The 72,089-nt window shown below is 41.6% G+C and overlaps 3 protein-coding genes and 1 non-coding gene across 9 annotated transcripts; 1 reads left to right on the top strand and 3 right to left on the bottom strand.

Moving 5' to 3' along the window:
- Positions 1-1,695: 1,695 nt before the first annotated feature.
- On the bottom strand, positions 1,696-7,808 carry Magea2 (melanoma antigen, family A, 2). 2 transcript variants are annotated; one of them, NM_020016.1, is made up of 4 exons: positions 7,748-7,787; positions 6,951-7,055; positions 4,083-4,171; positions 1,696-3,146 (listed from the first exon to the last, which is right to left on the bottom strand). In NM_020016.1, the coding sequence occupies exon 4, from the start codon at positions 3,079-3,081 to the stop codon at positions 2,119-2,121; it is 963 nt and encodes a 320-aa protein (NP_064400.1). In that variant the 5' UTR covers positions 3,082-3,146; positions 4,083-4,171; positions 6,951-7,055; positions 7,748-7,787; the 3' UTR covers positions 1,696-2,118. The 2 variants fall into 2 exon arrangements, with proteins under 2 accessions (NP_064400.1, XP_006528783.1); XM_006528720.1 differs by lacking the exon at positions 6,951-7,055 and having other exon boundaries at positions 1,778-3,146; positions 7,748-7,808.
- A 13,301-nt stretch (positions 7,809-21,109) lies between these two features.
- Positions 21,110-21,214, top strand: Gm24268. Its single transcript, XR_003953132.1, has one exon. It is a non-coding gene; the product is annotated as a U6 spliceosomal RNA (small nuclear RNA).
- Positions 21,215-27,555: 6,341 nt separating this feature from the next.
- On the bottom strand, positions 27,556-37,646 carry Magea5 (melanoma antigen, family A, 5). 5 transcript variants are annotated; one of them, XM_006528725.1, is made up of 4 exons: positions 37,586-37,640; positions 35,974-36,074; positions 29,890-29,978; positions 27,556-28,954 (listed from the first exon to the last, which is right to left on the bottom strand). In XM_006528725.1, the coding sequence occupies exon 4, from the start codon at positions 28,887-28,889 to the stop codon at positions 27,927-27,929; it is 963 nt and encodes a 320-aa protein (XP_006528788.1). In that variant the 5' UTR covers positions 28,890-28,954; positions 29,890-29,978; positions 35,974-36,074; positions 37,586-37,640; the 3' UTR covers positions 27,556-27,926. The 5 variants fall into 5 exon arrangements, 4 of the variants coding, with proteins under 4 accessions (XP_006528788.1, XP_006528789.1, NP_064402.1 ...); XM_006528726.1 differs by lacking the exon at positions 37,586-37,640 and adding an exon at positions 36,792-36,845; NM_020018.1 differs by lacking the exon at positions 37,586-37,640 and having other exon boundaries at positions 35,974-36,048.
- Positions 37,647-63,013: 25,367 nt separating this feature from the next.
- On the bottom strand, positions 63,014-64,285 carry Magea1 (melanoma antigen, family A, 1). The gene has a single exon (NM_020015.2). It carries the CDS (start codon positions 64,221-64,223, stop codon positions 63,261-63,263), a length of 963 nt encoding a protein of 320 aa, NP_064399.1. The 5' UTR covers positions 64,224-64,285; the 3' UTR covers positions 63,014-63,260.
- Between the last annotated feature and the right edge of the window lie 7,804 nt (positions 64,286-72,089).

Below are 72,089 nucleotides of genomic sequence, written 5' to 3' on the forward strand. Positions count from 1 at the left end.
ACCAGAGACCTCGAATTTAAACACTAACTTTACATAATTATGCCTGTGGGTCTCTGCACCTGCTCATATCCAATGCTGGAGGATGTCTCTTATCTGGAAAAAGCATGACGTATGAGTATAACACTCTGTAGACATGATATCATTGATTTTTTTTTAGGCCATTCATACTTGGTTCAACCCTAGGTCTCTGGACTCTCCTGTTTCCATGTCTAGGCAATGTATCTGTCTCGTAGCATGGACCTCAAGTTAAACAAAACATTGGTTGTCTACTCCTTCAAGTTCATACAACTATCCATCTTGCAGTGCCCCAGAATTTTATATAAGTATGACAGATTGTATGTTGAAGAATTTGTGTCATATTTGATGTTCATTTACACTGTTTTTACCCTGCCCAGTACCTTCCCACACAAAAGGTCCTAGAATTTTGGGGTTGAGTCACCATGCATGTACCAGCTAGTTTTTTCTATAGTCAATGAACTATGTGACATTTCCCCTGGCAAAAGGGCCACAGTGTCAGTTTACAGAGAACAAAACCTAGTTCTGGCATCAGCATGTGTTGTTTGGGAATCTTTATGTAACCCTCCTGCTAAAATCTGAAGCAACTGTAATGTATTCCCACCACTGGAACATTGCTTGTGTTGCAAAGATGGCCAGTTCAGACTACATATCCTCCATTACCAGAAATCCTAATTATATTAATGGATTAGTAAGGGACCCTGGGTATAAAGAGGCAGCATGACCAAGCAAATCTTATAAACAACAACATTTCCTTGTGGTTGGCCTAAAGGTTCAGAGGTTCAGTCTATTATCATCAAAGCCAGAAACAAGGCACTATCCTGTGAACTCGGCACTGGAAAAGGAGCTGAAAATTGTACATCTTGCCCCTAAGTCAAAGAGGAGAAGACTGGGAAACCCAGGAAGCTTGGAGGGAAGGTATCAAAGCCAGACCCCAATATGACACCCTCAAAACAAAGCCACGTACATTCAGCAACCACAATAAACTTCATGGATTCCAGGAAGCTCCCATTACAAAAGGCTTCCACATGAACATACTTAAAAGTTACCCAATTCCAAATGCCTTTCCTTGTACTGTCTGATTCCATCATCCCATCTGTCCCATTCGCATCCACATCAAACCACTTATATGCTGCAAATTTTATTCTATTTTCCCTTCTCAGGTATATTCATTCATGCTGCCCTCCAGACCTCTTCTTTACAGAATCCCTCTTGGCCTATGGATTTTAGCTTGATTATGATTTACTTAACTCTAATGCCAGTTTATAAGTGAATGAATTCTTTTCCAACATGTGTACCTCATGAGTTACTGGAATGTGTGGTCTAGAATAAGATACCCTGGATCATGACATACAGATCTTTTGAGCTGTTACATGGCCAGAAATCACAAAATGCCATGGTTTACAGCATTGAAATTGAGGTGCTTGCCTCAGCAAGACCCTCTTCAAAATTCTGAACCAGGTCTAATCATCATTAAAAAAAAAAAACAACTCTAAATTTTTGGAAGATCTGAGGATCATGCTTTCTTCCTATATAGATAATTTATTGACTCTGGCTTCAGCTCTACCCTCTTATCTATAGGAAAATATAGACCTAGCTTCTCCCAAGGACCCACTGCTAACAGAGGACTTTAGGATGAACAGGGCACCAGTGCAGATTTTAGTGTTACAAATGCCATTTACTGTTTTCAGTTTGAATTTTAATTTGTTAAACACAACAAGAGACTAAACAGTTTGAGATGATGAAAAATCTTTTCTTCTTCTTTTTTTTAAATATTCACATTTTTCCATTGCCCAGAAAATTAGTTTCAATGTCGCTAGTATCTTGAAACATTTTACAAATTAATACACAAGTCATTCCCATTTATTTAAAAAAAATGACATTCAGCAAACCTGAAAAAAACACTACATGCATTTAAAGCTAAAACTATTGGACCTTATACTACGATTATTAACATTTTGGGCTACCAAGAATCCTCAAGTCACCCAAACAGAGTGAAAATTGAATGTGTTATGCTCTCCTCCACCCAGCTGTCCAATGAGGGTACAGCAATGGAATCAGTGACTCTGTCTGACCTGGGGTTAGAAGGGAAATGCCACTACACTAGAATGTGAGCAGGTCAGAGGAGTTGGAGCATCTGTTCAAGATCCAGGCCTTGGTCCTGTCTATCTCATCTTGCAAAGCCTCTGCATACTTTTCAGGGTAGGCTCTGGGATGAGTCTTATTAATGCTGGCAAAAAACTGTAAGACTTTCATTTTGCTGGTTTCTGCAAAAGCCCTTGGGCCCCACAGGAACCCATAGCTAGGAGGATCACTATTGGGCACCTGCCTGTATTTCAGGCACCCTTCCTGCACAAACTCCTCAGAGATGAGCTTCCTGGGGTCTTTATGTATGTAAGGATCCCTCCCACCACACAATCCTATGTTATTCACCATTTCCCAGATAATCTCCTCACTGACATAGTTTCCCTTCATGAAAATGACACTCAGTACAGCTATGAGGATACCTGTCTTGGGCATACCCAGGACATCAGTCATCATGCCATCATAGGTGATCCCCAGGGCAGTGACAAGGATATAGGAGTGGACAGAGGGGTCCACTTCTACCATGTCAAGGCCAAAGACCATCTTCAAGCACTCAGAGGCCTCACTAAAGATCAGAGGGTAGTACTCCTCATACTCTCTACCAATACTTTCCAACATTTCTGCTTTGGTAGTGAATGCCTTCATTTGATAGTTTAAAACCAGAAAGTCCACCAAGTCATACACCTTTGTGTTCTGTGCATTGTGCAACAAATAAAGTGGGTCTTCCAGGCCCCCTGATCCTTTGATGGAAGCTTCCTCAGATGGGCTATCAGGGATGGAGGCCAGTGCCACACAGGGAGAGTAGGCTCTCTGAGGACTCTGGGGAGGACTTGGTATTCCACTGCCATACACTTTATTTGAGGTGGTGGTATCTTCCTCCTCCTCTGATGTCTCCATGGTCTCCTGGTCATTGTCTAATTCCTGTTGGGCCTGAGCACTCTCTTGGAGGCTGCAGTATTGGGTGTTATGGGAGTCAGCCATTATGACTGTCCTAGGTAACAGTAGGCTGGATAGTGTTCCAATCACAGCAGGGAGGAAACACGGGCCTGATGGAGAAAGAAAAGAGGGTTAGTGGATTCTTAAGGCAGACCATTTCCTACAACTTTTAATATGTAATGTTATTTTAGAGCTCTAGATTAGTTCTTTAAGATCACAGGACTCTAAGAAATCCTGGAATATGAAAGCCTGTAACAGGAATTGACCCAGATATTTGGAGTGCAGCCAGGTCACAGAACAGATAACCACAGGGTACCATCAGATTATTTGACACCAGGGAATGTGGAGAGTCAGTATTCTCAGTTGTTGGCTCCATTGATATGAAATAGCAGTATAGGCATCCCTGTAAGTTCTGAGACTATACAGTTTTGAATTTGTAAAAAAATGAGGGCACTATCTCAGAGGATGATTTTCATGTGTTCCACTTTGCAATCATTGTAAGAGATGCAGCCACCATCCCATAGGTGCAAACAGCTAGTTGGTAACTTAATCCTCATTCTTAAAACATAGGGAGAAATGACCTGGGGGTGCAGGGAGCAGAGTAACACTACCTAAAGTGAATGTTGTCTTCAATGATCATTTTGGGCCCTCATGATTTTCTGTCAATGACTGGACACTGCCCCCTTGCTGGCCTTTAGCAAATTCTTACATGTTCACCTCTCTAGAAATTAATATAGAGTATTAAGATCGCTTCATATCTGGCTATAACTATTGAAACTAAATTACATGAAATGAGACAATTTAATGGTTTTCATGTATCCTGAATTGTCAGACCTGCCCTATACTCTCCTTGATCAATGACAAGAACTGTACTACTTCACCTGATGATCTGAGGCTAGTTTCTTTAAGTCTGGAGCCTATTTCTATTATAAAAGGAAAAGATGTGAGGGAAGTTATCTATGGCCCTTGGTTTCTTCACAGCCTACAGCAGGCCAGGTATGGGACATTTCCCATTTGTTGAAATGCAGGACATCTTCAGTCCTCACCTTCAGTCCTGACACTCCTGAGATCTTCCCTCTGATGACTCTAGTCAAACTCTGCTTTAGGAGATTTTCAGCTCCTTGATACCAGGGACCTGTAAACAAGATAGGGTAGTTAGCAAGACATCCCCACCCAGCACTGTGAAGATCAGGGAAGTGACAAGTGTTTGTTGGGCCCATAACAGAGTTTTCCTTAACTCATACATTCGAGGATACTACCTGAACTCTCATGACCCTGGGACCCTTGTTTTTAAATATGGCTACCCACTCTGGTCTCATGACATCTGAGAAAGTGCCAAATCCATGTCCATCTGGATGTGTTAATGTGGATTGTTCACATGTCCTGCACTCATCTGGTCTAATATGGGATTTCCTAAGACCAACTGGGATTTATTCATCTGACTTTTTCCTTATACCTTCCTTTATGTGCAGATGACAAAAAGACCTCGTCTCTCCAAAGACTGCTGCCTTCCTGTCCAAGGTACAACTAAGCTTGCCACTTAATGCCTCTGAGTGTTAGACTCAGAATATAACCAGGCAGCACAGTCACTTCTTTCTCAGCCTTGGACACATAAAGTCCCCAGAAGTACATGTATGAGACACAGATAATCCTAGGACTCTGCTCTCTGTCCTCCTAAGTGGTTCCCTCTGCCAACTTGACATCACACCGAGAATCAATGACTTCGCCTCCTATATAAATCTCAGAAAAAATCTTTAATCATAACAGAGAGGCAGTCACAGCACCCACATACTTAGGGATCTCAAGAAAATTTTTATTTATGGATCATTTGAAGCGAACTGTACACAGTGAACCCTAGATTTTACCTTGACTAGGGATGTATCCTAGACTTCTTTAACATGAACATCAGAAAAAAAAAAAAAACTTCTGAACTTATATCTACTGAGGTCACATTAGCCCAATCCATTGTCTACCATACACCCCTGTATTACAATCCCTATGATTGTGTTCCAGGGGAATTATCTATTGGGGCATCTCCTCATTTTACCTACAGGGTTTCACCCTATCTGTTGATGGATCCTGGACCCTATCTACTTCAATTGCTCCAAAAAATGTATGTAAATCAGAGTCCCACTGGAGGATAGATCCTTGCCCCTATGGATGCACCCTACCCTGTTAGGTAAAAAGTGGACAATGGAGAAGCACTGATTTGGGATTCCTTAGACTAAGCATAATCTCTTATCTTGATTCCAAGGGTCTGTGAGGAGTATACAGAGAGCCTAATGATCTTTTTAGAATACTTTCTTAAAATTTGGATCATTTGATACATTGCCTTTTAATTATATTCAACATTTCTCTTGCTGGGTTGTAGGCCTGCTCCTGATCCACCACTGGGCATGGCTTCTTGGGGAGGTGGAATGTGGGGAGTTTGACTGTGCTTTTCCCATGCAGCCACCAAGTCAGTCCTAAGGCAATGGTTAAACTCAAAGAACCTCAAAAAACAGTCCTCAGCTTCCAAGTTATCAGATATAGAAACTGGGGACCAGGATCTCTCCACTAAGTCGGCTCGGTTATGCTTCAGAACACCAAAAGAAAATAAATCTAGCATAATTGATTGTTTCTGTGAATCCTGGAAAAAGTTATAAATATTAATTTCTCCATTTTTATCCGGAGTGAAAATATCACATGGTCCTACATTTCTAGGAACCTGGCAAATGGAGCCTGAGGACAGAGTCCTCTGAGAGAGACTAGAAGGAGCTTATTCCCACACAGCTGCCCATTTGGTGTAGGTAAGCTCATTAAAGCTATAGTGTGAGGTGCTCTCCTGAGCCAACCAGAGATTCCATAGCACACCTTTAGATACTCTTAGACATAGCCAGTTATTCGATACCTACTCCTCACAGAATGTTTGAAACCAACATAATAATTTAATCTCCAAAACCATGGAATAAGGTACTCATTCCCTCAAGGTACCCCACTGTGAGCAAGGGAGATCAAAGGGACAAGACTGTATTATTTGAGGAGCCACCAATCCTAAAAGGTTTCAAAATGAGCCGTAAATTCTTATCTCAAATGGCAAGGCAAGGCCACCTCCTTTCCAGGACTCTCTCAAAATAGTGCTGAGTCCACAATGTCCCTGGATCTGAGTGGATGGTAGAGCCCACTATATCTGGAGTAAGCACAGAGATTTTGGTAAACATAAGGAAATTCCCAAAAAGGTCCAGAGACCTCAATGTCACTAGCTATGGATTTCGGAAGAGGGTCTCATTCCACCAAGCCATCTCTGAAGCATCCTTTAATATTAAGGAACCACAAAAAGTGCCCCCAGACTCCCAGGTCCTCTGATATGGAAACTGGGGCCCAGGAACTTTCTTTTAAGTAACCCCCTTATGCTTCAGCGACCCCAAAAGGAAACAAATCTAACTTAATTGTCTGGGTCTGGGGATCTTGGATCCACCACAAACAACCCACTCCCCAGCCTTCATCCAGACGAAAAATCTCATACATCCCACATTTCTGGGAACCTCTGACATGGTCCTAAAGGACATTATCCATAGACAGGGAAGAACGGGGGATCATTCCCACAATTCCTGCCATGGTTCGTTATAGGAAAATTATTAAAAAAAAAAAAACAAAAAAACAAAAAAAACTTTAGTATGTGGGGCTCTCTGGCCCAAGCAGCTCTTCCACAGTACACCCTTACATACTGGTTTGACTCTGCCAATTATTGCATCTGCTTGCCCTCCTGGAATGTTTGAAAATGGCAACTTTAGAAACACTTCAGAATCTAGGAGTAAGGGCTCATTCCCACAAGGTTACCCCACTGGGAGCTAGCAAGGCCAAAAGAGATGAAGCTGCATTATTTGGGGGATCATCTATCCTGAAATGTTTCAGAGTGAGCCCGAAATTCTCACCTAAACTGGCACTGCAGAGCGATCTCCCATCTCAGGCTTCTCCCAAAATGGCGCCTAGTTCAAGTCCACAAAGTCTCCAGATACGATTGGCTGGCGAGGTGCTCTCTGTATCACAAGTCAGCACAGAGGTTTCCTTAATTTAAGGTACCTCACAAAAGGTTCCTGAGTCCCCCATATCACCACATATAGATGGTTGTGAGAGGTCTCATTCCACCATGTCAGTCCTAAGGACTCTACTGAACTCAGAGAACCTCAAAAACCGACCTCAGCCTCCCTAGTCCTCAGATATGGAAACTGCCGTTCAGGCTCTTTTCCAGTAAGTGGGCTCATTTATGCTTTAGGATTGCCATGGGTACAAGGCTAGCATAAATGTCTGGGCCGGTGGATCCTGGATCCAGCTCAAACAACCCACTCCTCAACTTTCAATTAGAATAAAAATATCACGCGCTCTTGCATTTCTAAAAACCGCATAATTGGTCCATAGGGACAGAGTCCCCGGATAAAGTGGGGGTAGGGACACATTCCCACTGTTTATGAGGGTATTTCATTAATTCCACATTATCAGGGTCACTCTGACCCAACAACTGCTTCCACAGTCCACACTTAGCCTCTCATTTTAAACGGCCAATTGTTCCATACGTTTTCCTCAGGAATGCTTGAAGACCGCACCTTTAGACAGTCCCTAACTTCGAGGGCTAAGGAGCTACTTCCCACAAAGTTAGTGGACTGGGAGCTAGGCAGGCTAAAGGTTGACCCTCCAGTCCTTAAAGGTTTCATAGTGAGCCCGAAATTCTTACCTCAACTGGCACAGCATGGAGACCTCCCTTCCAGGACGCTCCAGAACAAAATGGCGCAGAGTCCAAAGGACACCGGATATGAGTGGCTTCCGAAGTGCTCTGTACCACAGGTCAGCACAGAGGTTCCGTTAAACTCAGGACGTTCACAAAACGTTCCGGAGACCTCCATGTCCCCAAATGTATGATAGGGAGAGAATCATATGCCCAAGTTCTCACTGAGGCATCCCTTCAAGTCAGGGAACCGCAAAAAACAGTCCCCTAGCTTCCCTGTCCACCAATATGGACACTAGAACCCAAGCACTTTCCAGTAATGAAATCACCGTTTCTTTCAGGATCCCAAAATGATACAAAACTCGCTTAATTGTCTGAGCTTCTGGATCCTGGATTTAGCTTAAAATACCCACTCCTCAACTTTCAACCAGAATAAAAATCCCACATGCTCCTGCATTTCTGCAAACCTGGGAAATGTTCCCTTAGGACCGGGTCTTAGATGAAGAGGGATAGGAGCTGATTCCCAGGAGGGTGCTCCTCTTTGATGCAGGTTACATCATTTAAACTATAGTATTTTTGGTTCTCAGACCTAACCAAGGCTTCCCCAGTCCACTCTTACCAGCCTTTTGACACAGCCAAGTACTCCATTGCCTTTCCTCAAGCAAAGGTCTAAGTGATAGCAAAATTAGATAGTCTCCAGAATGAAGAAGCAGGGAACTTTCCCACAAGGGTGACCGACAGAGAGCTAGGCAGGCCAAAGGATGAAGCTGTATTATACAGGGGATCATCTGTCCTAAAACATTTCAGAGTGAGCCCCAAATTCTCTCCTCAACTGGCAGGACAAGGCAACATCCATTCTAGGAGTCACATGACATGGTGTCCAGTACACAAAGACCCCAGATACCAAAGTCTGGAGAGGTGCTGGACATCACAATTCAGAGCATAGGTTGCTCAAATCTCAGGAACCTCACAAAAAAAATACCTTTGTCCACCAAATCATGAGGCATAAATGACTGGGCAGGAACTCATATACCCAGTTTAACACCAAGGCATTTGCTAACACAAGGGAATTCATTAGCTAAACCTAATTCTCCCTTGTTGTTCCAAGTAGAAAATGGAGCCCAGGCTCATTACACTGATTGGACTTGCATTTGCCTCAGGACAGCAAAAGGATACATGTCTAGCTTAATTGTCAGAGCCTGTGGATCCTGTTATCCATTCCAAAAACCCATTCCCTGCATTCCATGCACACTAAAATAATCACATGTGTCTGCATTTCTCAGAACCTCAGAAGTTATCCCTAAAGACATAATTCCCTGAGAAGGAACAATGGTGGCTCATTGCCATAGTACTTGTCCTTAGCATGTCCTGTGATGTCTATGGTCCCTCGTTGCATATGAAAGCATCCAAACTCTGTTCCAATTCTTCCATCACCATACAAACTGTGCAGCTTTTACCATGTTCTGAACTGATGAAGAAAATGGGGAGGGGCTCTTGTATTAGGGCCATAGAATTGGAGGAGTAAAGACTCACATGCCTTTCCATACAAGCAGACAGTCTTGGTCCACTGATTCTCACAGGAGTATAGCTATAGTGTTTGGGGACCCTCTGTGGTACTTCACATGTGAACCTTTAGGTCTTACTTTCATGTCTCTGGAAATCCTAGAAATTGTTCCATGAGTGCAGTTTAGGGAGAGGTCTTGGATAGGAACAAATTCCAATAACCACACCAGGTTTTCTGATTAACTGACCTCAGGAGTGCCACTGTATCTTTTGGGATTCTTCCCTCTGGATCACAGCTTCTTTGTCTATGAAAATAGGCTTTGGGAATATTATAAAAGATTTATAGGCTTCCCCAATAACTTGTGTATGTATGAAAATGTATAAATGATGTTCATTTATGTTATTTGACCCCAGCACATGTGGAGCAGAATTAGATTAGTTAAGACAGTTCTCTCTAGTTTGCCATTTCAGTACACCTTTAGTTTTATCCCTAAATCCTAATAGGAATCCATCTAACACACACACACACAAACAGAGACAACACACACACACACACACACACAAATACACACACACACATCTTGAATTTAGCTGATGTTTGAGTTGAGAAATTATTATAAATGAGTCTGGAAAGTCAAGGAATCCTGGGTGAAAGGAGAGACTGGATTAAGTTCTGAGTGAATGTGTTTAGTTTGAAGGGGTCAGAATCATACCAAGGACACTAGTTCCTCAGATACACAGAAGCATGAGAAGAGAAAAAGATTTCCTCTAGGTCAAATGGAAATATTGTCAGGTATCTAAAAACACACAACCAAAGCTTTTTCTTCAGAGATGACTGCAACCTGAGATTGATCCCCAAAGAGCTTCCAGGATAATATGTGAAATATGTTTCTGACTCATCAGCATGAACATGTTCAATGTATCCAGGATTTGCTTTACCTGTGTCTGTGTGTCTGGTTTTGTTTGTTTGTTTTCTTTTTAATATTTTTTATTACGGATTTTCCTCAATTACATTTCCAATGCTACCCCAAATGTTCCGCATACCCTCCCCCCCCCACTTCCCTACACACCCATTCCCATTTTTTTGGCCCTGGCGTTCCCCTGTACTGGGGCATATAAAGTTTGTATGTCCAATTGGCCTCTCTTTCCACTGATGGCTGACTAGGCCATATTTTGATACATATGCAGCTAGAGTCCAGAGCTCCGGGGTACTTGTTAGTTCCTAATGTTGTTCCACCTATAGGGTTGCAGATCCCTTTAGTTCCTTGGGTACTTTCTCTAGCTCCTCCATTGGGAGCCCTGTGATCCTTCCAATAGCTGACTGTTAGCAAAGAAAAACAGGAAAACACATCCAAACAGGTGATGGAAATGAACCAAACCATACTAGACCTAAAAAGGGAAGTAGACACAATAAAGAAAACCCAAAGTGAGGCAACGCTGGAGATAGAAACCCTAGGAAAGAAATCTGGAACCATAGATGCAAGCATCAGCAACAGAATACAAGAAATGGAAGAGAGAATGTCAGGTGCAGAAGATTCCATAGAGAACATCGGCACAACACTCAAAGAAAATACAAAACACAAAAGGATCCTAACTCAAAACATCCAGGAAATCCAGGACACAATGAGAAGACCAAACCTACAGATAATAGGAGTTGATGAGAATGAAGATTTTCAACTTAAAGGGCCAGCAAATATCTTCAACAAAATGTTTGTTTTCTTTTTAATCCCCATGATATTCACATTCCCAGGACTAAGCTCTGTTTACTGCTTAGGATATAAAATAATAATATAAAAATTGAATGTATAATCAATATCTTAAAATAGCATGCTCACAAATTAAATCCGAAAAAAAAAAAAAAACAAATTAAACTAAAATCCCACCAACAATGGAGGAGTGTTCCTCTTTCTCCACATCCTCACCCCTAGGATGCCCCTAAGAAAGGCTGCCTGCATGTGTCTTTTTGTTGTTAAACTGCTGCAGTGACCACATACAACTTTCCTTGGCTTTATGCAGCACTGGAAATGTATATTAGGTAAAAGCTTCATCTGACTTGTACTAGTCCAGAGCTCCTCATCACTTGTGAGTTGAGATTGTGACTGGTGTGACTGGCATGCCTGAGCTCATTTTCTCCTTTGTTCCTCTCAATATTCCCCAGGAGCTCGGGCTTGTCCCTCAGGAAGCTGGAGTTCTCATAGATTTAAAACAAATGTACTAGGTTAACCAGGTACAAATGCAGCAAACCTTACTCACATTTTCCTTGTCTATAGGAAGATGGAGAAAAATGGCTCACATTTCTGTCTAGAGGTGATATGTGTTTCAGCACGACATTTATAAAGAGCAATGACTTATAGATAAAGTTGTCTGAACATCTATGTGACATTGACTGGCTGCTAAGAACCTGCCTGCCTGCCTGCCTCCCTGCCAAACTGCCTGTGTGTCTTCCTGTCTGCATAAATAAGGTCAAATTCAGCCCAACAATACTCTTCATTAGTGTAGTTTTACGGTGTTCAAAGCTATGGATTACACTTGTCTTTCTTTTAGGTTATAGGGCTCTTCCAATCTTGAGTGATATGCTTCAGAGGTGCCTGCTCCATTTGTCAGGGTACTGCCCAGGAGTATAGCTGAATTTTTGTGAACTAAGATAATCTCAATAAACTCATTGCTTAAAAGTCTTGGGTATGGGGAAACATTCCTTTGCTCTGTAAGTGTTCTCTATATCTGGAATGAATTCCTTTCTTCAAATCTTCTTGAGAAAACACATATGACACAAGAGGCATAGTGAGTAGCACAAAAAAAAAAGATGACAGAAAGAAATAGCCATTCCCTCTTCTGTGGTGAGGATAGGTGTGCCTCTAGTAATTGTAATAATTATGTGTGCTCTGTTAGGGATACAGGATATCCACTTTACTTTGAGACATCTCCCTAAGGTTGAACGGACCCAAGGCAGAATTACAATAGTAACAGACATGAGGAAGCAAACATCTTTGTTTACATGAGACACAGCATCAAAAATGCATAAAGACAGAGGATGATCCAAAAGTTAAAAACGTTTCTTTTTGAATTTTAAGGTGAGGGAAATAAGAGAAAACAGGGAAAAAGAAGCCCATTAGGTCAGCAAACTGTACTATGTTGCAAAATTTACATGATGTACAAGATGCTGTTGTGAGTTTTCGCATGAACAAAACAGCCAGCAATAGAGGTGCTGAGGAAACCATCTGTGCAGCCTCTGGGATGGCAGGTGGAGAAGAGAGCCCTAGAAGGGTAAATTGATCAGGAGGTGGGAGTTGAGGACCATAGCCAAAACCAAACTGTGGTGGAGAGCCTAAGTCCTGTGGGGAGAATCCTCCAACTAGTTAGGATACTATATAGGTGGTAAAGTTTGGGCGTTGGGCAGGGTATGGGCTCCTTTGCCAGACGGTCATGGGACATAGCTAACAATGCCCTATCCTGCTGACACCTCATTCATTGTGGGCCCTATCCTTGTTACCATGTAAACAGTGTTTGTTCAGCCCGGCCAGTATAGTTCCCCGATCGCCAATAATGTTACTGGCAGGACTAGGAAAGTTTCTGCTAGGGTTGTTTGGATGCCTGGAACCAGATGCTCTCCTACAGTGGCCCCTCTGAGCTCTGCCGCTGATGGTGACAGTGTCTTCAGATGCATGAAGAACCACACAGTGTACTGCTCCATTCCTACCTGCACTATCCAGGGTGATGGATCCAGGGGAAGCTTTGGAAATACTGAACTCCTGATAAATACACAGTCCAGACAAAATTAATGAGCCCTGGACAGAATATTAGGGGAAGGTGGATCAGCTGCAAAGTCAATATCTGGACAGAAGTCTTAAATACGTATATTTCTGACCCATTGGCACAATGGAATTAAGTCACTGGTTCAACATCAGGGTTTAAAAATGCCATCAAGTTTAATTCAGAATTTGCAATTTCATTGTCTTCTTCCTTTTTCCATATTGTATGATAATGTCATACCTAGCCTTTTGTTTTCCCATGTATTGAAATATTGAAGTTAACGGAAAATATATTTACACTATTGTGATTTTTGACAGAAAATTTCTGCATCATGTCTTAGACTATACTTTATATGAAGCAGGTTTCATGTATAATAGAAAGGGGCCCTAGATACCAAGGAAATGGGTGAAGGTTCTGGAAGAGTGAGGTGCATGTATTTGGACCTTAATTAAGGCAGGAACCTGGAGTCCATAGATGATGCAAACGCCATGAAGGAGTGCTGCTTACTACCTTGACCATCTTGGTTGCTCAGTCTGCTTTCATATAGAACCCAATATGACCAGCCCATGGTGGTATCACTTACAATGAGCTACCCCTCTCCTAACAATCATTAATTAAGAAAATGTTCAAACCCATGACAATTATCCAATCTTATATAGCTCTTTTCTCAATTGAGGTTCCTTTCTCTCAACCTTGTATCTCACTACATAAAATTATCCAGCACAGTATGGCCCCTCAAACCACCATTTTATCAGTTCCAGTCTGTCTTCCAAAGACTTCTGCTAAATTATTAATCTGTCCGTGGGAATATACTCCTTTTCTAGATAAAAAAATCAGTCTCGATATTTTGGGGTAATAGACCCAAGCACAGCAAATTATTCACCAAGTGAGAGTGAATGCCTAGCACACTGGAAAGTTTAAATGTGTAGCTTTCTAAGTACCTAAATCCCAGACCAGTTTGAGCCTCTCAGAACAAAGTGCACTGCCTTCAGGGGACAAGGCTGTGCTGTTTGGTAGGAAGAAGCCTTCTGCAATGGACCCTGTTACAAGGATGGCAGGGAAACCTTTCTGGTTTCCAGAGGCAGAAGGAAGGTCAGAAAATAAGAAGCAGAAGGAATGGTTGGATGAGTACAAAAGACATGATTGGGAACAGGGGCAGTAATGATGGAAATGACTGGGTCTTTGACAAAAGCCTTGACATCTGTGTTCTCACCTATCCAGGACACAGCCACAGAGAATCCACAAACTGTTTTGGACTAATGCAGTAAACTTAAAAGAATTATTTTTAGTTTAAATAACATATTTTGAAAGAATGTTAAATAATAATAATTTTAGTTTCTATAAGATCAACATTGCTGTCTTATCAATTACTCAGTATGTAAATCATAGATTTATAAAGTTGTATAACCTTGGAAAAGCACTTTGAGTTTTTAATCTTACCCTAAATATTATTTGCAAATTATATAGACTAATATTTTAATACAAAATAGATATTTTTCTGAGACAACAGATCCTGAGTACACTTTCTATTCCATACACCCCATACAGCTCCACTCACACCTCCCCTCTCTGTGCTCCACTCCCCATCTGGTTCTTCTTCCCCAAAAGTGGAGATCTCCAAGGACAACTGCAACCAAACACTACAAAAGACGTGTCAGTATGACAAGGCAAACATCTCCAATGTCAAGGCTGGACAAGACAAACCAAAAGGACAACAGGAGTAACAAGCACAGGACAATGATTCAGAGACACTTCTCTGAAGAACAACCAAACTGATTTCCAGAGCGGTTCTTTCAGTTTGCAATCCCACCTGCAATGGAGGTATGTTTTTCTTTCTCCACATCCTCGTGAGCATCTGCTGTCACATGAGTTTTTTTTTATCTTGTTTTGTTCCAATCAAATTCTTTTTTATGAGATGTTTTCATTGTTTACATTTCAGATTTTATCCCCTTTCCTCATATCTCCTCCCAAAGCCCCTCTATCCCATATCCCTTCACACTGCTCACTAACACACACATTCGCACTTCCCTGTCCTGACATTCCCCTACACTGGGACATAGAGCTTTCTCAAGACCAAGAGACTCTCCTCTCATTGATGCCCTGCAAAGACATCCTCTGCTACATATGCGATTGGAGACATGTGTCCCTCTATGTGTTCTATTTATTTGGTGGTTTTTAGTCCCAGGGTGCTCTGGTGGTGCTTGTTTGTTTATATTGTTGTTCCTCCTATGGGGCTGCAAACCCATTAAGTTACTTGTGTCCTTTCTCTAGCCCCTCCATAGAGACCCTGGGCAAAGTCCAGTGGATGGCTGGGAGCATTGACTTCCTACTTGTCAGTCACTGGCAGAGCCTCTAAGGAGACAGCTAGATCATGTTCCTGTCAGTAAGCACGTGACGGCATCCAGAATAGTTTCTGGTTTTGGTAACTGCGCATGGGATGGATCCTCAAGGGGGCAGTCACTGGAAGGCCCTTTCATCAGATTCTGCCCCAAACATTGTCTCTGTATTTCTTCCCATGAATATTTTGACCCCCCTTTAAGTATCCACACAATGGTCTTCCTTCATCTTGAACTACATATGGTCTGTGAATTGAATCGTGGGTAGTCTAAGTTTTTGGGTTAATATCCACTTATCAGTGAATCCATACCATGTGTGCTCTTTTGTGATTGGGGTACCTCACTCAGGATAATATTTTCTAGTTCCATACATTTGCCTAAGAACTTCATGAATTCATCATTTTTAATAGCTGAGTAGTACTCCTTTCTGTAAATGTACCACATTTTCTGTATCCAGTCCTCTGTTGAAGGACATCTTGGTTTTTTCCAGCCCTGGCTATTATAAATAAGGCAACTATGAACATAATGGAGCATTTGTTCTTATTACACAGTTGAGCTTCTTCTGGGTATATGTCCAGGAGTGGTATACTTACATCCTCACTGAATACTATGTCCACTTTTCTGAGGAACGGCCAAAATAATTTGCAGAGTGGTTGTGCCAGCTTGAAATACCACCAGCAATGGAGGAGTGTTTTGCTTTCTCCACATCTTTACCAGCATCTGCTGTCCCCTGACAATTTGTTCTTAGTCATCAGGCTGGTGTGAGATGGAACCACATCTTTCTTTTGATTGGCATTTCCCTGATGACAAAGGATGTTGAACATTTCCTTAGATGCTTCTCAAGCATTCCATATTCCTTGGATGAGAATAATTTGTTTACCTCTGAACCCCATTTTTAATAGGGTTATTTGATTCTCTGGAGTATAACTTCTTGAGTGCTTTCTGTCTATTGGATATCAGCCCTCTATTAGATGAAGGATTAGAAAAAACTTTTCCCAATATGTTGGTGCCATTTCGTCCTAATGACAGTGTCATTGAACTTACAAAAGATTTGCAAATTTATGAGGTCCCTGATCTTAGAGCACAAGGTATTTGGGTTATGTTCAGGAAATTATCCTAGGTGACCATATGCTCCAGCCTCTTGCACACTTTCTTTTCTATTAGTTTCATTGTGTCTGGTTTTATTTGGAAGTCCTTGACCCTTTTGGATTTGAGTTTTGTACAAGGAGATAAGAATAGATTCGTGGGCTGGCGAGATGGCTCAGTGGTTAAGAGCACCGACTGCTCTTCCAAAAGTCCCGAGTTCAAATCCCAGCAACCACATGGTGGCTCACAACCATCTGTAATGAAATCTGATGCCCTCTTCTGGAGTGTCTGAAGACAGCTACAGTGTACTTACATATAATAAATAAATAAATCTTTAAAAAAAAAAGAATAGATTCGTTTGCATTCTTCTACATGCTACCCACCAGTCAAACCAGCACCATATGTTGTAAATGCTGTCTTTTTTCCACTGATGATTTTAGCTCCTTTATCAAAATCAAGTGACCAAAGGTGTATGGGATCATTTCTGTGTCTTCATTCCTATTCCATTGATCTACCTGCCTGTCATTGTACCACTACATTACAGTTTTTATCATGATTGCTCTGTAATACAGCTTGAAGTCAGAGATGGTGATTCCCCCAGAAATTCTTATATTGTTGATAAAAGTTTTCACAATCCTGGGTTTTTTGTTTTTACAGATTAATTTTGAAATTGCTCTTTCTAACACTATGAAGAATTGACTTAAAATTTTGATGAGGATAGCATTGAATGTGGAGATTTCTTTCTCACAAGATAGCCATTTCTTCTATGTTGAACCAATACATTTGCATGGAAGATCTTCCGATCTTCTGAGATCTTCTTTGATTTCTCTCTTCAAAGTCTTGTAGTTATTGTAATACAGATCTTTCACTTGCATAGATTCACACCAAGATCTTTTATATTATTTGTGACTACTGTGAAGTGTGTTATTTCCCTAATTTCTTTCACAGCCTGTTTATCCATTGAGTAGTGGAAGGTTATTGATTTGTTTGAGTTAATTTTGTATCCAGCCACTTTGCTGAAGCTGTTTATCTGGTTTAGGTGTTTTCTGCTGGAATTTTTGAGTCAATTAATTATACAATCATATCGTCTGCAAATAGTGATATTTTCACTTCTTCTTTTCCAATTTGTATCTCTTTGATCTCCTTTTGTTGTCTACTTGTTCTGGCTAGGAATTCCACTGTTATATTTTACAGGTAGAGAGAGAGTCAACAACCTTGTCTATTCCCTGATTATAGTGAGATTGCTTCAAATTCCTCTCTATTTAGCTTGATGTATGCTACTGGTTTGCAGTATATTGCTTTTGCTATATTTAGGTATGGGCATGGAATTCCTGATCTTTCTAAAATTTTAACGTGAATGAGATTTAGAATCCATTCCATATACAGTCACCAAACCCAGAATCTATTGTGGTTGCTGGGAAGTGCTTACTGACACCTGATATGACTGTCTACTGAGAGGCTCTGGCAGAGCTTGATAAATATAGAAAAGGATTCTCACAGCCAACCATTGGACTGAGTGTGGGGTCCCAGATGAAATAGTAAGAAATGGGTAGATGGAGCAGTGGCAGCCCCATGATTGGAGCCACAGTGTTAAATTCCAGATCCCCAAGAGTTCCTGGAGACTGGACTACAAAGCAAATAGTATATATGAAGAGACTAATGGCATATGAGGTAAAGGATGGCCTTGCTGGAATCAGTGGGAAGATAGGCCTTTGGCAATGTGGGTGTTTGATGCCCCAGTGTAGGAGAATCTCAGAAATGGAAGGTGCAAGTGGGTAGATGAGAGGAGGAGCACCCTCATGGAGGCAGGTGGAGGGAGGAGGGGATAGGGCTCTCCAGACCAGAGACCAGGAAAGGGGATAACATTTGTACTATAAAACAAGAAAAGAACCAATAAATGGAAAAAATGGCACCTCACATTCCTCTTGTTACTGTCCAACAAAACCAGCAAGCCAACATCCATAACATGTAGAAAAATTTTAATCCAGCAACATGGATGTTCTCCCAAGAGATCATACCCAAAGTACTTCAAGGTCAGTGTGTTCTGGCTGGAATTACATACATTTAATCCCATTAACTATAATACAGGCACAATTAGTATACACCTTTAATCTCACACAGTGAACATAAAGTTCTTTCTGAAAGGAAGTAGCCTTCTTTTCAAACATTCTTTTTGGAAGAAAGTTTGAAAGTGAAAGTTAAGTTGAATTGAGGGGAAGACAAAATAACAAATCATAAAAACATTTGAAAGAATGAGTTAGAGATAGATAGTGCAGTGGACTGGAATCAGTTGGTCCCTCAACACACTAGAGAATCAATGTTCAGGCACTCAGGTGGGCAAGAAATCAGCAAAAACATGACAAGCAGACACAATCACCAGAGAGAGTGTTAGGTCAGAATTTAATTTCTCAAAGTGAGCATCAGACTTATATTACAGAAAAAAACAAGGAACTTAAGTGATGCATTAAGGTCATACGAGGTATATTGAGGTTACCCGATGCAAAATGACTCCTTACACAAAACAGAGAAATGCATACATAAAACCTAATAGGATCTAGGCAGTGTTTTCAACTGGGATAAAAATCAGTGTTTACAACTGGGATATAAAGCAGACCCACCTAAGGTCAGCTTACTTTTAGAAGCCAGGGGAAAGGGCTTTATCCCCTTGCCATAGTTACAATTCTAGTCTGTTGGATAATTCACTATCACCCTAGAACATTTTAAATCCTGCACATGGAAGTGGCTCAGCTGTAATTCTAAGTTTACATTGTAGAACTAGCCCTAAGACTTCTAGCTCTTTTTGAGTAAATTGAAATGCCTGATTTCTTTCTCTACCTACATTGGAGGCATTTCATCTGAATGAGTAGCATTCTTAATACATCCAAAGGCCAAGTATGGCTAAACAATTTCCTAGGTTTTGGAAAACTGGTGGAGGCCAATCTAACTTAACTATATGTATGTCAAATCATTCCTTGGGGGCACATATAATGAAACAATACTGAAGGAAAGCACAGAGATCTGTTCACCAACTGACACAAGGGCAAATTTGGAGCATTCCTACTATGAGATGCCAAGGTTCCAAGACACTAAGTTTCCATGAAGCTTTTTGACTCAGACCTATGTCCAAGCTTTGGGGACAGTCACACAGTTTCCACTGGAGTGTGTGTGGCAGGATAGGCCCAACTCTCAAACCAAAAGGGGAGGCTACTTAAGAGAGATGGGTGTAGGAGGGAGTTTTACAAGGACGGTTTGGAGGTGGAGAATAAAATACCATGGAGTGAGAAAAAGGCAGGTGATTAGAAAAGATTGCCAGAGACAGTTTGAGGTGAATCAGATGAAATCAGCAAGAAGCCAAGGGAAACAAGTCTGAATCATTAAGATTGGAGAGAAATTTATACCAGAATAGCTGAGTTGAACCACAAAGTCACAATAGATAAAACAAGAAACTGATATATTTATATATTATGCTAATATAATAATAGTTCTGTTTGGTTTGTAAACTCATTTGTTACACTATGTCGTCTCTGTTTAGTTTATACTGGAAAATTATAGGGTTAACCAAGAGGGGAATAATGATAGGACTGTAAAAGTAGATCAAGATAATATTTAAAATAAAAATAATAATGATAAACAGGAAACAGTAAGGATATTCAGCAGTAAGCATTGGAGATGGAGACTCATACAGGTGCTGTGCTTTCTGCTTTAGTTTATGTGACACCGTGCAAACTCTTCCTATTTCATTTTGTTGGACTCGTTCTCCTGATGTTCCAAATCCTGTCTGATTTCTATAGTTCTTCCTAGCCCCCCCCCCAACAACATGCCCTGGGCTACCGGTCTCTTATCTGAAGGACCAGAGACCTCGAATTTAAACACTAAGTTCACATAATGTATGCCTGTGTGTCTCTGCACCTGCTCACATCCAATGCTGGAGGAAGTCTCTCTTATCTGAAGAAAGCACTGACTTATGAGTATAACACACTGTACTTAGACATTATATCATTGATTTTTTTAGGCCATTTATACTTGGTTAAACCCTAGGTCTCTGGGCTCTCCTGTTTCCATGTCTAGGCAATGTATCTGTCTCATAGCATGCACCTCAAGTTAAACAAAATATTGGTTGCCTACTCCTTCAAGTTCATACCACTATCCCTCTTGCGGTGCCCCAGAACTTTATATAGGTATGACAGATTGTACGTTGAAGGATTTGTGACAGATTTAATGTCCATCTTACACTGTTTTTAGCCTGCCCAGTACCTTCCCACACAAAAGTTCCTAGAATGTTGAAGTTGAGTCACCATGCATATACCAGCTAGTCTTCATTATACTCAATGAACCACGTGGCATTTTTCCTGGCAATAGGGCCACAGTGTCAGTTTGCAGAGAGCAAACTCTAGTCCTAGCATCAGCATGTATTGTTTGGGAATCTCTATGGAACACTTCTGCTAAAATTTGAAGCAACTGCAATGTATTCCCACCACTGAAACAATGCTTGTGTTCCAAAGATGACCAGTACAGACTACATATCCTCCATTACCAGAAATCCTAATTATATTAATGGATTAGTAAGGGACAATGGGTATAAAGAGGCAGCATGACCAAACAAATCTTATAAAAAAACAACATTTCATTGTTGTTGAACCTACAGGTTCAGAGGTTCAGTCTATTATCATCAAAGGCAGAAAGAAGGTAATATCCTGTGAAACTCAGCAGCATATATACTAAAATTGGAACGATACAGAGAAGATTAGCATGGCCCCTTTTCAAGGATGACATCGAAATTCGTGAAGCATTCTATATTTTTAGGGAGCGCTTTGCCTGAGCATCAGCAGCAGACATCCTGGTTCCAGGACCCCGCCGAGTGCATTCTGCACAGGCCCCAGACATCCAGCCACCTTCCCAACCAGAGGAAAGGCGCCCGAGCAGAGAGGGAGCACTTTGCCTGAGCATCGGTGGCAGACATCTTGGTTCCGGGACCTCTCCAAGTGTATTCTGCACAGGTGAGAGTACGGAATACAGAAGCTAAAAGCTTCTGGGACAGGGGGGAGCCACAGAGCTTCTAAGGCAGCCCCCTTTTCAGGCCCCAGACAGCCGGCCACTTTCTCAGCCAGAGGTTAGGGAACCAAACAGCCCTGGAAAGCTTTGCCAGAGCATCGGCAGCAGACATCTTGGTTCTGGGACCCTGCAAAGTGTATTTTGCACAGGCCCAAGAGATTACCAGATGGCAAAAGGCAAACACAAGAATCCTACTAACAGAAATCAAGACCACTCACCATCATCAGAACGCAGCACTCCCACCCCACCTAGTCCTGGGGAACACAACAAAACCAAAAAGCTAGACCCGGATTTAAAAGCATATCTCATGATGATTGTAGAGGACATCAAGAAGAACTTTAATAACTCACTTAAAGAAATACAGGAGAACACTACTAAAGAGTTACAAATCCTTAAAGAAAAACAGGAAAACACAACCAAACAGGTAGAAGTCCTCAAAGAAAAACAGGAAAACACATCCAAACAGGTGATGGAAATGAACAATACTATACTAGACCTAAAAAGGGAAGCAGACACAATAAAGAAAACCCAAAGTGAGGCAATGCTGGAGATAGAAACCCTAGGAAAGAAATCTGGAACCATAGATGCGAGAATCAGCAACAGAATACAAGACATGGAAGAGAGAATCTCAGGTGCAGAAGATTCCATAGAGAACATGGGCACAACAATCAAAGAAAATACAAAATGCAAAAGGATCCTAACGCAAAACATCCAGGAAATCCAGGACACAATGAGAAGACGAAACCAACACATCATAGGAGTGGATGAGAATGAAGATTTTCAACTTAAAGGGCCAGCAAATATCTTCAACAAAATTTTAGAAGAAAACTTCCCAAACCTAAAGAAAGAGATGCCCATAAACATACAAGAAGCCTACAGAACTCCAAATAGACTGTACCAGAAAAGAAATTCCTCCCGACACATAATAACCAGAACAACAAATGCACTAAATAAAGATAGAATATTAAAAGCAGTAAGGGAGAAAGGTCAAGTAACATATAAAGGCAGGCCTATCAGAATTACACCAGACTTTTCACCAGAGACTATCAAAGCCAGAAGAGCCTGGACAGATGTTCTACAGACACTAAGAGAACACAAATGCCAGCCTAGGCTACTATACCCAGCCAAACTCTCAATTACCATAGATGGAGAAACCAAAGTATTCCACGACAAAACCAAATTCACACATTATCTTTCCACGAATCCAGCCCTTCAAAGGATAATAACAGAAAAAAACCAGTACAAGGACGGAAATCACGCCCTAGAACAAACAAGAAAGTAATCCCTCAACAAACCAAAAAGTAGACAGCCACAAAAACAGAATGCCAACTCTAACAACAAAAATAAAAGGAAGCAACAATTACTTTTCCTTAGTATCTCTTAATATCAATGGACTCAATTCCCCCCAAAAAAAGACATAGACTAACAGACTGGCTACACAAACAGGACCCAACATTCTGCTGCTTACAGGAAACCCATCTCAGGGAAAAAGACAGACACTACCTCAGAGTAAAAGGCTGGAAAATAATTTTCCAAGCAAATGGCCTGAAGAAACAAGCTGGAGTAGCCATTCTAATATTGAATAAAATCGACTTCCAACCCAAAGTTATCAAAAAAGACAAGGCAGGACACTTCATACTCATCAAAGGTAAAATCCTCCAAGAGGAACTCTCAATTTTGAATATCTATGCTCCAAATGCAAGGGCAGCCACATTCATTAAAGACACTTTAGTAAAGCTCAAAGCACATGTTGCACCTCACACAATAATAGTGGGAGACTTCAACACACCACTTTCATCAATGGATAGATCGTGGAAATAGAAACTAAACAGGGACACAGTGAAACTAACAGAAGTTATGAAACAAATGGACCTGACAGATATCTACAGAACATTTTATCCTAAAACAAAAGGATATACCTTCTTCTCAACACTTCACGGGACATTCTTCAACATTCACCATATGATTGGTCACAAAACAGGCCTCAACAGATACAAAAATATTGAAATTGTCCCATGCATCCTATCAGACCACCATGGACTAAGGCTGATCTTTAATAACAACATACATAATGGAAAGCCAACATTCACGTGGAAACTGAACAACACACTTTTCAATGATACCTTGATCAAGGAAAAAATGAAGAAAGAAATTAAAGACTTTTTAGAGTTTAATGAAAATGAAGCCACAACATACCCAAACCTATGGGAAACAATGAAAGCATTTCTAAGAGGGAACTCATAGCCCTGAGTGCCTCCAAAAAGAAACTGGAGAGAGCACACACTAGCAGCCTGACAACACATCTAAAAGCCCTAGAAAAAAAGGAAGAAAATTCACCCAAGAGGAGTAGACAGCAGGAAATAATCAAACTCAGGGGTGAAATCAACCAAGTGGAAACAAGAAGAACTATTCAAAGAATTAACCAAAGGAGGAGTTGGTTCTTTGAGAAAATTAAGAAGATAGATAAACCCTTAGCTAGACTCACTAGAGGGCACAGGGACAAAATCCTAATTAACAAAATCAGAAATGAAAAGGGAGACATAACAACAGATCCTGAAGAAATCCAAAACACCATCAGATCCTTCTACAAAAGGCTATACTCAACAAAACTGGAAAACCTGGATGAAATGGACAAATTTCTAGACAGATACCAGGTACCAAAGTTAAGTCAGGATCAAGTTAACGATCAAAACAGTCCCAAATCCCCTAAAGAAATAGAAGCAGTCATTAATAGTCTCCCAGCCAAGAAAAGCCCAGGACCAGATGGCTTTAGTGCAGAGTTCTACCAGACCTTCAAAGACGATATAATTCCAGTTCTGCACAAACTATTCCACAAAATAGAAGTAGAAGGAACTCTACCCAACTCATTCTATGAAGCCACAGTTACTCTGATACCTAAACCACAGGAAGATCCAACAAAGATAGAGAACTTCAGACCATTTTCCCTTATAAATATAGATGCAAAAATCCTCAATAAAACTCTTGCTAACCGAATCCAAGAACACATTAAAGCAATCATCAATCCTGACCAAGTAGGTTTCATTCCAGGGATGCAGGGATGGTTTAATATATGGAAATCCATCAATGTAATCCATTACATAAACAAACTCAAGGACAAAAACCACATGATGATCTCATTAGATACAGAAAAAGCATTCGACAAGATCTAACACCAATTCATGATAAAAGTCTTGGAAAGATTAGGAATTCAAGGCCCATACATAAACATGATAAAAGCAATCTACAGCAAACCAGTAGCCAACATCAAAGTATATGGTGAGAAGCTTGAAGCAGTCCAACTAAAATCAGGGACTAGACAAGGCTGTCCACTCTCTCAATACCTATTCAACATTGTACTTGAAGTTCTAGCCAGAGCAATTCAACAACAAAAGGAGATCAAGGGGATACAATTTGGAAAAGATGAAGTCAAAATATTACTTTTTACAGATGATATGATAGTATATATAAGTGACCCTAAAAATTCCACCAGATAATGCCTAAACCTGATAAACAGCTTCAGTGAAGTAGCTGGATATGAAATTAACTCAAACAAGTCAATTGCCTTTCTCTACACAAAGAATAAACAGGCTGAGAAAGAAATTAGGGAAACAACAACCTTCTCAATAGTCACAAATAATATAAAATATTTTGGCGTGACTCTAACTAAGGAAGTGAAAGATCTGTATGATAAAAACTTCAAGTCTCTGAAGAAAGAAATTAAAGAAGATCTCAGAAGATGGAAAGATCTCCCATGCTCATGGATTGTCAGGATTAATATTGTAAAAATGGCTATCTAGCCAAAAGCAATCTACAGATTCAATGCAATCCCCATCAAAATTCCAACTCAATTCTTCAATGAATTAGAAATAGCAATCTGCAAATTCATCTGGAATAACAAAAAACCTAGGATAGCAAAAACTCTTCTCAAGGATAAAAGAACCTCTGGTGGAATCACCATGCCTGACCTAAAGCTGTACTACAGAGCAATTGTGATAAAAACTGCATGGTACTGGTATAGTGACAGACAAATAGACCGATGGAATATAATTGAAGACCTAGAAATGAACCCACACACCTATGGTCACTTGATCTTCGACATGGGAGCTAAAACCATCCAGTGGAAGAACGACAGCATTTTCAACAAATGGTGCTGACACAACTGGTTGTTATCATGTAGAAGAATGCGAATTGATCCATTCCTATCTCCTTGTACTAAGGTCAAATCTAAGTGGATCAAGGAAATTCACATAAAACCAGAGACACTGAAACTTATAGAGGAGAAAGTGGCGAAAAGCCTTGAAGATATGGGTACAGGGGAAATATTCCTGAATAGAACAGCAATGGCTTGTGTAGTAAGATCGAGAATTGACAAATGGGACCTCATGAATCTGAAAAGCTTCTGCAAGGCAAAAGACACCGTCAATAAGACAAAAAGACCACCAACAGATTGGGAAAGGATCTTTACCTATCCTAAATCAGATAGGGGACTAATATCCAATTAATATAAAGAACTCAAGAAGGTGGACTCCAGAAAATCAAATAACCCCATTAAAAAATGGGGCTCAGAACTGAACAAAGAATTCTCACCTGAGGAATACCGAAAGGCTGAGAAGCAAGCTGAAAAAATGATCAACATTCTTAATCATCAGGGAAATGCAAATCAAAACAATCCTGAGATTCCATCTCACACCAGTCAGAATGGCTAAGATCAAAAATTCAGGTGACAGCAGATGCTGGTGAGGATGTGGAGAAAGAGGAACACTCCTCCATTGTTGGTGGGATTGCAAGCTTGTCCAACCACTGTGGAAATCAGTCTGGCAGTTCCTCAGAAAATTGGACATAGTACTACCAGAGGATCCTGCAATACCTCTCCTGGGCATATATCCAGAAGATGTCCCAACCGGTAAGAAGGACACATGCTCCACTATGTTCATAACAGCCTTATTTATAATAGCCAGAAGCTGGAAAGAACCCAGATGCCCCTCAATAGAGGAATGGATACAGAAAATGTGGTATATTTACACAATGGAGTACTACTCAGCTATTAAAAAGAATGAATTTATGAAATTGCTAGGCAAATGGATGGACCTGGAGGGCATCATCCTAAGCGAGGTAACACATTCACAAAGGAACTCACACAATATGTACTCACTAATAAGTGGATATTAGCCCAAAACTTAGGATACTCAAGCTATGAAACAATTTGCTAAATGCATGAAATTCAAGAAGAATGAAGACCAAAGTGGGGACATTGTGCCACTTCCTAGAATTGGGAACAAAACACCCATGAAAGGAGTTACAGAGACAAATTTGGAGCTGTGACGAAAGAATGGACCATTGAGAGACTGCCATATCCAGGGATCCACACAATAATCAGCTTCCAAACGCTGACACCATTGCATACACTAGCAAGATTTTGCTGAAAGGACCCAGATGTAGCTGTCTCTTGTGAGACTAGGCCTAGGCCTAGCAAACACAGAAGTGGATGCTCACAATCAGCTAATGGATGGATCACAGGGCCCCCAATGGAGAAGCTAGAGAAAGTAACCAAGGAGCTAAAGGGATCTGCAACCCTATAGGTGGAACAACATTGTGAACTAACCAGTACCCCGGAGCTCTTGACTATAGCTGCATATGTATCAAAAGATGGCCTAGTCGGCCATCACTGGAAAGAGAGGCCCATTGGACACACAAAATTTATATGCCCCAGTACAGGGGAACGCCAGGGCCAAAAAATGGGAATGTGTGGTTAGGGAAGTTGGGGGGGGAGGGTATGGGGGACTTTTGGGAGAACATTGGAAATGTAATTGAGGAAAATACGTAATAGAAAATATTAAAAAAAAAACTCTAAATTTTTGGAAGGTATGAGGATCATGCTCTCATCCTATATAGATAATTTATTGACTCTGGCTTCAGCTCTACCCTCTTATCTATAGGAAAATATAGACCTAGAGTCTGCCAATGACCCACTGTTAACAGAGGACTTTAGTATGAATGGGGAACCAGTGCAGATTTTAGTGTTACAAATGAGATTTACTGTTTTCAGTTTTAATTTTAATTTGTTAAACACAAAAAGAAACTAAACAGTTTGAGATGGTGAAAAATCTTTTATTTTTGTTTTTTTAAAACATTCACATTTTTTCCATTCCCCAGAAAATTACAATTTCAGTGTCGCTAGTATCTTGAGACATTTTACAAATTAATAGAGAAGTCATTCCCATTTATTTAAAAAAAAAATGGCATTCAGCTAACCTAGAAAAACAACACTGCATGCACTTAAAACTAAAACTATTGGACCTTATACTACGATTATTAACATTTTGAGCTACAGAGAATCCTTAAGTCACCCAAACAAAGCGAAAATTGAATGTGTTATGCTCTCCTCCACCCAGCTGTCCAATGAGGGTACAGCAATGGAATCAGTGACTATGACCTGGAGTTAGAAGGGAAATGCCACTACACTAGAATGTGAGCAGGTCAGAGGAGTTGGAGCATCTGTTCAAGATCCAGGCCTTGGTCCTGTCTATCTCATCTTGCAAAGCCTCTGCATACTTTTCAGGGTAGGCTCTGGGATGAGTCTTATTAATGCTGGCAAAAAACTGTAAGACTTTCATTTTGCTGGTTTCTGCAAAAGCCCTTGGGCCCCACAGGAACCCATAGCTAGGAGGATCACTATTGGGCACCTGCCTGTATTCCAGGTACCCTTCCTGCACAAACTCCTCAGAGATGAGCTTCCTGGGGTCTTTATGTATGTAAGGATTCCTCCCACCATACAACCCTATGTTATTCAGCATTTCCCAGATAATCTCCTCACTGACATAGTTTCCCTTCATGAAAATGACACTCAGTACAGCTATGAGGATACCTGTCTTGGGCATACCCTGAACATCAGTCATCATCCCATCATAGGTGATCCCCAGGGCAGTGACAAGGATATAGGAATGGACAGAGGGGTCTATTTCTACCATGTCAAGGCCAAAGACCATCTTCAAGCACTCAGAGGCCTCACTAAAGATCAGAGGGTAGTACTCCTCATACTCTCTACCAATACTTTCCAACATTTCTGCTTTGGTAGTGAATGCCTTCATTTGGTATTTTAAAACCAGAAAGTCCACCAAGTCATACACCTTTGTGTTCTGTGCATTGTGCAACAAATAAAGTGGGTCTTCCAGGCCCTCTGATCCTTTGATGGAAGCTTCCTCAGATGGGCTATCAGGGATGGAGGCCAGTGCCACACAGGGAGAGTAGGCTCTCTGAGGACTCTGGGGAGGACTTGGTATTCCACTCCCATACACTTTATTTGAGGTGGTGGTATCTTCCTCCTCCTCGGATGTCTCCATGGTCTCCTGGTCATTGTCTAATTCCTGTTGGGCCTGAGCACTCTCTTGGAGGTTGCAGTATTGGGTGTTATGGAAATCAGCCATTGTGACTGTCCTAGGTAACAGTAGGCAGGATAGTGTTCCAATCACAGCAGGGAGGACACACAGGCCTGATGAAGAAAGAAAAGAGGGTGAGTGGATTCTTAAGGCAGACCATGTCCCACAACATTCAAAATGCCATGATACTTGAGAGCTCCAGGGGAGTGTTTTAGGGTCACAGGACTCTAAGCAATCCTGGAATCTGAACGCCTGAAACAGGAAGTTACCCTGCCATTTGGAGTGCAGCCAGGTCACAGAACAGATAATCACAGGGTACCATGGGAATATTTGACACTAGGTATTGTGGAGAGTCAGTATTCTCAGTTGTTGGCTCCACTGATATGAAATAGCAGTATAGGCATCCCTGTAAGTTCTGAGACTACACAGTTTTGACCTTGTAAAAAGGTGAGGGCTCTAATGCAGAGGATGATTTTCATGTGTTCCACTTTGCAATCATTATAAGAGATGCTGCCACCATCCCATAGCTGCAAACAGCTAGTTGCTAACTTAGTCCCTAGTCTTAAAACAAAGGGAGAGATGACCTGGCTTGGGGGGCCTGGGGTAACACTACCTAAAGTGAATGGTGTCTTCACTGATCATTTTGGGACCTTGTGTTTTTCTGTCAATGACTGGACACTGCCCTTTTGCTGGCCTGTAGCAAACTCTTACATGTCCAACTTTCTAGAAATTAATAAAGGGTATTAAGATCGTTTCATACCTGGCTATACCTGTTCAAACTAAATTACAAGAAATGAGACAATTTAATGGTTTTCATGTATCCTGAATTGTCAGACCTGCCAAACACTCTCCTTGATAAAAGACAAGTACTGTACTGCTTCAACTGATGATCTGAGGCTAGTTTCTTTTAGTCAGGAGCCTATGTCTGTTATAAAGAGGAAAGAGGTGAGGGAAGTTATCTATGGCCTTTGATTTCTACACAGCTTACAGCAGGCCAGGTGTGGGACATTTCCCATTTGTTTAAATGTAGGACATCTTCAGTCCTCACCTTCAGTCCTGACACTCCTGAGATCTTCCCTCTGATGACTCTAGTCAAACTCTGCTTTACCAGGGTTTCAGCTCTTTGATACCAGGGACCTGAAAAAAAGATAGGATGGATAGCAAGACCTCCCCACCCAGCACTGTGAAGATCAGGGAAGTGCAAGTGTTTGTTGGGCCCATAACAGAGTTTTCCTTAACTCATACATTCGAGGATACTACCTGAACTCTCATGACCCTGGGACCCTTGTTTTTAAATATGGCTACCCACTCTGGTCTCATGACATCTGAGAAAGTGCCAAATCCATGTCCATCTGGATGTGTTAATGTGGATTGTTCACATGTCCTGCACTCATCTGGTCTAATATGGGATTTCCTAAGACCAACTGGGATTTATTTATCTGACTTTTTCCTTATACCTTCCTTTATGTGCAGATGACAAAAAGACCTCGTCTCTCCAAAGACTGCTGCCTTCCTGTCCAAGGTACAACTAAGCTTGCCACTTAATGCCTCTGAGTGTTAGACTCAGAATATGACCAGGCAGCACAGTCCCTTCTTTTTCAGCCTTAGACACATACAGTCCCCAGAAGTACATGTATGAGACACACATAATCCTGGGACTCTGCTCTCTGTCCACCTAAGTGGCTCCCTCTGCCAACTTGACATCACACCGAGAATCAATGACTTCGCCTCCTATATAAATCTCAGAAAAAAATCTTTAATCATAACAGACAAGCAGTCACAACACCCACATACCTAGGAATCTCAAGAAAGTTTTTATTTATGGATTATTTGAAGTGAACTGTATACAGTGAACCCTAGATTTTTGCCTTGACTAGGGATGTATCCTAGACTTCATTAACATGGACATCAGAAGAAAAAAAAAAGAAAACTTCTGAACTTATACCTACTGAGGTCACAGTAGGCCAATCTGTTTTCTACCCTGGACGCCTGTATTGCAATTCCAATTATTGTGATGCAGCTGAATTATCTAATGGGGATTCTCTTCCCTTTACCTACAGTGTGTTACCCTGGAAGTTCATGGATCCTGGACCCTATCTACTTCAATTGCTCCAAAAATGTATATAAGACAGAGTCCCACTGAAGGACAGATCCTTACCCCTATGGATGCACCCCATCCTGTTAGGTGTAGATTGGACAATGGAGAAGCACTGATTTGAGACTCCTCAGACTAAGCATAAACTCTCACCTTGGTTCCAAGGGTCTGTGTGGAGTGTTCAGAGTGCCAAATGGTATTTTAAGAATATTTTCTTAAAATTTGGATCATTTCATACATTGCCTTTTAATTATATTCAAAATCCCTCCTGTTAGGTTCTGGGCCTTCTTCTGATCCACAACTGGGCATGGCTGCTTACAGAGGTGAATTGTGGGGAGTTTTATTGTGCTTATCCCATGGTTCCAGCAGGGCAAATGCTGGGTAATACTGAAGCATTGAGCACTGTTCTTTAGGTGAGAAAGAAAAAGTCTGAGATGTGGGAAAGCCATAGGGGTTCCAGGCCTGTGAAGAGGTCAGGGCTTTGGGGTTCTCAGTCTCTTGGACATCCAGGCAACCTTGGCCATTGCAGAAGAGCAGGGAATGGAGTCAGAGTACTGCAAACTAGGGCTGCATCTTGCCCAGGGCTGGGGGAAATGGGGAGTAGTGGCTTGAACAAGCAAGGATGATAGGTATTGCCTAGATTGTACTTGGCTTGGTGGCGATTGTGGCTTAAAGAACAGGGAAACATTCAAAGGGAGATTAGGATGTGACTCTGTAGCCTAAGGCCCCACAGCATATCATGGTGAAAAGAAACAGTCTGTGGTTGCAAACTGCTTATTGTCATGTAGGAAAATGTATGCTCAAAACAATACTACACATCTCATGGTGTTCCTGAAAATAAACATCTGTTCAGGGTGGAATGTCTGTGAAGGGAAGCTTATTTTCTGAGTCTTCCAGGACTCTAATTACCTCATTAGCATAGAGAACTCTGTTTTAAGCCTATGTGGCCACGGGTCATGTCTCCATGATGTGAGAAGCAGGGCACAATTTCCATTTCAGGAGTAAGGTAGGGAGCTAGGAGTCACCTAAGTGTCAGGTGTGCCCACTGAGTCTCTGGGTCCTGAAATACTCTACCTTACCAACATTCCAGGCATGGTTTTATGTCCCAAATTCTCCCAAGTCCTCCAAGTTCCACCCACTTCTATTCTTACCAATACTTGCAATCTCGTGTTTTTTAACCCATGGAGTCAAATTGATAATGCCTGAATGCACTTGGACCTGTGGCCATCCAGTGAAGCATGATAAACTAACCAGACACTGCCCATGTAAGGAAAGCAAACTCTCTCCTATGGGGCTATAAATTATATAGAGCTCCACAGCTAAGGGTGGGACTTACATACCCCACTTTATGCTGAAGATGTTGTCTAACTTGGAGCCCAGTACTCTTGATTGTTCCTACTTAATGAACTTGGGGCTAAATAAGTAGAACTGGTTCAATTTGGGGTGACTAAATCTGGAACAGGTCTTCAGAACTCAAACCATAGCTGTCACCTTGGCATCATGCATGGCTCAGCTCCTCCTCTGTCTCCAGATAACCACCAGAATTCTTTTTACTTAATGTACATGGATGTGTGACTGAATGTTTATTTAAGCACAACACATATATTACTGGTGCACATACAAGTCAGTAAATAAGGCCAGATGCCCTGGAACTGGAGTTATGAAGCAACATTTGTGGCAGGGAATTGAACCTACAGGAACAACAAGTACTGATAACCACTGAACTATCTCTCTATCTCAATACACTACATTAAAATAGGAAAAAAAAACAAAAATGGCTAATTCCTACAACATGTCTCCCCATATGTTGCAGATGGATCCCATAAATGTGAAGATGAATTCATCTACAATTCACCCTTCTCACACAGATTACAAGCAAGACCTACCAGGACACATGAACTCGCACTTTCCTGTTTTTGTTAAAGCTACAGGACTCTTTCCATATTATTTGTGGAAAGCTTATCCAGAAAGGATGCTCTTTAGGCCATCCTGAACACCATAAGCTCTGACAGTAAGGCAACCTTCATGCTACAGAAAAAAAATATTCTCTGTCATGCAAGTCCTTACATATAGATGGAATGGTGGGGAATGTGAACAGGACCACACATAAGAGTTCCTGCTGGGCTTCAGGTTAGTAAAACATTGTTAAATGGAGGATGTCCTATGCTCTAGAGCATCTGCAGTCCACCAGCAGATTACACTTGAGTCAGAAATGGACCAAGTCCTTCCTCAAACAAGAGGCTCTAAAAATGGCATCTATATTGGGAGAAATCCTGGGAACCAGACTGGGGAAGAATGCAATAACTACAAGGGCCCACTCTTTGGTGTCTCCTAGACAGCAGAGCTGAAGCTGCTTTAACTGGAGACCCCCTATTATGAAAGGGGCTTTACAGTCTACTATATAATTGTCTGGACTCTGAAAGCTTGTATCACCCCTCCAGAATTTGAAAACATTGTTATAGCACCCACTGAGCACCTGGATGTGAATGTGGCAGTATAGGGAGGGACTCTTCCCCCTAAATGAGGACTCAAGTGTTCTCTAACTGCGAGGAATGGCAGGAAATTGGAGTCCTCCAAGTTACCTCTTGCAGATGGAGAAACTCACTCCTGCAAACCAACCTGGTTTTGCTGAAAGACTCACAAAAGGATACAATGTAATCTGGCACTTTCACTCCTGGATGAGGATTCTGCAATCAACTGACAGATCACTGCTTGACTGACAAGCATACTCCTCTCTGCAATCTTCTTAAAATGCCCCAAGACAATGATTCCCAGGGGAGGGAAGGAGAGAGGCTCATTCCTACAAATGGGCCCACTGAATTACCATCTGCATACCCTGTTGATCACTATATATTAACTTTCCTAATGCTGGGACTTTTAACACAATTCCTCCTCTGCTGGTGAACTCAAACCAAAAATTGTCTTGGCGGCTACTCCATAACTATCATTTTGCAACTATATGAATCACAGTGAATATATGTGATACGAAGGGCATCTGAATGTAACCCCAAAAAGGTTTTGACCCAATATTTGAGAACACAGGTTCTAGCCTGCCAGGGGCCTTAGTAACCCAGTTATAGACAGGATACACAGCCTGCATGTGAAGTTACCAAGTGGGCTGATGTAACTATTAAAAATTGCTCCTCTGTGTCTTTGACAGTGACCACAGGATGATTCCTGCATCTGAGGCCATGTTTAGTGCAAAGTTATAATGTTATGTGACCCTTTCTCTGCATTGGAGCTCTTATAGTCTCCTCTCAGATCTAGCTTCCACCCTGAAAGTGATGTAAGCCTCTTTCTAAGAAGTTCATGAAAATGCTCCTGTTCATGGTGCACAAAGGGGGAACCACCAAGGACCTCATGCCAACAAGCATGTTATACTCAATGCAATGCCAACTGAAGGGTGAAATCTGCATTACAATTTGTCCTTAAATCCAGATGGAGACCTTTTAACTGCCCTAAGTTATCACCTAGACTCAGAAAGCATGGTATGGCTTTCTTGCTACAAGGATTCTCACAAGATAGTACTAAGTCTTGGAACTCTCTATATAAAGATCTGGAAGCTTGGATACAGGCTCAATCCCCAAAAATCTCCTCCCACTTGGTGCAAGCCTCTGAAAATGTTTCAAGGTAACAGTCGGAGAAGAACCATCTAGAATCCAGCTTCCCAAAACCCACACTCATCTCCCATCTTTATATTAAAATGACTGACAAAACCTGATTTCTGAAATGGTGCCTATGGCCAGAGTCCCCAGAGAGCAAGCGGGAAGGGGTTTTTTTCAATAGATGGCCCCTGTTTGATACAGTTCACATTTGCCATCCTAAAGATGGTTGGGTCATTTCTTGTCAAGCAGAGTTTTCCCAGTATTTCCTGGGAGCTCATTTCACCCAGGGTATTATTCAACCTCCTTCTTTCACAGAACATCATAAAATAGTGACTGTAGTTAGTCCTCAGATATTATGGAGCAAAGGGCTCAATCCTACAGGTGAGCTCTACTTGGAGCTATGCTAACAATAGGGGGTGTCTCTATTCCAAAAAAAAAAAATCATGGGAAGAAAGTAATATTTTCTCAGGGGAACCATATGTGTGAAAAGTTTTGGATTCAGCTTGAAATACTTACCTCATGAAACACAGCTAGGTAATCTCCCTTCCTGGGGTGTCACAAAATGGTACCAAATCCACAAATGTACAAGAGACAAAAGGCTTGCAAGGGGCTCTATATCACAAGTCATCGCAAAGCTTTCATTTAACTCAGGGACACCACAAAACAGTCCTGAAACCTACTTGTAACCAGATATAGATGGCTGTTGGTGGGGCAACTCTTTGCACCAAATCAGTCCTAAGGCATCTATTAAACTCAAAGAACCTCAAAAAAGAGTCCTCAGCCTGCCTAGTTCTCAGATATGGCAACTGGGGACCAGGCTCTTTTCAGTAAGTGTGCTCTCTTATGCTTCAGGACCACTAAAGAAAATATATCTACCAAATTATCTGTGCTTGTGGATCCTAGTAACAGTTTCAACAATCGATTTCTCCATTTTTATACACAGTGAAAATATCACATGGTCCAGCATTTCTAGGAACCCGGCAAATGGAGCCTGAGAACAGAGTCCTCTGAGAGAGACTAGAAGGATCCTTTTTTTTTATTATGTCTTTTCCTCAATTACATTTCCAATGCTATCCCAAAAGTCCTCCATACCCTCCCGCCCACTTCCCTACCCGCCCAACTAGAAGGATCTTATTCCCACACAGCTTCCCATTTGGTGTAGGTAAGCTCATTAAAGCTATAGTGTATGGTGCTCTCCTGACCCTACCAGAGATTCCATAGCACACCTTTAGAGACTCTTAGACATAGCCAGTTATTCCACAGCTACACCTCACAGAATGTTTGAAAACCATGTAATAATTTAATCTCCAAAATCATGGAATAAGGTACTCATTGCTACAAGGTACCCCAGTGGGAGCAAGGGAGATCAAAGGGACAAGACTCTATTATTTGAAGAGCCATGAAGGTTTCAAAGTGAGCCATACATTCTTACCTCAAATGGCAAGGCAAGGCGAACTCCTTTCCAAGACTCTCTCAAATGGTGCTGAGTCCACAATGTCCCTGGATCTGAGTGGAAGGTTCAGCCCTCTATATCTGGAGTAAGCACAGAGATTTTGGTTAACTTAAGGAAATTCCCAAAAAGGTCCAGAGACCTCAATATCAATAGCTATAGATTTCTGGAGAGGGTCTAATTCCACCAAGTCAGCTCTGAAGCACCCTTTAATATCAAGGAACCACAAAAAGTGCCCCCAGACTTCCAGGGCCTCTGATATGGAAACTGGGGCCCAGGAACTTTCTTTTAAGTAACCCTCTTATGCTTCAGCAAGCCAAAAGGAAACAAATCTAACTTAATTGTCTGGGCCTGGGGATCTTGGATCCACCACAAACAACCAACTCCCCTGCCTTTATCCAGATGAAAAATCTCATACATCCCACATTTCTGGGAACCTCTGACATGGTCCTAAAGGACATTATCCATAGACAGGGAAGAACGGGGGCTCATTCCTAAAATTCCTACCCTAGTTCGGTGCAGGAAAATTATAAAAACTACAGTATGTGGGACTCTCTCGCCCAAGCAGCTCTTCCACAGTATACCCTCACATACTGGGCTAACTCCTCCAAATATTGTATCTGCTTTCTCTCCTGGAACATTTGAAACGGCAACTTTAGAAACACTTTAGAATCTAGGAGTAAGAGCTCATTCCCACAAGGTTACCCCACTGGGAGCTAGCAAGGCCAAAAGAGATGAAGCTGCATTATTTGGGGGATCATCTATCCTGAAAGGGTTCAGAGTGAGCCCGAAATTCTCACCTAAACTGGCACTGCAGAGAGATCTCCCATCTCGGCTTCTCCCAAAATGGTGCCTAGTTCAAGTCCACAAAGTCTCCAGATACGATTGGCTGGCAAGGTGCTCTCTGTATCACAAGTCAGCACAGAGGTTTCCTTAAATTTCTACCTCACAAAAGGTTCCTGAGTCCCCCATAACACCACATATAGATGGTTGTGAGAGGTCTCATTCCACCTTGTCAGTCCTAAGGACTCTACTGAACTCAGAGAACCTCAAAAACAGTCCTCAGCCTCCAAAGTCCTCAGATATGGAAACTGCCGATCATGCTCTTTTCCAGTAAGTGGGCTTGCTTATGCTTCAGGATTGAAATGGTTACAAACCTAGCATAAATGTCTGGGCCGGTGGATCCTGGATCCAGCTCAAACAACCCACTCCTCAACTTTCAATTAGAATAAAAATATCACACGCTCTTGCATTTCTAGAAACCGCAGAATTGGTCCATAGGGATAGAGTCCCCAGATAAAGTGGGGGTAGGGACACATTCTCACTTTTTATGAGGGTATATCATTAATACCACATTATCAGGGTCACTCTGACACAACAAATGCTTCCACAGTCCACCCTTAGCCTCTCATTTTAAACGGCCAATTGTTCCATATCTTTTCCTCATGAATGCTTGAAGACCGCACCTTTAGACAGTCCCTAACTTCGAGGGCTAAGGAGCTACTTCCAACAAGGTTAGTGGACTGGGAGCTAGGCAGGCTAAATGGTGACCTTCCAGTCCTTAAAGGTTTCATAGTGAGCCCGAAATTCTTACCTCAACTGGCACGGCGGGGAGACCTCCCTTCCAGGACGCTCCAGAACAAAATGGCGCAGAGTCCAAAGGAAGCCGGATATGAGTGGCTTCCGAAGTGCTCTGTACAACAGGTCAGCACAGAGGTTCCGTTAAACTCAGGACGCTCACAAAACGTTCCGGAGTCCTCCATGTCCCCAGATGTATGATAGGGAGGGAATCATATACCCAAGTTCTCACTGAGGCATCCCTTCAAGTCAGGGAACCGCAAAAAAAAGGCCCCTCGCTCCCCTGTCCGCCAATATCGACACTAGAACCCAAGAACTTTCCAGTAATAAAATCACCGTTTCTTTCAGGATCCCAAAATGATACAAAACTCGCTTAATTATCTGAGCCTCTAGGATCCTGGGTTTAGCTTAAAATACCCACTCCTCAACTTTCAACCAGAATAAAAATCCCACATGCTCCTGCATTTCTGCAAACCTGGGAAATGTTTCCTTAGGACCAAGTCTTAGATGAAGAGGGGTAGGAGCTGATTCCCAGGAGGGTGCTCCTCTTTGATGCAGGTTACATCATTTAAACTATAGTATTTTTGGTTCTCAGACCTAACCAAGGCTTCCCCAGTCCACTCTTACCAGCCTTTTGACACAGCCAAGTACTCCATTGCCTTTCCTCAAGCAAAGGTCTAAATGATAGCAAAATTAGATAGTCTCCAGAATGAAGAAGCAGGGAACTTTCCCACAAGGGTGACCGACAGAGAGCTAGGCAGGCCAAAGGATGAAGCTGTATTATACGGGGGATCATCTGTCCTAAAACATTTCAGAGTGAGCCCCAAATTCTCTCCTCAACTGGCAGGACAAGGCAACATCCATTCTAGGAGTCACATGACATGGTGTCCAGTACACAAAGACCCCAGATACCAAAGTCTGGACAGGTGCTGGACATCACAATTCAGAGCACAGGTTGCTCAAATCTCAAGAACCTCATAAAACGTACCTTAGGCCACCATGTCATGAGGCATAAATGACTGGGCAGGGACTCATATACCCAGTTTAACACTGAGGGTTTTGCTAAACACAAGGAAATTCTTTAGCCAAACCTAAGTCTCCCATCTCCTTCCATATGAAAAATGGAGCGCAGGCCTATTACACTGAGTAGACTTGCATTTGCCTCAGGACAACAAAAGGATATATGTCTAGCTTATATGTCTGAGCCTGTGGATCCTGTTATCCCTTCCCAAAACACACACCCTGCATTGCATGCACACTAAAATGATCATATGAGTCTGCATTTCCCAGAAACCAAGAAGTTGTGCTAAAGACATAGTCCCCTGAGAAGGAACAATGGTGGCTCATTGCCATAATACTTGTCCTTACCCTGTCCTGTGATGTCTATGGTCCCTCATTGCATATGAGAGCATCCAAACTCTGTTCCAAGTTCCTCCATCACCATGCAAACTGTGCAGCTTTTACCCTGTTCTGAACTGATGAAGAATATGAGGAGGTTCTTTTGTATTAGGGCGATAGAATTGAAGGAGTAAAGACTCACAGGCCAATTCATAGAAGCAGACGGTTTTGGTCCAGTGATTCTCACAAGAGTATAGCTATAGTGTTTGGGGACCCTCTGTGGAACTTCACATTTGAACTTTTAGGTCTTACTTTCAGTATCTCTGGAAATCCTAGAAATTGTTCCATGAGTGCAGTCTAGGGACAGGTCTTGGGTAAGAGCAAATTCCAATAACTACACCAGGTTTTCTGATTTACTGACCTCAGGAGAGCCACTGTACCTTTTGGGATTCTTCCCTCTGGATCAGAGCAACTTTGACTATGAAAATAGGCTTTGGGAATATTATAAAGAATTTTAGACTTCCCCAATAACTTGTGTATGTATGAGAATGTGTAAATGATGCTCATTTATGTTATTTGAACCCAGCACTTTGGAGCAGAATTAAATTATTTAAGATAGTTCTTTCTAGTGTGCCATTTCAGTACACCTTTAGTTTTCCACTGAAATCCAAATAGGAATCCATCTAATACACACACACACACACACACAGAGAGAGAGAGAGAGAGAGAGAGAGATAGAAACATACATACATACATACATACATACATACATACATACATACACACACACACATACATCTTGAAATGAGCTGATGTTCTAGTTGAGAAATTATTATAAATGAGTGTGGAAAGTCAAGGAATCCTGGGTGAAAGTATAGACTGGATTAAATTCTGAGTGAATGTGTTTAGTTTGAAGGGGTCAGAATCATACCAAGGACACTAGTTCCATATATACAGAGAAGCATGAGAAGAGAAAAAGATATCCTCTGGGTCAAATGGAAATCTGGTCAGGAATCTGAAAACACACAGCCAAAGCTTCTTCTTCAGAGATGGCTGCAATCTGAGATTGATCCCCAAAGAACTTCCAAAGAATAATGGAAACATATGTGAAATATGTTTCTCATTCATCAGAATGCACATGTTCAATGTATCCAGGAATTGCTGTACCTGTGTCTCTGTGTCTGATTTTTGTTTTGTTTTGTTTATTTCTTGTTTTCTTTTTAATCCCCATGATACTCATATTCCCAGGAATAAGCTCTGTTACCTGCATAAGATATAAAATAATAATGTAAAAATGAATGTATGATCAATATCTTAAAAGAGCATGCTCACAAATTAAATCCAGAAAAACAAACTAAACTAAAATTTCTACCTGTCTAAAAAATATATTGATTTTTTTAAAAACATTTTTTATTGCGTATTTTCCTCAATTACATTTCCAATGCTATCCCAAAAGTCCCCCATACCCTCCCCGCCCCACTCATCTAACCACCCATTCCCACTTTTTGGCCCTGGTGTTCCCCTGTACTGGGGCATATAAAGTTTGCGTATCCAATGGGCATCTCTTTCCACTGATGGCCGACTAGGCCATCTTTTGATAGATATGCAGCTAGAGTCAAGAGCTCTGGGGTACTGGTTAGTTCATAATGTTGTTGCACCTACAGGGTTGCAGATCTCTTTAGCTCCTTGGATACTTTCTCTAGCTCCTCCATTGGGGGCCCTGTGATCTATCCAATAGCTCACTGTGAGCATCCACTTATGTGTTTGCTAGGCCCCCGGCATAGTCTCACAAGAGACAGCTATATCAGGGTCCTTTCAGCAAACGCTGAAAGGGATGGGTTATGGGATGGATCCCTGGCTATGGCAGTCTCTAGATGGTCCATCCTTTTGTCTCAGCTCCAAACTTTGTCTCTGTAACTCCTTCCATGGGTGATTGTTTCCAATTCTAAGAAGGGGCAAAGTGTCCACACTTTGGTCTTCGTTCTTCTTCAGTTTCATGTGTTTTGCAAATTTTATCTTATATCTTGGTTATACTAAGTTTCTGGGCTAATATCCACTTATCACTGAGTACATATCATTTGATTGTGTTACCTCACTCAGGATGATGCCCTCCAGGTCCAAACATTTGCCTAGGAATTTCATAAATTCATTCCTTTTAATAGCTGAGTAGTAGTACTCCATTGTGTAAATGTACCAAATTTTCTGTATCCATTCCTCTGTTGAGGGGCATCTGATTTCTTTCCAGCTTCTGGCTATTATAAATAAGTCTGCTATGAGCATAGTGGAACATGTTTCCTTCTTACCGGTTGGGACATCTTCCTGATATATGCCCAGGAGAGGTATTGCAGGATCCTCCAGTAGTATTCTGTCCAATTTTCTGAGGAACTGCCAGACTGATTTCCAGAGTGGTTGGACAAGCTTGCAATCCCACCAACAATGGAGGAGTGTTCCTCTTTCTCCACATCCTCACCCCTAGGATGCCTCTAGGAGGCCCCTAGGAAAGGCTGCCTGCATGTGTCTTTTTGTTGTTAAACTGCTGCAGTGACCACATACAACTTTCCTTGGCATTATGCAGCACTGGAAATGTATATTAGGTAAAAGCTTCATCTGACTTGTACTAGTCCAGAGCTCCTCATCACTTGTGAGTTGAGATTGTGACTGGCATGCCTGAGCTCATTTTCTCCTTTGTTCCTCTCAATATTCCCCAGGAGCTCGGGCTTGTCCCTCAGGAAGCTGGAGTTCTCATAGATTTAAAACAAATGTACTAGGTTAACCAGGTACAAATGCAGCAAAACTTACTCACATTTTCCTTGTCTATAGGAAGATGGAGAAAAATGGCTCACCTTTCTGTCTAGAGGTGATATGTGTTGCAGCACGACATTTATAAAAAGCAATGACTTATAGATAAAGTTGTCTGAATATCTATGTGACATTAACTGGCTTCCAAGAACCTGCCTGCATGCCTGCGTGTCTCCCTGCCTGACTGCCTTCTTGCCTGACTGTCTGACTACTTGTGTGCCTTCCTGCAAGCATAAATTAGGTCAAATTCAGCCCAACAATGCCCTTCAGTAGTGCGGTTTTACTGTGTTCAAAGCTATGGGTTACACTTTTCTTTCTTTAGATTCTGGGGCTCTTCCAGGCTTGAGTGATATGCTTCAGAGGTGTGCCTGCTCCTTTTATCAGGGTACTGCCCAGGTGTATAGCTGACTTTTTGTCAACTAATTTACTCTCAATAAACTCATTGCATAAAAGTCTTGGGCAAGTGGAAACATCCCTTTGCTCTGTAAGTGTTCTCTGTATCTGGAAAGAAATCCTTTCTTGAAATCTACTTGATAAATCCCATGTGACACAAGGGACCAATTAGTGACTAGCAGAAAAATAAGATGGCATAAAGAAATGGCCAGTCCATCTTCTGTGGTATGGAATGTTGTGTCTCTAGTGATTGTAATGATTATGTGTCCTCTGTTAGGCTTATAAGATATCCAATTGACTTTGAGGCATCTCCCTAAGGTTGAACTGACCCATGGCAGAAAGACAAGAGTAAATAGACATGAGGAAGAAAACTCCTTTCTTTACATAAGACACAGCTTCAAAAACGCATAAAGACAGAGGGTGATCCAAAGGTTAAAAATGTTTCTTTTCTGAATTTTGAGGTGAGGAACATAAGGGAGAACAGGAAAAAAAACATGATAGGTCAGAAAACTGCACTATGTGGCAATATTTACATGAAATACAGGAGGCTGTTGGCAGTTTGCTCATGAACCAAATGTCCTGGGATAGAGGTGTTGGGAAGGCCATCTGGGCAGCCTCTTGTGTGGCAGGTGGAGAAGAGAGCCCTAGAAGGGCAAATTGATCAGGAGGTGGGAGTTGAGGACCATAGCCCAAACCAAACTGTGGTGGAGAGCTTAAGTCCGGTGGGGAGAATCCTCCAACTAGTTAGGATACAATGTAGATGGTGAAGTTTGAGTGTTGGACAGGGAAATGATTCCTCTCAGAGGGTGATGGGACATAGCTAATGATACCCTATCCGGCAGGCACCCTCATTCATTGTGGGCCTTATTCTTGTTACTGTGTGAACAGTGTTTGGTCAACCTGGCAAGTGTAATTCCCCCATGGTCAATAATGCTAATGACAGGACTGGAAAAGTTTCTGCTAGGGTTCATTGGATACCTGGAACCTGCTGCCCTCCTACAGGGGCCCCTCTGTGCTCTGCCAGGTCATGTTGACAGTGTCTTCAGATGCATGAAGAACCACACAGCGTGCTGCTCCCATTCCTACCTGCACTATCCAGGGTGATGGATCCAGGAGAGGCTTTGGAAATAAGGAACTCCTGGTAATCACACAGTCCAGACAAAATTAATGACCCCTGGACAGAGCATGAGGGGAAGTGGGAGCAGCTGCAAAGTCAATATCTGGACAGAAATCTAAAATATATTTATGTCTGACTGATCAGCACAATTAACTTATGACACTGGTTCAACATCAGGGTTTAAATATGCCTTCAAGTTTAATTCAGTATTTGCAATTTCCTCTTCTTCTTCCTTTTTCCACATTGTATGATACTGTTTTCCCTAGCCTTTTGTTTTCCCAGGTATTGCAATATTGAATTTAAAGGAAAATGATAGTGCTTTCCCTAGCCTTTTGTTTTTCCAGGTATTGCAATATTGAATTCAAAGGAAAATATATTTGCACTATTGTGATTTTTGACAGAAAATTTCCACAACATGTCTTGGATTATATTTTATATGAAGCAAGGTTCATGTATAATAGAAAGGGGCTCTAGATTCCAGGGAAATGGGTGAGGGTGAGGGAAGAGTGAGGTGCATGCATTTAGACCTTAATTAGGGCAGGAACCTGGAGTCCATAGAAGATGCAAAGGCCATGAAGGAGTGCTGGTTACTACCTTGACCACCTTGGTTGCTCAGTGTGCTTTCATATAGAATCCAATAGGACCAGCCCATGGTGGTATCACTTACAATGGGCTACCCCTCTCCTATCAATTATTAATTAAAAAAATGTTCAAACCCATGACAATTATCCAATCTTATGTAGCTCTTTTCTCAATTGAGGTTCCTTCCTCTCAAATGACTTTAGCTTGTATCTCACTACATAAAATTATCCAGAACAGTATGGCCCCTCAAACCAACATTATATCAGTTCCATTCTCTCTTTCAAAGACTTCTGCTTAATTATAAATCTGTCCATGGGAATAAACTCCATTTCCAGATAACAAAATCAGTCTCCATATTTCAGGGTAATGGTCCCAAGTACAGCAAATTATCCACCAAGTCAGAGTGAATGCCTAGCACAATGGCAAGGTAAAATGGATAGCTTTCTAAGTACCTAAATTGCAGCCCAGTTTGAGCCTCTCAGACCAAGGTGCACTGCCTTCACGGGACAAGGCTGTGCTGTTTGGTAGGAAGAAGCCTTCTGCAATAGACCCTGTTGCAAGGATGGCAGGGAAACCTTTCTGGTTTTCAGAGGCACAAGGAAGTTCAGAAAACAAGAAGCAGCAGGAACAGTTAGGTGGGTACAAAAGACATGATTGGGAACAGGGGCAGTGATGATGGAAATGACTGGGTCTTTGACAAAAGCTTTGACATCTGTGTTCTCACCTATCCAGGACACAGCCACAGAGAATTCACAAATTGTTTTGTACGAATGCAGTAAACTTTTAAAAAAAATTATTTTTAGTTTTAATAACATATTTTGAGAAGAATGTTAAATAATAATAAGTTTAGTTTCTATAAGATCAACATTGCTCATTGCATACACTAGCAAGATTTTGCTGAAAGGACCCAGATATAGCTGTCTCATATGAGACTATGCAGGGGCCTAGCAAACATAGAAGTGGATTCTCACAGTCAGCTATTGGATGGATCACAGGGCCCCCAATGTAGGAGCTAGAGAAAGTACCCAAGGAGCTAAAGGGATCTTCAACCCTATAGGTGGAACAACAATATAAACTAACCAGGACCCTGGAGCTCTTGACTCTAGCTGTATATGTATCAAAAGATGGCCTAGTCAGCTATCACTGAAAAGAGAGGCCTATTGGACTTGCAAACTTTATATGCCCCAGTACAGGGGAACTCCAGGGCCAAAAAGGGGGAATGGGTGGGTAGGGGAGTGGGGGGGTGGGTATGGGGGACTTTTGGGATAGCATTGGAAATGTAAATGAGGAAAATACCTAATAAAAAATTTTTAAAAAATCAACATTTCTGTCTTATCAATTACTTAGTATGTAAATCATAGATTTATAAAGTTGTGTAACCTTGGAAAATCACTTTGAGGTTTTAATTTTACTCTAAATATTATTTGCAATTTATATAGACTAATATTTTAATACAAAATATATGCTTTTCTTTGACAAAACATCACGACTACACTTTCTACTCCATATACTCCATAGAGCTCCACTCACAACTCCCCTCTCTGTGTTCCACTCCCCATCTGATTCTTCTTTCAAAAAAAGGAGATCTCCAAGGACAAAGGCAACCAAACACTACAAAAGCCATGTCAGTATGACAAGGCAAACATCTCAAATGTCAAGACAGGACAAGACAAACCAATAGGACAAGAGGAGAAACAAGCACAGGACAAAGATTCAGAGACAATTTTGTGAAGAACAAACAAACTGATTTCCAGAAGGTTCTATCAATTTGCAATCTCACCAGCAATGGAGGAGTGTACCTCTTTCTTCACATCCTAGCGAGCATCTGCTGTCACATGAGATTTTATCTTGTTTTGTTTTGTTTTCTTTTGTTCCAATCAAATTCTTCCATTGCTATATTTTACAGGTAGGGAGAGAGTCAACAGCCTTGTCTATTCCTTGATTCTAGTGGGATTGCTTCAAGTTCCACTCTGTTTAGCTTGATGTAGGCTACTGGTTTGTAGTATATTCCTTTTGCTATGTTTAGCTATGGGCATGAAATTCCTGATCTTTCCAAAACTTTTATCATGAAGGAGAGTTAGAATCCATTCCATATACAGTCCCCAAACCCAGAATCTATTGTGGTTGCAGGGAAGTGTTTACTGACAGGAACCTGATATGACTGTCTACTGAGAGGCTCTGGCAGAGCTTGACAAACATAGAGAAGTATCCAGAGCTTTTGTCCCCGCCAGCAAGAACACACACAGGACAACCAGAATCTTCTGCAGCAAAGCTTTTATTGCTTACTTATCAGGAGGAAAGACCCCGAACCAGGAAAATGGCGCTGCTTATATAGCCCACAGTGTGACATTTCAGCACCTGATGTGGTGTGACAGCTCCTGATTCTTTGCTCGCACATCACCCCATTACTGCTCCGCGAGATGGGCAGTGACTAGGCGTGAGTGAGTTCACTCTTGTACTTGCGCATAAGGCTTGTTTACTAGTTAGGTGCAGTGGAAGCCAGCGCCATCTTATAATGGCGATTGCTCACAGCACGCACACGATTGCTCGCGGCATGGAACTCCACATCTCCCCCTTTTTAATTTATTAAAATTTGAGGCTGGTCTAGGCCTCTGCAGTCATATCCATCTGCTGTGGCTCCTGTTTTAGGTCATTCCTCCAATGTCACAACCTTTCCTGTCATATGGTAACCCTATCGCCACTGGGTCCCGAGTCTTAGGTTGGTCTGTGCATGAGGAAAGTTGCCCGTATCTGGATACCACAGTACTGTGTGACAGTAACTGCTAAATGACCTAGGGCAAACTCTATAAAAGAGGCCAGCCAAAAAACGAATTAGTAAACCTCAGCAAGGTGTAAGTGCTGATCAGTGAGCGTTGAGTCTCTTACATCCCAGTGCAATGGATCCACAAATCCGTGGGACACAATAGCAGAGAACTCAGATGCCATTTAGGTCTTAAGCATGGACAGCCAAATTTCAGGGGAGGCCCCTTGTTCAATGGCTGCAAGTGCTTGAGCAATCACAACTTTGTCATTTGTTTGTTGGGTTTTGAGCTTGCAAATCAACCAGAGCATGAACACAAGTCCACAGCAGGTGGCAGCAGCAAATAAAACTACCCCCACCCATTCCTTAAAATAAGAAAAAGCAGATGAAATCCAGGAGGAGAGACCCTCTGTCAATGACAGGTCCACTCGTGTCGAGTTGATCCTGAGAACAGCCACTCTCAGGGCCTCAAGGGTCTCATCAATTCTTTCAGACCAATTTCCTGCAAGATACAAAGAAATCTGCCTAGACAGATTAGCAAACATGTAAGTATTGATTTTTCCCAAAGGAGGAAATATGCGTGACATCCATTTGCCAGCTCAAAGAACGGGAGCTAATAGTGGAGCAGGACTGATAGCCTAGCCCTTGTAAAGAGTGTGATGACTGAGTTAGGAGCCAGATTTTTGGCCACCAGTGAGAAGAAATAATACTTTTGTCTGCTCCTGTATCTAAAATTCCCTTAAATTGTTTCCCTTCTATAACTAACTCCAAGGATGGCCTGGAATCTAAAGGCATTATTATGTAAGCAGAATCATTTCCAGTAGAGCCAATCCCTCTGGCAGCTCGAGGAATAACTGAGGAAGAAAAACAGCCATGTAGGCTTGGCAAAATTATTAGTTGAGCTATTCTGTCCCCTTGTGATATAGAAAAGACACCTTGAGGACAAGAACAGAGAACCTGAAGTTCCCCTTTATAATCCTGATCTACAACTCCAGGGTGGACAATAAGACCTTGTAGGCTGCAAGAGCTTGCATCGTATATCTCTAATTAAACAGCAGCCCTTAGCCCAATGATATCCTTTTCCACATTTAGTACACAATCCTGGTGCTGTCCTTTTTATAGGGGCTCTACAGTCCTTTTTTAAATGTCCTGGTTTGCCACAATTAAAGCAAAGATTGAGCTCAGTTGAATCCAAGCGCCTCCTCCCCTGCAGAATGGCTGCTGCCAATCCAGCATTAGTAAGCAGCCCTCCAAGCTCACGGCAAACCTTTAACCAGTCCTGTAACCCCTTACTCTTTCTAGGTGTAATTGCTGATCTGCATTCCTGCGTAGCTTGTTCATAAACCAATTGTTCAATTAAAGGCATAGCTGCTTCTGGGTCTCCAAATATCCTCCCTGCTGCCTCCGTCATTCTGGCCACAAAGTCTGAGAAGGACTCCTGTGCACCTTGAGTAATCTTGGTCAAATGCCCACTTGCCTCTCCCTTCTTAGAGAGTGCCTTCCATGCCTTAACAGTGGCAGCTGAGATCTGAGCGTACGCTCCCCAATGATAATCTGTTTGGTTAGCAGCATGCTGTCCCTGACCTGTAAGTAATTCAAACGTCCACGTTCTTTGGTCCCCTTCCATGGTGGCATTGGCCCTTGCCTGCATCTGGCAGGAGTCCTGCCACAAGGCTTTCCACTCAAGATACATTCCCATACTGGGGACTGCAGATTTTACTAGAGTCTGCCAATCACCAGGAGACATAGCGTGATTCGCAAGCCTTTCGACTTGTGCTATAGTGAAATTAGCACTGACTCCATAATTGTGAACTGCTTCTGCGAACTCCTTAATCTGTATATACTCTACCAGAGCGTGAACACGCCCTTCCTCAGCTCCTTCAAAAACTGGGAACACTTGTTGCACTTTTCTCTGTTCCTCTTTTGGAATGAATTAATCTGAATGATACCTCTGCACATAAGGCTCTGAATGGTACCTCTGCACATAAGATTGTGAATGGAACCTCTGCACATAGGGCGGAGATGCACTAGGACCCTGAAGCCGACAGTCCGGAGACCGAGCAGCAAGCTGGTTTTCACCAGCCGCTTTTTGCCTTTTTCTGGACTGAGTAGCTCGCATTTTATCTTGCTGGTACCTTTCTCCCTTATAACGAACTGCTTCCTCCTCCAAGTTCATTTGTTCATAGGAGCTAAGTCCTTCATCTGATTCTGAGTTACTAAGAGCTAGCCACTTAAACTCATCTAGTGGCGGGTATAAGTTCCTTCTCCTAGAAACCTAACTGATTGATCTTTTTTCTTTTCTTTTTCCTTCTCCTTCCTTCCAATCTCTCCCCAGGTATTCTTCCCTGACATTAACTTTTCCTCAGGTTCAAGACCCGTGAAAAGGCCTGTATGCTTAATTGGTGCACCATGTTTCCTCTTTGCTCCTACTCTCTCTCCCCGCTTTACCTCTGATTGACTGTCTTGAATTTCATCCAGAATTCTCTGCCCTACCTTAACCACTTGTTGACATGTGAAAAGGAACAAAAAGGCTTCTAACACTGGAGAAAGTTCAAGGCCAGACATCCCTCGTAAAGCTGTAATGTCCCGCAGTTCTGGTTCGCGAACGAGGGATCTCCCTTGCGCCAGTGTGATGGTAGTTCCCGGGTTCCTCGGCGCCACTTATTGCCCGAGCTTTTGTCCCCACCGGCAAGAACACACTCAGGAAAAACGGAATCTTCTGCGGCAAAGCTTTTATTGCTTACTTATCAGGAGGGAAGACCCCAAACCGGGAAAATGGCGCTGCTTATATAGCCCGAAGCGTGACGTTTCATCACCTGATGTGGCCTGACAGCTCCTGATTTCTTGCTCGCCCATCACCCCATTACTACCCCGAGATATGGGCAGTGACTATGAGTGAGTTCACTCTTGCACTTGTGCATAAGGCTTGTTCACTAGTTAGGTGCAGTGGAAGCCAGCGCCATCTTATAATGGCGATTGCTCACAGCGCGCACATGATTGCTCGTGGCACAGCTCTCCACAGAGAAGGATTCTCACAGCCAACCATTGGACTGAGTGTGGGGCCCCAGATGAAATAGTAAGAAATGGGCTGATGAAGCAGATGCAGCCCCATGATTGGAGCCACAGTGTCAAAGTCCAAATCCCCAAGAGTTCCTGGAGACTGGACTAAAAAACAAATAGTATATATGAAGGGACTAGTTCATATGAGGTAGAGGATGGCCTTGCTGGACATCAGTGGGAGGATAGGCCCTTGGGCCTGTGGGGGTTTGATGCCCCAGTTTAGGAGAATCTCAGAGATGGAAGGTGCAAGTGAGTAGATGAGAGGAGGAGCACCCTCATTGAGGCAGGTGGAGGGAGGAGGGGATAGGGATTTCCAGATGGGAGACCTGGAAAGGGGATAACATTTGTAATATAAAATAAGAAAAGATCCAATAAATGGAAAAAAATTGACTCTCACATACTCTCCCATTGTTAGAAGTCCAACAAAACCACCAAGCCAACATCCATAATGCATAGAGAAATTTTAATCCAGCAATATAGCTGTTCTCCCAAGAGATCATACCCAAAGTACTTCGAGGTCAATGTGTTCTGGCTTGAATTACATACATTTATTCCCACTAGATATAATGCAGACACAATTACTACACACCTCTAAGCTCACACAATGAAGGTAAAGTTATTTGTAGAAGGAAGTAACCATGTTTGAAAGTGAAGTTGAATTGAGGGGCAGACAGAATAACAAATCATAGAAATATCTGAAACAATGAGTGAGAGATAGCATAGTGCAGTCGACTGGAATCAGTTGGTTCCTCAACACACTACAGAATCAAGATTCGGGTACTCAGGTGGGCAAGGAGTCAGCAAAAACATCACAAACAGACACAAACATCAGAGAGAGTGTTGGGTCAGAATGTAATTTCTCAAGCCGAGCATCAGACTTATATTACAGAAGAAAACAAGGAACTTAAATGATACATTAAAGTCATCCAAGGTACACTAAGGTTGCCCGATGCAAAATGACTCTTTACACAAAACAGAGAAATGCATACATAAAAACTGACAGGATCCAGGCATGGTTTACAACGGGGATAAAAATCAGTGTTTACAACCGGGATATAAAGCAGACCCACCTAAGGTCAGCTTATTTTTAGAAGCCATGGGAAAGGGCTTTATGCCCTTGCCATAGGTACAATTCTAGACTATTGTATAATTCACCATCTCCCTAAGACATTTAAATTCCTACACATGGAAGTGGCTCAGCTGTTATTCTAAGTTTTCTTTGTAGAACTAGCCCTGAGATTTCTAGCTCTTTTCCAGTAAATTGAAATGCCTGATTTCTTTCTCTGCCTACACTGTAGGCATTTCGTCTGAATGAGTAGCATTATTAATATATCCAAACCCAAGTTAGGCTCAATGATTTCCTAGGATATTGGAACACTAGTGGAGGCCAATCTAACTTAACTATATGTCAAATCATTCCTTGGGGGCACTTATAATTAAACAATACTGAAGGGAAGCACACAGATCTTTTCACCAACTGACACAAGGGCAAATTCAGACCATTCCTGCTATGAGATGCCAAGGTTCCAAGAGACTAAGTTTCCATGAAGCTTTTTGCCTCAGAACTATGTCCAAGCTTTGGGACCAGTCACACAGTTTCCACTGGAGTTTGTGTAGCAGTATAGGCCCAACCCTCAAACAAAGAGGGGAGGCTACTTAAGAGACATGGTTGTGGGAGGGAGTTTTACAAGGACAGTTTGGAGGTGGAGGATAAAATACCATAGAATGAGAAAAAGGCAGGTGATTAGAAAAGATTGCCAGAGATAGTTTGCCCATAAAGCAGATGAATAAACATAGAAGCCAAAAGAAACTAGCCTGAATCATTAAGATTGGAGAGAAATTTATACCAGAATAGCTGAGTTGAACCACAAAGTCACAATAGATAAAACAAGAAACTAATATATTTCTATATTATGGGAATATAATAATAGTTCTGCAGCAATGGCTTGTGCTGTAAGATCGAGAATTGACAAATGGGACCTCATGAAACTGCAAAGGGACAAAATCCTAATTAACAAAATCAGAAATGAAAAAGGAGACATAACAACAGATCCTGAAGAAATCCAAAACACCATCAGATCCTTCTACAAAAGGCTATACTCAACAAAACTTGAAAACCTGGACGAAATGGACAAATTTCTGGACAGATACCAGATACCAAAGTTGAATCACGATCAAGTTTAAACAGTCCCATATCCCCTAAAGAAATAGAAGCAGTTATAAATAGTCTCCCAGCCAAAAAAAGCCCAGGACCAGACGGGTTTAGTGCAGAGTTCTATCAGACCTTCAAAGAAGATCTAATTCCAGTTCTGCACAAACTTTTTCACAAGATAGAAGTAGAAAGTACTCTACCCAACTCATTTTATGAAGCCACTATTACTCTGATACCTAAACCACAGAAAGATCCAACAAAGATAGAGAACTTCAGACCAATTTCTCTTATGAATATCGATGCAAAAATCCTCAATAAAATTCTCGCTAACCGAATCCAAGAACACATTAAAGCAATCATCCATCCTGACCAAGTAGGTTTTATTCCAGGAATGCAGGGATGGTTTAATATACGAAAATCCATCAATGTAATCCATTATATAAACAAACTCAAAGACAAAAACCACATGATCATCTCGTTAGATGCAGAAAAAGCATTTGACAAGATCCAACACCCATTCATGATAAAAGTCTTGGAAAGATCAGGAATTCAAGGCCCATACCTAAACATGATAAAAGCAATCTACAGGAAACCAGTAGCCAACATCAAAGTAAATGGAGAGAAACTGGAAGCAATCCCACTAAAATCAGGGACTAGACAAGGCTGCCCAATTTCTCCCTACCTTTTCAACATAGTACTAGAAGTATTAGCCAGAGCAATTCGACAACAAAAGGAGATCAAGGGGATACAAATTGGAAAAGAGGAAGTCAAAATATCACTTTTTGCAGATGATATGATAGTATATATAAGTGACCCTAAAAATTCCACCAGAGAACTCCTAAACCTGATAAACAGCTTCGGTGAAGTAGGTGGATATAAAATTAACTCAAACAAGTCAATGGCCTTTCTCTATAAAAAGAATAAACAGGCTGAGAAAGAAATTAGGGAAACAACACCCTTCTCAATAGTCACAAATAATATGAAATATCTCGGTGTGACTCTAACTAAGGAAGTGAAAGATCTGTATGATAAAAACTTCAAGTCTCTGAAGAAAGAAATTAAAGAAGATCTCAGAAGATGGAAAGATCTCCCATGCTCATGGATTGGCAGGATCAATATAGTAAAAATGGCTATCTTGCCAAAAGCAATCTACAGATTCAATGCAATCCCCATCAAAATTCCAACTCAATTCTTCAACGAATTAGAAGGAGCAATTTGCAAATTCATCTGGAATAACAGAATGGGAGTGGGCGGGTAGGGGAGTGGGGGTGGGTGGGTATGGGGGACTTTTGTTATAGCATAGGAAATGTAAATGAGCTAAATACCTAATAAAAAATGGAAAAAAAAAAGAAACTGCAAAGCTTCTGCAAGGCAAAAGACACCGTCAATAAGACAAAAAGGCCACCAACAGATTGGGAAAGGATCTTTACCTATCCTAAATCAGATAGGGGACTAATATCCAATATATATAAAGAATTCAAGAAGATGGACTCCAGAAAATCAAATAACCCCATTAAAAAATGGAGCTCAGAGCTAAACAAAGAATTCTCACCTGAGGAATACTGAATGGCTGAGAAGCAACTGAAAAAATGCTCAGCATCCTTAATCATCAGAGAAATGCAAATCAAAACAACCCTGAGAATCCATCTCATACCAGTCAGAATGGCTAAGAACAAAAACTCAGGTGACAGCAGATGCTGGTGAGGATGTGGAGAAAGAGGAACACTCCTCCATTGTTCGTGGGATTGGAAGCTTGTACAACCACTCTGGAAATCAGTCTGGTAGTTCCTCAGAAAATTGAACATAGTGCTACCAGAGGATCCAGCAATAACTCTCCTGGGCATATATCCAGAAGATGTCCCAACCGGTAATAAGGGCACATGCTCCACTATGTTCATAGCAGCCTTATTCATAATAGCCAGAAGCTGGAAAGAATTCAGATGCCCCTCAACAGAGGAATGGATACAAAAAATTTGGTACATTTACACAATGGAGTACTACTCAGCTATTAAAAGGAATGAATTTATGAAATTCCTAGGCAAATGGATGGACCTGGAGGGCATCATCCTGAGTGAGGTAACACAATCACAAAAAAACTCAAATGATATGTACTCACTGATAAGAGGATATTAGCCCAGAAACTTAGTATAACCGAGATATAAGAGACAATTTGTAAAACACATGAAACTGAAGAAGAATGAAGACCAAAGTGTGGACACTTTGCCCCTTCTTAGAATTGGAAACAATCACCCATAGAAGGAGTTACAGAGACAAAGTTTGGAGCTGAGATAAAAGGATGGACCATCTAGAGACTGCCATATCCAGGGATCTATCACATAATTAGCCTCCAAACAATGACACCATTGCATACACTAGCAAGCGTTTGCTGAAAGGACCCTGATATAGCTGTCTCTTGTGAGACTAGGGCGGGGCCTAGCAAACACAGAAGTGGATGCTCACAGTCAGCTATAGGATGGATCACAGAGTCCCCAATGGAGGAGCTAGAGAAAGTATCCAAGGAGCTAAAGAGATCTGCAACCCTGTAGGTGCAACAACATTATGAATTAACCAGTACCCCGGAGCTCGTGTCTCTAGCTGCATATGTGTCAAAAGATGGCCTAGTCGGCCATCACTGGAAAGAGATGCCCATTGGACATGCAAATTTTATATGCCCCAGTACAGGGCAACGCCAGGGCCAAAAAGTGGGAATGGGTGCGTAGGGGGGTAGGGGTGAGGGTATGGGGGATTTTTGGGATCGCATTGGAAATGTAATTGAGGAAAATACATAATAAAAAATATTAATTCCTGGCCAGCAGAGTTGCCTGACACCCGCAAGGGCCCACACAGGAATCCCCACGGGATCCTAAGACCTCTGGTGAGTGGAACACAGGGCCGGCCCCAGTCCAATCGCGCGGAACCTGAGACTGTGGTACATAGGGAAGCAGACTGCCTGGGCCTGACCCGGGGCAAAAGCCCCTTCCGCTCCACTCGAGCCCCGGGCTTCCTTGCCAGCAGAGTCGCCTGACACCCGCAAGGGCCCACACAGGATTCCCCACGGGATCCTAAGACCTCTAGTGAGTGGAACACAACTTCTGCCAGGAGTCCTGTTCGAACACCAGATATCTGGGTATCTTCCCTGCAAGAAGAGAGCTTTCCTGCAGAGAATACTCTACCCACTGAAACCAAGGAGAGTGCTACCCTCCCAGGTCTGCTTATAGAGGCTAACAGAGTCACCTGAAGTACAAGCTCTTAACAGAGACAACTATAACAGCTAGCTTCAGAGATTACCAGATGGCGAAAGGCAAACGTAAGAATCCTACTAACAGAAATCAAGACCACTCACCATCATCAGAACGCAGCACTCCCACCCCACCTAGTCCTGGGCACCCCAACACAACCGAAAATCTAGACCCAGATTTAAAAACATTTTTCATGATGATGATAGAGGACATCAAGAAGGACTTTCATAAGTCACTTAAAGAATTACAGGAGAGCACTGCTAAAGAGTTACAGGCCCTTAAAGAAAAGCAGGAAAACACAGCCAAACAGGTAGAAATCATTAAAGAAAAACAGGAAAACACATCCAAACAGGTAATGGAAATGAACAAAACCATACTAGAACTAAAAAGGGAAGTAGACACAGTAAAGAAAACCCAAAGCGAGGCAACGCTGGAGATACAAGCCCTAAGAAAGAGATCTGGAACCATAGATGTGAGCATCAGCAACAGAATACAAGAAATGGAAGAGAGAATCTCAGGTGCAGAAGATTCCATAGAGAACATCGACACAACAGTCAAAGAAAATACAAAATGCAAAAGGATCCTAACTCAAAACATCCAGGAAATCCAGGACACAATGAGAAGACCAAATCTACGGATAATAGGAATTGATGAGAATGAAGATTTTCAACTTAAAGGGCCAGCTAATATCTTCAACAAAATAATTGAAGAAAACTTCACAAGCATAAAGAAAGAGATGCCCATGATCATACAAGAAGCCTACAGAACTCCAAATAGACTGGACCAGAAAAGAAATTCCTCCCGACACATAATAATCAGAACAACAAATGCACTAAATAAAGATAGAATATTAAAAGCAGTACGGGAGAAAGGTCAAGTAACATATAAAGGAAGGCCTATCAGAATTACACCAGACTTTTCACCAGAGACTATGAAAGCCAGAAGAGCCTGGACAGATGTTATACAGACACTAAGAGAACACAAATGCCAGCCCAGGCTACTATACCCGGCCAAACTCTCAATTACCATAGATGGAGAAACCAAAGTATTCCAAGACAAAACCAAATTCACACATTATCTTTCCACGAATCCAGCCCTTCAAAGGATAATAACAGAAAAGAAGCAATACAAGGACGGAAATCACGCCCTAGAACAAACAAGAAAGTAATCACTCAACAAACCAAAAAGAAGACAGCCACAAGAACAGAATGCCAACTCTAACAACAAAAATAAAAGGAAGCAACAATTACTTTTCCTTAATATCTCTTAATATTAATGGACTCAATTCCCCAATAAAAAGACATAGACTAACAGACTGGCTACACAAACAGGACCCAACATTCTGCTGCTTACAGGAAACCCATCTCAGGGAAAAAGACAGACACTACCTCAGAGTGAAAGGCTGGAAAACAATTTTCCAAGCAAATGGTCTGAAGAAACAAGCTGGAGTAGCCATTCTAATATCGGATAAAATCGACTTCCAACCCAAAGTTATCAAAAAAGACAAGGAGGGACACTTCATACTCATCAAAGGTAAAATCCTCCAAGAGGAACTCTCAATTCTGAATATCTACGCTCCAAATGCAAGGGCAGCCACATTCATTAAAGACATTTTAGTAAAGCTCAAAGCACACATTGCACCTCACACAATAATAGTGGGAGACTTCAACACACCACTTTCATCAAGGGACAGATCGTGGAAACAGAAACTAAACAGGGACACAGTGAAACTAACAGAAGTTATGAAACAAATGGACCTAACAGATATCTACAGAACACTTTATCCTAAAACAAAAGGATATACCTTCTTCTCAGCACCTCACAGGACCTTCTCCAAATTGACCATATAATTGGTCACAAAACAGGCCTCAACAGATACAAAAATATTGAAATTGTCCCATGTATTCTATCAGGCCACCATGGCCTAAGACTGATCTTCAATAACAACATAAATAATGGAAAGCCAACATTCACGTGGAAACTGAACAACACTCTTCTCAATGATACCTTGGTCAAGGAAGGAATAAAGAAAGAAATTAAAGACTTTTTAGAGTTTAATGAAAATGAAGCCACAACGTACCCAAACCTTTGGGACACAATGAAAGCAATTCTAAGAGGGAAACTCATAGCTCTGAGTGCCTCCAAGAAGAAACGGGAGAGAGCACATACTAGCAGCTTGACAACACATCTAAAAGCTCTAGAAAAAAAGGAAGCAAATTCACCCAAGAGGAGTAGACGGCAGGAAATAATCAAACTCAGGGGTGAAATCAACCAAGTGGAAACAAGAAGAACTATTCAAAGAATTAACCAAAGGAGGAGTTGGTTCTTTGAGAAAATCAACAAGATAGATAAACCCTTAGCTAGACTTACTAAAGGGCACAGGGACAAAATCCTAATTAACAAAATCAGAAATGAAAAGGGAGACATAACAACAGATCCTGAAGAAATCCAAAACACCATCAGATCCTTCTACAAAAGGCTATACTCAACAAAACTGGAAAAGCTGGACGAAATGGACAAATTTCTGGACAGATACCAGGTACCAAAGTTGAGTTAGGATCAAGTTGACCATCTAAACAGTCCCATATCACCTAAAGAAATAGAAGCAGTTATTAGTAGTCTCCCAGCCAAAAAAAGCCCAGGACCAGACGGGTTTAGTGCAGAGTTCTATCATACCTTCAAAGAAGATCTATTCCAGTTCTGCACAAACTATTTCACAAAATAGAAGTAGAAGGTACTCTACACAACTCATTTTATGAAGCCACTATTACTCTGATACCTAAACCACAGAAAGATTCAACAAAGATAGAGAACTTCAGACCAATTTCTCTTATGAATATCGATGCAAAAATCCTAAATAAAATTCTTGCTAACCGAATCCAAGAATATATTAAAGCAATCATCCATCCTGACAAAGTAGGTTTTATTCCAGGAATGCAGGGATGGTTTAATATACGAAAATCCATCAATGTAATCCATTATATAAACAAACTCAAAGACAAAAACCACATGATCATCTCGTTAGATGCAGAAAAAGCATTTGACAAGATTCAACACCCATTCATGATAAAAGTTTTGGAAAGATCAGGAATTCAAGGCCCATACCTAAACATGATAAAAGCAATCTACAGCAAACCAGTAGCCAACATCAAAGTAAAGGGAGAGAAGCTGGAAGCAATCCCACTAAAATCAGGGACTAGACAAGGCTGCCCAATTTCTCCCTACCTTTTCAACATAGTACTTGAAATATTAGCCAGAGCAATTCGACAACAAAAGGAGATCAAGGGGATACAAATTGGAAAAGAAGAAGTCAAAATATCACTTTTTGCAGATGATATGATAGTATATATAAGTGACCCTAAAAATTCTACCAGAGAACTCCTAAACCTGATAAGCAGGTTCGGTGAAGTAGCTGGATATAAAATTAACTCAAACAAGTCAATGGCCTTTCTCTATAGAAAGAATAAACAAGCTGAGAAAGAAATTAGGGAAACAACACCCTTCTCAATAGTCACAAATAGTATAAAATATCTTGGCATAACTCTAACTAAGGAGGTGAAAGATCTGTATGATAAAAACTTCAAATCTCTGAAGAAAGAAATTAAAGAAGGTCTCAGAAGATGGAAAGATCTCCCATGCTCATGGATTGGCAGGATCAACATTGTAAAAATGGCTATATTGCCAAAAGCAATCTACAGATTCAATGCAATCCCCATCAAAATTCCAACTCAATTCTTCAACGAATTAGAAGGAGCAATTTGCAAATTCATCTGGAATAACAAAAAACCTAGGATAGCAAAAACTCTTCTCAAGGATAAAAGAACTCTGCTGGAATCACCATGCCTGACCTAAAGCTTTACTACAGAGCAATTGTGATAAAAACTGCATGGTACTGGTATAGAAACAGACAAGTAGACCAATGGAATAGAATTGAAGACCCAGAAATGAACCCACACACCTATGGTCACTTGATCTTCGACAAGGGAGCTAAAGCCATCCAGTGGAAGAAAGACAGCATTTTCAACAATTGGTGCTGGCACAACTGGTTGTTATCGTGTAGAAGAATGCGAATCGATCCATACTTATTTCCTTGTACTAAGGTCAAATGTAAGTGGATCAAGGAACTTCACATAAAACCAGAGACACTGAAACTTATAGAGGAGAAAGTGGGGAAAAGCCTTGAAGATATGGGCACAGGGGAAAAATCCCTGAACAGAACAGCAATGGCATGTGCTGTAAGATCGAGAATTGACAAATGGGACCTAATGAAACTCCAAAGTTTCTGCAAGGCAAAAGACACCGTCAATAAGACAAAAAGACCACCAACAGATTGGGAAAGGATCTTTACCTATCCTAAATCAGATAGGGGACTAATATCCAACATATATAAAGAACTCAAGAAGGTGGACTTCAGAAAATCGAACAACCCCATTAAAAAATGGGGCTCAGAACTGAACAAAGAATTCTCACCTGAGGAATGCCGAATGGCAGAGAAGCACCTGAAAAAATGTTCAACATCCTTAATCATCAGGGAAATGCAAATCAAAACAACCCTGAGATTCCACCTCACACCAGTCAGAATGGCTAAGATCAAAAATTCAGGTGACAGCAGATGCTGGCGTGAATGTGGAGAAAGAGGAACACTCCTCCATTGTTGGTGGGATTGCAGGCTTGTACAACCACTCTGGAAATCAGTCTGGCGGTTCCTCAGAAAATTGGACATAGTACTACCGGAGGATCCAGCAATACCTCTCCTGGGCATATATCCAGAAGATGCCCCAACTGGTAAGAAGGACACATGCTCCACTATGTTCATAGCAGCCTTATTTATAATAGCCAGAAGCTGGAAAGAACCCAGATGCCCCTCAACAGAGGAATGGATACAGAAAATGTGGTACATCTACACAATGGAGTACTACTCAGCTATTAAAAAGAATGAATTTATGAAATTCCTAGCCAAATGGATGGACCTGGAGGGCATCATCCTGAGTGAGGTAACACATTCACAAAGGAACTCACACAATATTTACTCACTGATAAGTGGATATTAGCCCCAAACCTAGGATTCCCAAGATATAAGGTACAATTTGCTAAACACATGAAACTCAAGAAGAATGAAGACTGAAGTGTGGACACTATGCCCCTCCTTAGAATTGGGAACAAAACACCCTTGGAAGGAGTTACAGAGACAAAGTTTGGAGCTGAGATGAAAGGATGTACCATGTAGAGACTGCCATATCCAGTGATCCACCCCATAATCAGCATCCAAACGCTGACACCATTGCATACCCTAGCAAGATTTTATTGAAAGTACCCAGATGTAGCTATCTCTTCAGAGACTTTGCCGGGGCCTAGCAAACACAGAAGTGGATGCTCACAGTCAGCTAATGGATGGATCACAGGACTCCCAATGGAGGAGCTAGAGAAAGAACCCAAGGAGCTAAAGGGATCTGCAACCCTATAGGTGGAACAACATTATGAACTAACCAGTACCCCGGAGCTCTTGACTCTAGCTGCATATGTATCAAAAGATGGCCTAGTCGGCCATCACTGGAAAGAGAGGCCCATTGGACACGCAAACATTGTATGCCCTAGTACAGGGGAACGCCAGGGCCAAAAAGGGGGAGTGGGTGGGTAGGGGAGTGAGGGTGGGTGGGTATGGGGGACTTTTGGTATAGCATTGGAAATGTAAATGAGCTAAATACCTAATAAAAAATGGAAAAAATATTAAAAAAATAATAATAGTAGTACTGTTTGGTTCGTAACCTCGAGTAGTTTCACTGTGTCTCTCTTTAGGTTATACTGTGAGATTAGGAACTAACAAGGGTTGACCAAGAGAAGAATAATGATAGGATTGTAAAAAAGAAAATCAAGTTAATATTTGAAATAATAATAATAATGATAAACAAGAATCAGTAAGGTTATTCAGCAGTAAGCCTTAGAGATGGAGACCCACGCAGGTCCTGTGCTTTCTGCTTTAGTTTATGTGACACCGTGCAAACACTTCCTATTTCATTTTGTTGGCCTTTTTCTCCTGATGTCCCACATCCTTTCTGATTTCTATAATTTTCCACACCCCACCCATGAAAAAACTTCCCCTAGGCTTCCTGGTCTCTTATCTGAAGGACCAGAGACCTCGAATTTAAACACTAACTTTACATAATTATGCCTGTGGGTCTCTGCACCTGCTCATATCCAATGCTGGAGGATGTCTCTTATCTGGAAAAAGCATGACGTATGAGTATAACACTCTGTAATTAGACATGATATCATTGATTTTTTTTTAGGCCATTCATACTTGGTTCAACCCTAGGTCTCTGGACTCTCCTGTTTCCATGTCTAGGCAATGTATCTGTCTCATAGCATGGACCTCAAGTTAAACAAAACATTGGTTGCCTACTCCTTCAAGTTCGTACAACTATCCATCTTGCAGTGCCCCAGAATTTTATATAAGTATGACAGATTGTATGTTGAAGAATTTGTGTCATATTTGATGTTCATTTACACTGTTTTTACCCTGCCCAGTACCTTCCCACACAAAAGGTCCTAGAATTTTGGGGTTGAGTCACCATGCATGTACCAGCTAGTTTTTTCTATAGTCAATGAACTATGTGACATTTCCCCTGGCAAAAGGGCCACAGTGTCAGTTTACAGAGAACAAAACCTAGTTCTGGCATCAGCATGTGTTGTTTGGGAATCTTTATGTAACCCTCCTGCTAAAATCTGAAGCAACTGCAATGTATTCCTACCACTGGAACATTGCTTGTGTTGCAAAGATGGCCAGTTCAGACTACATATCCTCCATTACCAGAAATCCTAATTATATTAATGGATTAGTAAGGGACCCTGGGTATAAAGAGGCAGCATGACCAAGCAAATCTTATAAACAACAACATTTCCTTGTGGTTGGCCTAAAGATTCAGAGGTTCAGTCTATTATCATCAAAGCCAGAAACAAGGCACTATCCTGTGAACTCGGCACTGGAAAAAGAGCTGAAAATTGTACATCTTGCCCCTAAGTCAAAGAGGAGAAGACTGGGAAACCCAGGAAGCTTGGGGGGAAGGTATCAAAGCCAGACCCCAACATGACACCCTCAAAACAAAGCCACGTACATTCAGCAACCACAATAAACTTCATGGATTCCAGGAAGCTCCCATTACAAAAGGCTTCCACATGAACATACTTAAAAGTTACCCAATTCCAAATGCCTTTCCTTGTACTGTCTGATTCCATCATCCCATCTGTCCCATTCACATCCACATCAAACCACTTATATGCTGCAAATTTTATTCTATTTTCCCTTCTCAGGTATATTCATTCATGCTGCCCTCCAGACCTCTTCTTTACAGAATCCCTCTTGGCCTATGGATTTTAGCTTGATTATGATTTACTTAACTCTAATGCCAGTTTATAAGTGAATGAATTCTTTTCCAACATGTGTACCTCATGAGTTACTGGAATGTGTGGTCTAGAATAAGATACCCTGGATCATGACATACAGATCTTTTGAGCTGTTACATGGCCAGAAATCACAAAATGCCATGGTTTACAGCATTGAAATTGAGGTGCTTGCCTCAGCAAGACCCTCTTCAAAATTCTGAACCAAGTCTAATCATCATTAAAAAAAAAAAAAACAACTCTAAATTTTTGGAAGATCTGAGGATCATGCTTTCTTCCTATATAGATAATTTATTGACTCTGGCTTCAGCTCTACCCTCTTATCTATAGGAAAATATAGACCTAGCTTCTCCCAAGGACCCACTGCTAACAGAGGACTTTAGGATGAACAGGGCACCAGTGCAGATTTTAGTGTTACAAATGCCATTTACTGTTTTCAGTTTGAATTTTAATTTGTTAAACACAACAAGAGACTAAACAGTTTGAGATGATGAAAAATCTTTTCTTCTTCTTTTTTTTAAATATTCACATTTTTCCATTGCCCAGAAAATTAGTTTCAATGTCGCTAGTATCTTGAAACATTTTACAAATTAATACACAAGTCATTCCCATTTATTTAAAAAAAATGACATTCAGCAAACCTGAAAAAAACACTACATGCATTTAAAGCTAAAACTATTGGACCTTATACTACGATTATTAACATTTTGGGCTACCAAGAATCCTCAAGTCACCCAAACAGAGTGAAAATTGAATGTGTTATGCTCTCCTCCACCCAGCTGTCCAATGAGGGTACAACAATGGAATCAGTGACTCTGTCTGACCTGGGGTTAGAAGGGAAATGCCAATACACTAGAATGTGAGCAGGTCAGAGAAGTTGGAGCATCTGTTCAAGATCCAGGCCTTGGTCCTGTATATCTCATCTCGCAAAGCCTCTGCATACTTTTCAGGGTAGGCTCTGGGATGAGTCTTATTAATGCTGGCAAAAAACTGTAAGACTTTCATTTTGCTGGTTTCTGCAAAAGCCCTTGGGCCCCACAGGAACCCATAGCTAGGAGGATCACTATTGGGCACCTGCCTGTATTTCAGGCACCCTTCCTGCACAAACTCCTCAGAGATGAGCTTCCTGGGGTCTTTATGTATGTAAGGATCCCTCCCACCACACAATCCTATGTTATTCACCATTTCCCAGATAATCTCCTCACTGACATAGTTTCCCTTCATGAAAATGACACTCAGTACAGCTATGAGGATACCTGTCTTGGGCATACCCTGGACATCAGTCATCATGCCATCATAGGTGATCCCCAGGGCAGTGACAAGGATATAGGAGTGGACAGAGGGGTCCACTTCTACCATGTCAAGGCCAAAGACCATCTTCAAGCACTCAGAGGCCTCACTAAAGATCAGAGGGTAGTACTCCTCATACTCTCTACCAATACTTTCCAACATTTCTGCTTTGGTAGTGAATGCCTTCATTTGATAGTTTAAAACCAGAAAGTCCACCAAGTCATACACCTTTGTGTTCTGTGCATTGTGCAACAAATAAAGTGGGTCTTCCAGGCCCCCTGATCCTTTGATGGAAGCTTCCTCAGATGGGCTATCAGGGATGGAGGCCAGTGCCACACAGGGAGAGTAGGCTCTCTGAGGACTCTGGGGAGGACTTGGTATTCCACTGCCATACACTTTATTTGAGGTGGTGGTATCTTCCTCCTCCTCTGACGTCTCCATGGTTTCCTGGTCATTGTCTAATTCCTGTTGGGCCTGAGCACTCTCTTGGAGGCTGCAGTATTGGGTGTTACGGGAGTCAGCCATTATGACTGTCCTAGGTAACAGTAGGCTGGATAGTGTTCCAATCACAGCAGGGAGGAAACACGGGCCTGATGGAGAAAGAAAAGAGGGTTAGTGGATTCTTAAGGCAGACCATTTCCTACAACTTTTAATATGTAATGTTATTTTAGAGCTCTAGATTAGTTCTTTAAGATCACAGGACTCTAAGAAATCCTGGAATATGAAAGCCTGTAACAGGAATTGACCCAGATATTTGGAGTGCAGCCAGGTCACAGAACAGATAACCACAGGGTACCATCAGATTATTTGACACCAGGGAATGTGGAGAGTCAGTATTCTCAGTTGTTGGCTCCATTGATATGAAATAGCAGTATAGGCATCCCTGTAAGTTCTGAGACTATACAGTTTTGAATTTGTAAAAAAATGAGGGCACTATCTCAGAGGATGATTTTCATGTGTTCCACTTTGCAATCATTGTAAGAGATGCAGCCACCATCCCATAGGTGCAAACAGCTAGTTGGTAACTTAATCCTCATTCTTAAAACATAGGGAGAAATGACCTGGGGGTGCAGGGAGCAGAGTAACACTACCTAAAGTGAATGTTGTCTTCAATGATCATTTTGGGCCCTCATGATTTTCTGTCAATGACTGGACACTGCCCCCTTGCTGGCCTTTAGCAAATTCTTACATGTTCACCTCTCTAGAAATTAATATAGAGTATTAAGATCGCTTCATATCTGGCTATAACTATTGAAACTAAATTACATGAAATGAGACAATTTAATGGTTTTCATGTATCCTGAATTGTCAGACCTGCCCTATACTCTCCTTGATCAATGACAAGAACTGTACTACTTCACCTGATGATCTGAGGCTAGTTTCTTTAAGTCTGGAGCCTATTTCTATTATAAAAGGAAAAGATGTGAGGGAAGTTATCTATGGCCCTTGGTTTCTTCACAGCCTACAGCAGGCCAGGTATGGGACATTTCCCATTTGTTGAAATGCAGGACATCTTCAGTCCTCAACTTCAGTCCTGACACTCCTGAGATCTTCCCTCTGATGACTCTAGTCAAACTCTGCTTTAGGAGATTTTCAGCTCCTTGATACCAGGGACCTGTAAACAAGATAGGGTAGTTAGCAAGACATCCCCACCCAGCACTGTGAAGATCAGGGAAGTGACAAGTGTTTGTTGGGCCCATAACAGAGTTTTCCTTAACTCATACATTCGAGGATACTACCTGAACTCTCATGACCCTGGGACCCTTGTTTTTAAATATAGCTACCCACTCTGGTCTCATGACATCTGAGAAAGTGTCAAATCCATGTCCATCTGGATGTGTTAATGTGGATTGTTCACATGTCCTGCACTCATCTGGCCTAATATGGGATTTCCTAAGACCAACTGGGATTTATTCATCTGACTTTTTCCTTATATCTTCCTTTATGTGCAGATGACAAAAAGACCTCGTCTCTCCAAAGACTGCTGCCTTCCTGTCCAAGGTACAACTAAGCTTGCCACTTAATGCCTCTGAGTGTTAGACTCAGAATATAACCAGGCAGCACAGTCACTTCTTTCTCAGCCTTGGACACATAAAGTCCCCAGAAGTACATGTATGAGACACAGATAATCCTAGGACTCTGCTCTCTGTCCTCCTAAGTGGTTCCCTCTGCCAACTTGACATCACACCGAGAATCAATGACTTCGCCTCCTATATAAATCTCAGAAAAAATCTTTAATCATAACAGAGAGGCAGTCACAGCACCCACATACTTAGGGATCTCGAGAAAATTTTTATTTATGGATTATTTGAAGCGAACTGTATACAGTGAACCCTAGATTTTACCTTGACTAGGGATGTATCCTAGACTTCTTTAACATGAACATCAGAAAAAAAAAAAAAAAAAAAAAAACTTCTGAACTTATATCTACTGAGGTCACATTAGCCCAATCCATTGTCTACCATACACCCCTGTATTACAATCCCTATGATTGTGTTCCAGGGGAATTATCTATTGGGGCATCTCCTCATTTTACCTACAGGGTTTCACCCTATCTGTTGATGGATCCTGGACCCTATCTACTTCAATTGCTCCAAAAAATGTATGTAAATCAGAGTCCCACTGGAGGATAGATCCTTGCCCCTATGGATGCACCCTACCCTGTTAGGTAAAAAGTGGACAATGGAGAAGCACTGATTTGGGATTCCTTAGACTAAGCATAATCTCTTATCTTGATTCCAAGGGTCTGTGAGGAGTATACAGAGAGCCTAATGATCTTTTTAGAATACTTTCTTAAAATTTGGATCATTTGATACATTGCCTTTTAATTATATTCAACATTTCTCTTGCTGGGTTGTAGGCCTGCTCCTGATCCACCACTGGGCATGGCTTCTTGGGGAGGTGGAATGTGGGGAGTTTGACTGTGCTTTTCCCATGCAGCCACCAAGTCAGTCCTAAGGCAATGGTTAAACTCAAAGAACCTCAAAAAACAGTCCTCAGCTTCCAAGTTATCAGATATAGAAACTGGGGACCAGGATCTCTCCACTAAGTTGGCTCGGTTATGCTTCAGAACACCAAAAGAAAATAAATCTAGCATAATTGATTGTTTCTGTGAATCCTGGAAAAAGTTATAAATATTAATTTCTCCATTTTTATCTGGAGTGAAAATATCACATGGTCCTACATTTCTAGGAACCTGGCAAATGGAGCCTGAGGACAGAGTCCTCTGAGAGAGACTAGAAGGAGCTTATTCCCACACAGCTGCCCATTTGGTGTAGGTAAGCTCATTAAAGCTATAGTGTGAGGTGCTCTCCTGAGCCAACCAGAGATTCCATAGCACACCTTTAGATACTCTTAGACATAGCCAGTTATTCGATACCTACTCCTCACAGAATGTTTGAAACCAACATAATAATTTAATCTCCAAAACCATGGAATAAGGTACTCATTCCCTCAAGGTACCCCACTGTGAGCAAGGGAGATCAAAGGGACAAGACTGTATTATTTGAGGAGCCACCAATCCTAAAAGGTTTCAAAATGAGCCGTAAATTCTTATCTCAAATGGCAAGGCAAGGCCACCTCCTTTCCAGGACTCTCTCAAAATAGTGCTGAGTCCACAATGTCCCTGGATCTGAGTGGATGGTAGAGCCCACTATATCTGGAGTAAGCACAGAGATTTTGGTAAACATAAGGAAATTCCCAAAAAGGTCCAGAGACCTCAATGTCACTAGCTATGGATTTCGGAAGAGGGTCTCATTCCACCAAGCCATCTCTGAAGCATCCTTTAATATCAAGGAACCACAAAAAGTGCCCCCAGACTCCCAGGTCCTCTGATATGGAAACTGGGGCCCAGGAACTTTCTTTTAAGTAACCCCCTTATGCTTCAGCGACCCCAAAAGGAAACAAATCTAACTTAATTGTCTGGGTCTGGGGATCTTGGATCCACCACAAACAACCCACTCCCCAGCCTTCATCCAGACGAAAAATCTCATACATCCCACATTTCTGGGAACCTCTGACATGGTCCTAAAGGACATTATCCATAGACAGGGAAGAACGGGGGATCATTCCCACAATTCCTGCCATGGTTCGTTATAGGAAAATTATTAAAAAAAAAAAAACAAAAAAAAAAACAAAAAAAAAACAAAAAAAACTTTAGTATGTGGGGCTCTCTGGCCCAAGCAGCTCTTCCACAGTACACCCTTACATACTGGTTTGACTCTGCCAATTATTGCATCTGCTTGCCCTCCTGGAATGTTTGAAAATGGCAACTTTAGAAACACTTCAGAATCTAGGAGTAAGGGCTCATTCCCACAAGGTTACCCCACTGGGAGCTAGCAAGGCCAAAAGAGATGAAGCTGCATTATTTGGGGGATCATCTATCCTGAAATGTTTCAGAGTGAGCCCGAAATTCTCACCTAAACTGGCACTGCAGAGCGATCTCCCATCTCAGGCTTCTCCCAAAATGGCGCCTAGTTCAAGTCCACAAAGTCTCCAGATAGGAAAGGCTGGTGAAGTGCTCTGTGTATCACAAGTCAGCACAGAGGGTTCCTTAAATTTAAGGTACCTCACAGAGGTCCCTGAGTCTCACATATCACCACATATAGATGTCTGTGAGAGGTCTCATTCCACCATGTCAGTCCCAATGCCTCTCCTAAATGCAGAGAACCTCAAAAACAGTCCTCAGCCTCCCTAGTCCTCAGATATTGAAACTGCTGATCAGGCTTTTTCCTGTAAGTGGGTTCGCTTACACTTCAGAATGGACACGGGTACAAACCTAGCATAATTGTCTGGGCCACTGGATCCTGGATCCATCCTTAAACAACCCACTCCCCAGCCTCCATCCAGACCAAAACTCTGACACATCCCACATTTTTGAGAATCCCTGAAATGGCACTTAAGGACAGAGTCCCCAGATAGGGAGGCCTGGGTATTATCTCACAATTCCTGCCCTGGTTTTTGCAGGTCAAATTATGCTGGGCCCTTGTTTTACCCAGATTACAAAAATCTCAAAAGACCAACAAGAACTACAACTCCAGATGCAAGCATATGAGAGTCTTTATTCTAGCTTGAACATCCTTCCTGATTGAAGGGAAAGGAGAATAACTCCCAGCTCTGAGTGAACGGGGTCTATAAACGAAAAAAAAAAAAAAAAACTGCAAGTAGTGGTTTTCAAGGCTTGGCACTACATGAAAGGTTCAAGGAATGTTGGTCTCTCTCCCAGAGGCCAAGGGCAGGGGGCATATCACTTTAAGGACAGCAGACAGTAGCTTTCTAGACAGTAGCTATCTCCAAGAACAGCAGCATAAAATAGAGTTTGGAGGAAAAGATGGAATCGGTCTTGTTGCTTTTTGTCTCTTCAACCCTCTGACCCAAGCAGAGCTTCCACAATCCACTATTCTGTTCTGTTTTGACTTGGCCAGTCTTTCCCTCAATGATTGTTTGAAAATGGGAACTTTAAATAGTCACCAGAATCAAGTAGTTGTGGGCTCATTCCCACAAGTTTACCCCACTGGGAGCTTGGCAGACTACAGGGATAACTCAATATTATTTCGGGAACGGCCAATCCTGAAAGATTTCTGAGTCATCCTGAAATTCTTACCTCAATTGGCATGGAGAGGCAATCTCCCTTCGAGGAGTCTTGCAAAATTGCACTGAGACAATCAGTCCCTGGCTAGTGAGGTGCTCTATCTCACAAGTAACACAGATGTCCTTTAAATTCCAAGACCTCACAAAATATCCCCAAGGCTTCTGTGTCACCAGATACAGATGTTTAGGGAGAGTCTCATAGTATCAAGTCAAACCTGAGGGATCATTAAACTCAAGGAACCTCACAAAATGGCCCTCAGGCTCCAAGTAATCTGATATGGAAACTGAGGCTCAGGCTCTTTCCACTAAGGAGGTTCCCATTTGCTTCTGGACCGCAAAAAGATACAAATCTAGCTGAGTTTTCTATGCCTGTGTTTACTGGATCCAGCTCAAACAACCCACTCCCCAGCTTCCATTCAGACTAAAAATGTCACATGCCTCATAGAGTTAAAATGAAACTAGGGAGTAGATTACAGACAGAATTACATTGGAGATAATTTGCAGTAGAAGCCAGATTCCAGATTGACAAGCCAAGACAATCAAACTGTCTTGCATCCTTTTGATGGTCCTGCACTAAATGAGGGTAGGCTTTTAGGAATGAGCTGTACCCAAACTTTCATATCTGTATCCAGGAATTTGTGGAGGCTCACACCAGGACTCTGTTCCAGGGGAAGGAACCATGCCACTCTGTTCCCTCCAGGGCCATGCCGGGCATGACATTAGATCCTGATCTCAGTGGAGAAAGGGAAGTTGAAAAATGCAATTATCATGGGTAATGCCACCCATGCATTCAACAGAAATAAGCTTGGTGTGGTTAACATGCCTGTTGCAGCATAAATAGAGTTATTAAAATCTTCTGTAACAACTCAGATCAGCTAAAGGCATGCTATAGGAAGCATTTTATCTATTAATTACCAGAAAGCCAATGTTGAGTGAGAATTTGGTCAACTACTTTTTTCTATGAATTTCTTCCAGAAGCTTAAGAAGGCAATTATGAATCACAGTAACGTGGACTCAGTGTCTTTGAAGGAGGAGATTATCCTGACAAATTCCTGCCTTGTAGTGGCTAGATAGCTCATAGCTATCTGCCTCGAAGCCTAGATAGCTACAGAAAACTACAAAAACTAATGGTTGAGCCAGACAACAAGAGACTGAACCAACTGACCCTGACAGCAACCTCAGTGGTGCATTACAGATAAGACATGGAAAATGACTAAAAGAAAGTCAAAAACCACCTTAATCTGTTGACCATAAATAGACATAGCAGGCTTTTTACACTAATCTTACCTTTCAAACTAGATGATACTGGGGCCCTACCTTTGCCCTCCAGTAGCATAGTTTTGTGTTCTGAGTTCATCAGTTTTACCCTAAATGTACTCAGGCCATGATCTGTCAGCAGCCCCAGTTTCTTCAGTGGTTATCTCAGACTTGATCAACCAAAATATTGGTTCAAAGGTTCCCAAATGTTGTGGCCTCTCCTTAAAGAAAGAACTTACTGAGGGTAAGGGGGCTTGGATTTATACAGGTCTGCAAATTGCAATGAAACTAAAGTGGGCCATTTTGAGAAAAAGAGAGTTGACAAGGCCTCTGTCCTGGTTAGGTTTTAAAATTATTTCCTTTATTTTATATTAGAATATAATTATATATCCTTTAACCTTTTGCTTACTCTGTACAAACCCTCTCATACATACCTCCTAGCTTTCCTTCAAATTTAACGTCTGTTTTTCCATTGTTTATATGTATGTACATATATATTCCTTAATATAACCTGATCAGTCTAGACAGACAGATAGAAAGACACACAGACAGACATTCGGGACTGGATTGGGCATTTATATTTGGTAATCAATTTTTGTGCTGTTTCCTGGATATAACTATTTCTCATGCTTTTGGCATTGTGAGCTTTCTCCACTAAGTATTAGATTATTTTCTGTCAACTCAATACAAGCTAGAGTCAGATGATAAAAGAGAACCATAAATGACAAATCACCTCTAACAAACTGGCCTGTGAGAAAGTTTGTGGAGCCATTTCTTGATTGTTTGGCTAACAAAAATTGAACTCTAAGGTATTTTATGCTTTCTTTGTCTGTTGTGATTTCTTTTAAGAGAGAGAGAAAGATCAGGAAGCAGCAGGTGAGTCTGGATATACAGAGGATGTAAAAGGATTTAAGGGAAAGAAAATATAATTAAATTGTAGGAAATTCTCAAAAAATTTTAAAACAAAGATATATTCATCAACCTTCACATCATAATGTCCTTCATGAGTTGGTTTTGGAAGACAGGGTTTCTCTATGTAGCCCAGGCTCTCCTGGATCTCACTCTGTAGGCTATGCTGGTCTCAAACTCAGAATCCATCTGACTCTGCCTACAGAGTGCTGGGATTAAAGGCATGTACATCTTACTACTTAGGCCTGCTTGGTCAATTTACAACTCTGTGGCCCCTCCCTTTATGCAAGCTGCTTGTCCATTCTAAAATGTTTTCATTACTTTCTCTCTCTAAACAAGACACTTTCACATGCATTGTGCCTAAGACTGAGCCTGCTCCCATCTTTCACATTTACTTTCCTAGTGCTTACTGAGGTTGCTCCTTCCCTAGGAGGATTGAAAGTTCAAATGGTCCTTTGCTTTCAAGATCAGTCGCACCCTATATAATAAATCCCTTTTGAAAATGCAAAAATAAATAAACAAATACAAAATTGTTATAGAGGTTGGGAAAAGGCTTTATATATGTTATCATGAGGACTTGTGTTTGGATTTTTGGCACCCACAGAAAAAGGTATACTTGATGGCATGTGAAAATAA

Source organism: Mus musculus, chromosome X (genome assembly GCF_000001635.26).
Source record: "Mus musculus strain C57BL/6J chromosome X, GRCm38.p6 C57BL/6J".
Taxonomy (NCBI): domain Eukaryota; kingdom Metazoa; phylum Chordata; class Mammalia; order Rodentia; family Muridae; genus Mus; species Mus musculus.

Coding starts and splice junctions, on each gene's coding strand:
- Magea5 (XM_006528725.1), bottom strand. CDS start 28,889: ATGGCTGATTTCCATAACACCCAATACTGCAACCTCCAAGAGAGTGCT.
- Magea1 (NM_020015.2), bottom strand. CDS start 64,223: ATGGCTGACTCCCGTAACACCCAATACTGCAGCCTCCAAGAGAGTGCT.
- Magea2 (NM_020016.1), bottom strand. CDS start 3,081: ATGGCTGACTCCCATAACACCCAATACTGCAGCCTCCAAGAGAGTGCT.